The sequence below is a fragment of the Musa acuminata genome, chromosome BXJ1-3 (assembly GCF_036884655.1).
Source record: "Musa acuminata AAA Group cultivar baxijiao chromosome BXJ1-3, Cavendish_Baxijiao_AAA, whole genome shotgun sequence".
NCBI classification, from domain to species: domain Eukaryota; kingdom Viridiplantae; phylum Streptophyta; class Magnoliopsida; order Zingiberales; family Musaceae; genus Musa; species Musa acuminata.
In genome coordinates this window covers 34,732,983-34,803,200 of record NC_088329.1, presented here as the reverse complement: position 1 = coordinate 34,803,200, position 70,218 = coordinate 34,732,983, and the positions used below count along the sequence as shown (strand labels likewise).

Below are 70,218 nucleotides of genomic sequence, written 5' to 3'. Positions count from 1 at the left end.
AGGAATGAGGATGCAGACTTGCTTGTTGAGTATTAGGATTCTCTGATGCTATATGTGCATGTGTGTTGACAGGATATGCTTAAAAGAAGAGGACTGTAGCAAGACATTGCTCATGAAAGTACTGAACCATATAAACATTGTGTTTGGAAACCATATTATTGTCATGTTTGAGTGGCATTACATCATTTGTTTCATAAGCCAGTTTTGAGATCACAGGAAAAGCATAAGCTGCTTTAAAAGCTTTGATGCATCCTTGAAACATGAAACCTAAGAAAGGTTTGGCTCTCCCCTTGAACATATCATTTAGGCTTTCCCCTTGAACAGAAACCTAAGAAAAGTTTGGATGATTTGTGCAGCTAAAATCCAGAAAAAAAAAAAAAGAGGAGCAGATTTGAGGTTCAACACAGTAGATGCAATAATCAGTAAAGAACAAATCTGATCAAAATATTATTGAACAGAATCATCATTCCACAAAACATGAAATTAGATGAAGTATTTTGATTCCAATGAAGATGAGCTGTGATAAGCTTATTCTTCATTTTTTCATGCAAAATAAGCTTTTTTCTATTTATTGTTTGACCATGCAACCCTAAAACATAGGCCTACTCATTAAGGTGAAGTAACCTATACACTCACATAACTACAGAAGTAATCATTCAAAAATAATCTTGGGGAAATGACATAATAAGCTCCAAAATATGGTGAGTATTTAGTTTTATTCAACTTAAATTGTGAGGCTCATTATATAAATCTTTTTTTTCCATCATTGAATTTTGTACAACGCAATATCTTTAATTAATCTAAGAGCACTTGAATTTTTATTTATAGTATCTAACAAATTCTTCTTAGGCTTTCCACTATCTTGGCTTTCACTACTAATATTAATTATCTCACATATTCTAATTAATTAGAATACAATATATCTATTCCATCTTAAATGATTCTCTTATTTTATTCTTCATCAAAGTAATTTTTAATTATTTACAAATAAAAATATTTTTATTTTTTAATAACTTTGTGCATTCACCATAACATTCTAAAAGAAACGTTTCAATAACATACAGATTATTAGCTGTATAGGAATTTATCATATAAATATAAATAAATAAATTATATATATATATATATATATATATATATATATATAGTAACATTTAGAAGGTGCATAGTCTATATATATATTAACATTTAGACGGTGCATAGTCTAATTGTGGAATTTGGGAGGGGGGAAAATGCAAATTGTAAGAGTGAAGACTATTGACCGTTGGCTCAGCCCTCTTTATTTTTTTATTTTCAATTAATTAATAAATAATTATTAAAGACCGCCCTCCGTTCCATTAGCTTCGATCGAGATCGGGAGAAGGGGAAGAGGGAAGGCGGGGGGGGGGGGGGAAGAAACAGAGAGAGAGAGAGAGAGAGAGAGAGAGGGAGGAGGAGGATCGATGGACGACGCCCGGAGTTCGCCTTCGCCGCCATCTCCTTCCTCCTCGAGCGCTTATTCCTACGTCCTACTTAACTACCCGCTGATCTCCGCGATCGTCTCCTTCGCCGTCGCCCAATCCATCAAGTTCTTCATGACCTGGTACTTCTCGGCACCCTCCATTGCGAGACGCGCTCGCTTCAGCTGCGAGCCTGTTGTTGCGGTCTGTTTGGGATTTCTACACGATTTGCTTGATCTTTGAATGGAGGATTATGGAATTGTCGATTCATTCGGCGGATCGAGAATCAAGTTCTCCTTTTTGTGCTGTTTTGGTTGGATCTATGCTCGGTTGATGATTTTGATATTGAATTAGTCGAATTTTGGGAATTTCTTGCTATTCTGATCGGGAAAGTTTTATTTTAGATGTTGTAGTCCTTGGTACGATTTCGTTGGGCCAAAATTTCCAATTTGGATTTGGAATTCAGGTTTATTCTTCTGATTTAGATTTATATGCGTTACACTCACTCTCTCAAGAGGGCCCATGCTTGAATTCCTCTATTATGGTTCTTTTCCTTTCTAGAAAAGGGCCTTTTGCTTACCTTAGGTAAAAAAGGACAAATTTAAAGAAAAAGGTATATTGTGACCTTACGGGAGGGTGTGCTCTGTTCTGATAAGCATCGAGTATGTAAAAACATAATCTGAACATAAAGTGGGATCACTGTTGGTCCTAGGACTCTTCCATGGCCTCAATTTACGGAATGAAATGAGGGGTGGGACAAACTGAGCTACATATTTGGATGGACTCTCAACATCTTCTTTTACATCCATTCGTCATTTTTTATTTCTACTTTCTGATGGTTATAGACAACTTTATTGCCCGTGCATGATTTGTATAAGATATTTTTGAAAGATAACGGAAATCTCAGTTCTTGATTTATTTTACTTCAAGAATATCTTTTTGTAGATTCCTTCTATAATTGTAGTTCGCGTCACTCGATCACACTCCTTGCCTAGCATCTAGGATCCAGGCAACTTTGGTGCTTCAGGGCATCTTGAGCCATTGACTACTCTGCGTTAGCACTTCCAATATATATTTCAGAAAAAAAATTCCAGAAAGGACAAACTGACATCATCCATGAGATATTTCAGGGGATTCTTATGTACCAGTACTACAATTCTTTTTTTTTTTATCCACATAAATTGCTGCCATCTGTTCAATTTGATGGATTTTCCACTAATCTGGTCTTGAGATGCTAAGGTCATTTAAGAAGGTAGAGGCCTGATCTGACATACTAATGCTACTGTAGCATTTCTACTTTCTTTCTCTATACAAATAAAGGTTTACTTCATAATACTATTGAGTTATTGGATCTTCCTAGATATAGCTCTGTAAATCAGGAAATCCTTTTTTTTTTTTCACCTAAGAGCTCTTCTACTAGATTTGCAGGTACAGGGAAAGACGCTGGGATGCTAAACTACTGATTGGATCTGGTGGGATGCCTTCATCCCATTCAGCCACAGTTACTGCACTTGCAGCAGCCATTGGAATCCAAGATGGTTTGGGAAGTTCCATATTTGCTGCTGCAACAATATTTGCATCTGTTGTAAGCTCCACGTGTTTTCATTTTATTGTTTTGAATATAGCAGTTTTTTGATGTCAATGCTGTGAACAAATCATCAGAAGAATGAACTTTTCTTTATGGATATTGTTAAATTAGTTTAAACTTGTCTGCCTACATTTACTCCAGGAGTGTTGAACTCTTTTACTTATGTTTGTTCTGAAAGCTGTACAAGACCAAGTTGAGGGACTTTCTGTATTGATGCCAAATCTTTTAGTCCACATACTATATTCTTTATCCTTAGGACCCTGAGACTTTGGAGTTTAACTAGCTACATATACCGCAGATGTTTGGCATTACATGGTTTCTCCAATAACATCCATTTTTTCTTCTTGTATGTTCTGAAGTCCAATAAAAAGGTTCAAATTTTATCGCAATGTCATCGTTGGCCACTGTTACCACAGGTTATCATGTCTAATAGTAAACAAAAATAAATTGGTTATTTAGTAAGTCATTTGAATCATCTTAAAAATTGAGGAAAGAATGAAAGCTGCAAGGTCAGTAAAATCTTTCTGAGAGGACTGTTTCAATATAATTTTAGAGTCTTAAGATTGATCTTATGGTACTGCTGTATGTTTTGGGTCAATTTGATAGGCAGTGACCCTTATTTTGTGTTATTTGCAAAATAACATCTTGTCAATGCTGCATGATATCTTATTGGTTTTCAAAGCCTAGAATCATATAATATTCTTATGTTCCAAGCTATTTACTTCCCTCCTATCTCTGGCATTCAATTATAATTTCCCATGGAGCAACATTTGCTGGCAGGTAATGCATGATGCTTTTGGTGTTCGATTGCATGCTGGAAAGCAGGCAGAGGTATGTTTGTTTCATGATTTTCTAAATTTGTTTCATGAGAGACACTTTCATCCATTGTTTTGCATGTGTGCTCTCAAAACAAATCATGTTCAGACTATCATAATGATCCAAAACATATACACCATAATAGAAACTCTTGAAAACTCATTGAAAGTAGACAATATGGCCTTGACAACCACGCTGTTTCTTTGAGTTTCTCTCTGGTGTAAAATCCAGTATGGAGTTTCTCCTCTCGTCAACTAGTTTGTGGTGACTATATGGATTTTGATGGTTTTGATGTTGAAAGCTATACACTATGATGTTTTTTCGTCACCAGTGAGGGTGTGTCTTCCTTTCCCACCTACTTTCAAAGACCTCTAGTTGCCCGTGATAATTTTTGCAACTGCAAAGACCCCTTGGCCATGTGGACCACCTCGGTCCTCCCTCTCTGATCTTGTAGACTGTTCTAACCTCAACTAATAGGACACATTTCAAATATTTTAAAGTGTACATACAAAGATGCCCCTTAGTTTTTACAATTTAACCAGCTATCATCTTGCCAAAGATATGTTTCAAATAATTCATGTTATTATGTCACTTTTTTTTCTATTGGCTTTGCTATTTCTTGTTAGATAAGTTTCAATATACAAGCAAATTAAGCTGCTTATGCACGTCAACTTCAATGACCTATTCTGGATCCCAGGTGCTGAATCAAATTGTATATGAACTTCCAGCAGATCATCCTCTTTCAGATACCAGGCCTTTGCGTGAACTTATTGGTCATACTCCTCTTCAGGTTTGACAAAGCATATCTTGTTGTGGTAAAGCATATAAATGAGTGAACCTGTTAAAGTTTGCACTCGTTTGTTTGGGAATATACACACGTAATAGAGATTAGATGGGCATATAATATCATACATGTTGTTGAGCCAGCTGCAACAAAAATCAACTTTTAGTATGCAAAGTATTCACATGTAATTTGTAATTTGGAGGTAACTGTCGTTTTCCACTGAGCTAAATTCAACATCTATTTCCTGATATCTCTTTCAGGTCGTAGCTGGTGCTTTCTTGGGCTTTGTCATAGCTACTACGGGTCAGTTGATAAAGAAGGTAGCCAGTGGAACATGATCGTTGTGATCTGACTGGTAACACCGTGACATTGGACACTGTCAATTACAGGGAAATAGGATGGGCACCCCAAACTAGTGGGCCAAATTGATTATTCACATAGAAATATATCTAACACATTGCTTTCATTGTGCCTAATGTTGGCCATACTGTTTCCTTCAAGTTTCTTCTATCAGAACTACTGAATTTTAGAAGTGTCCTAACTCCTGTTATTATAGGACATTTTGATTAATGATTTATTACTTAATTATGGTTGAGCTGTATAATATTTTATATATAAGTATATACTTATTATGTATCAAATACCTAAAAAGACATTGGAAGTGAGGTTGAGAAGGTTTGAGTACATGTCTACTTTGTTCTTCTTCTGAACATTGGAACTTGTTCTTTTATGGATGCAGCTGTGTGCTCAAACAAATCTTGTCGTTAATGGGACTTCCTATTTGACCTAATTTAGATTTCTATGTTTTTCCAAGCTCGGATTATGATCTTTTCTCAGCTCACTGTTCGAGTTTAGATATTTTGTGCTACTATAGCTGCAGAGATCCAAACATTGATGAGAAGAACTCTTGAGCACAGCTAAAATTCCCAATTATTTGGATGTGGTGGATGAGACCACCACCACCAACACTAATAACAAAGCATAAAGCCCCAGTTATGTGGCGTGGGTTATGTTGAGCTCCATCAGTCAAAATATGTTATTTTGAGCTGATGATTTTGATGATCATGCATCATTTTTTTCAGCTAAATCAAGGCATAAATGGCAAGGCATAGATATGTTCGGTATATCTGATATATCTGGAAGTGATAAAATCCTGCATGAGGTAATCGAGTGATGTTTTTTTTTCTCTCCCTTTTTTCTAGTTTCAATTTTGTACACCAATTTTATTAATTGAATGTTCAAATAAGTAGATGTGCATAAAAGTTATGCCTTAATTATTTTTTGCAAGAGGTAAGTAATAAATATAAAATTTGATCCAATATGTTTGTCATCAACAATCAAATATTTATCAACTAAGCAAATCGATATTTTCGATATTGTATAATAATAAGTTAATTATGGAGAAGCTATAATTCAATTACAAAATCTTATTAAAGATGTTAATTAGATACACTGCTATCAGCCTAATTGATTGATTGCTTCTTAGTTATCTTTTTTTTTTTTTTTTTCTTTTTCAGGTACCATATCAATTGAATATATATTTGAAAGCTTAAGCATGTCTTATGTTTAACTTTGCTTTTACTACAGTGGAGGAGGGAAATTTGATCATTAAAATGTAACAACAACAACTCAACATATAAGTTAAGGATGGGAGGCAAAACTAATTGGATATTTCTTTAGACTGTAGATGTGGATGGATCATCTTGTACTTTTTATTTATGTGGTGATATACAAGTAGCATGTGGTCATGAGATGTTGTAAGATCCATAATTTACACAAAGATGCATAACTATCATGGATTCTTTGGCATGCAAATTAAGGGTTCAAAGTTCAAACTATCAAAAAATTCCTCTAACAATTGTGCTACTGAGCATCATAACACATGGAATTCCACAATAATGATAACAAGGATACAGACAGGTGCATTTCTAGTGTAATCATGAGCAACCATCATCCCTCTTTCAGTATTCAAATTTCTTGTAAAAATTATTATGCTTGTGCTGACTCAAGATAATGCATTCATACATAATTGAGATTGATGGGTTTCACATCTACAGAGAAATAGGACTCAAAGGTTTTTTTTTTTTTTTTTTTTTTTTTTTTTGGAATCCATATGATTTTGAAAATGTAAAATCATACAAAAGTCATATAGAATGGATAATTTTTGATGGGTTTATGTGACCTCAGTAATGATGAAAAAAAATGACTAAACACCTAGATGTCGCGACTAGAGGAGGTTTTGATGATTGCATTGTTGAAGATAAATAACCATAATACTAAAGGTACCGTACTAATGTATTTAGTCTAACATCAATTGAGGAATATGAATGGTATTATTTTTATTTTTTGTTATCTACTTACGATAATATCTTTTGGGATCCTAGAATAAATAATTCTATATTTCTGGTAAGTACATACTAATAATTAAATAATTTCTTATACTCATCGTAATAATAATTTTTATGAGATTATGTGCCCTCTTAATGATGACAAAAGATGAATGACACCCATCATAAGATCTCGAGAGGTTCTGATAATTATATTATTAAAGATAAATAACTATAATTTCTATTAGTATCGAGGAGTATGAATCGTATTATTTCTATTTTTTTGCTATGTAATATCTTTTGGGATCCCACAATTAAATAATCTATCTACTATCAGTGAAACATTTTGGATCCCAAAAATCCGTGCTAACGAGGATAAATAATGACTCATAACATACTAATCATCATCATCAAATATTTTTGCTACAAAATATTTGCTTGGATGGCTGTCGGATGCCTCCTCTTAACATTATTTTGTGTTGCCTAACAGTGGTAATGGCCTCAAGGATAGATTGATGCCATCTTCTCTCGATGCTTCCATGTGCTATGATGCTCCCCTTTCTAGTATGTTTAGCTTTGTGATCCCGTGTAAGCTACTTTTGTTGGCATACATTAATGTATAGATTTAGATCATAATGTCACCCTTGTTTGTAGTGTCAGATCATATGAATGTCGTCTTCATCGAAAGAATATATAATACATGATTTCTTTGTTCGAAGAGGTAGTTTTTATAATTAGATCAAAATATCTTTAATAAATTTATAAAAAGATACTTTGATTTTTTTTTTTTTCTGATTTAAACTGGTGTGATGAATTGAAGTGGACTATGTTTAATGGATCAGATCAGTTCAATATGACACTAAGTATTTAATTTTTTATTGTTAGGATCTATAGATTATCCTTTTATTTTTTTTCAATACCTCACTATCCCTAAATCTAATAATGTTATTTCCTATCATATTTGGAGTAGTAAAATTTGAGAGGAGAGAGAATAATTTCTTTTCAAGTTGAAAAAATATCTTTGTATACATCATGATTATATAAAAATTCTAAAATTCTTATAGTAATTAAAGAAATATTTACAAAGGCACACATTATTTCAAAGAATTTAGTATGTGATCGAAAGCAACTAAACTTTTTTAGATTCAAGAAGAATCATGTTGGGTCGAAATGGAACATGTCAAAAGATTGGACGTCGAGCCGGAGGATCGATCAACGTATCGACAGAAGGCCTTGGGCTAAAAAGAGTGGAAACTATATAAAAAAAAAAATTAGAGTTGCAGAAGTCAACCAACCGATTGGACAATAGGTTACAAGAGAGAACGATGCACCGAAGAATCAGACGAGATGTAGATGAACCAATGAATATATATGAAAACCGATGAAAATATATAAAACATTATCATTAGATTTCATAAATAGATAAAAAGAAGTGAGATACTCTAATTTTTTTTTAGGACGATAATATGCAATGTTAATAATAAATAGATCTGAAAGATGCATGTACACTTCCAATAACATATATGATCGAGATCATATGAAGGAAAGTTATTGAGTTATTTTATTTGTACTATGATTAGTATATTGACGCTGAGAAAGAAATATCAAAGACAAAATATAACCCGAGATAGATCTGAAAAAATATATATATTCGTATTGACGTTTTGATATATTTAGCATTCGATGCTCTCTTGCAATAGCTACTTTAGGGTTGCTGAATTCCAACCCATATGACTATTATGAAGATTTCTTAAAATATTTAAATAAAACTTACAATAATACCATCTTTTCAATAAGAAGTAAATAGCTTTGGATTTAAAAACTTGATAGTATGATTATCTTACCTCCTAAGAGCATAAAACGATCAAGCAAAATGAAGCTGGTAAGGATAGAATTAAGACATAATTATGTTCGAGGTGTCAATAGTTAGGTCACAATCTACAGTAATGTAAATTTTCATTGATTGTATAAGTTAATATTCTAAAATATAAAGTAATATGGTACTTTATTTTTTGTGTAGGTTAGTTTTGATCAATTTTTTTTTATCATTGGCTATAGGAGACGATTTTTTTATGTATAGTATACCTATATAATTTTATGCTAAGTGTGTTGTAATATTATGAGACATTATAAACTTATGATAATTTTAAATCTGAAGTTATCATTTGTAATTGATATTATAATTTTTGTTGTAGAAATATTTTTGATGATATTTACAGAGTGGATTTGTTGGTTGAGACATGTTTTGTTAGGATTTTATCACGTGCCAAAATTTAATAATTATATTAAAATAATCTAAAAAAAATCAGTACTAATCAACTTAAAATTATGTTATCATAGTTTTAGAGAATTTGATTTTGATTTGATAAATTTTAACTTGAGCTACGCTCGGATAGGATAGGATTATGATATAACATTTAGATCACATCATGTCAAAATTTAATAATTATACTAAAATAATATAAAATATAAAAAGTTATACTAAATAACTTCGAAATCATGTCATGATAGTTTTAGAGAATTTGATTCTAATTAGAGTCAATTTTAACTTAAGTTACACTCGAATTAATAGAATTACAATCTAATATTTGGATCACGTATACCAAATTTTATTAATTACACTAAATTTTTTTTAAAATTAAATAACTAGCACTACTCAACTTAGAATCATGTCATGATTGTTTTGGATAAGTTTTGATTAATTTATCCTCAATGTAACTCAAGTATATAATAGAATTACAATAGAGTACACCACCGTAGAGTTAGTTACACTAGAGTTATACTGAAGATACATTTTATCATAGTAATACTATCTAGTGACGATGGTACTAATAGATAGGTGATGGTATCGCCGGTAGGTAGTGTTGTATTAAATTAGGGCGGTAGCACCATCTCTTAACCAGACGATTATAACACCAAAATCTATAGTATTCATCTTCAAAATAATAAAATTTGATATTATCTAAAAATAAAAAATAAATTCTATTAAACATGTTTAAAATATGATACTATAGTTTTAAATAAATTTGAGTAGGTTTGGGGATAATTAGAGATATTTACACTGGGGTTACATTGGATCACAAATTTAATATAAAAATCTTCTATTTCAACACCTATTAACTGTAAAATAGGAAAACATAAAAAATATAAAACATATTAGAAACATGTTATTGTAGCTTTAAAAAAATTTGAGTAGGTTTGGGGATACTTGGAGATATTACATTTGATTTACACTTGAGTTATATTAGATGATAGATTCAATATAGATATCTCATATTTCACCATCAATTGATTCTAAAATAAAAAAATAGAAAAATTAATACAATATATGTTATAAATATGTTATTATAGCTTTAGGAAAGTTTGAGTAGGTTTGAAGATAATTAAAGATATTTATATTTAATTTATACTTGGATTATACTCGAGTTACTCTAGATCACATATTTAATTTAGAAATATCTTATTTCAATACCTATTGTATTTAAATTTTCTAAAAAAATAATATAAAATATATTAAAATATATTGTTATAGTTTTGACAAAAAAATGAGATAAAATTAGGGATAATTTTAATATTTACACTTGAATTATACTAGGGTTACACTCGAGTTATATTCTGAGTTACTCTTATTCATAAATTCAACTGAAAATAATTTATTTAAAAAATAAATCATCTTAAATTGACACATAAGTGGCAAACATGATAATCACATATAATGAATCATAATAGAGAGACTTGTTGATAATAATTTTCAAGTAATTCACAAATGAAACATATAACTAACATGACATCGAAACAATTCCCATATTGAATTCCAAACCAATATGACATTGTCGAACAAATTCTAAAACAACAAAGGTCATCGTATAAGTTAATAACAATAATCATCTAATGTCTCTATCCCTTGCCACATAATAATATAGTCATCCAATATAGCATTGAGAATTTGGAGCTTAAATAATAGTATATCTATCTCATTGGCTAAATTTGATGTTTTTGTCTATCAAACAAATGATCTATGTATTTCATCACAAATATTGTGTAGTCATTATTCTAAAAATAAGGATAAAATAGATTAGTACAATAATCACATAACTTGACAAATATGAATGACATAATTCATTTACGATTCATCTTGTTGAGGCCATTTGACCACCTTTGTCTTCCATCCTTACTAATAATTTTCTCTACGATGCTCGGATGGAGATTGTCTAAAATCAACCACCGACATATTCTTGAAAATTTTTATCTATTTCTCAATAAATAAACACTTAATAAAATATGATTTTTTGAGAAGAGAATTGTAATGAGAGTAGATCTTCTCCAAATGCCATCTAGGAAGATTTATCAATATTTGTAGCTACATAGTAGAACAAAAATATATCAAATAAAGCCATCTAGGGTGGTCTTACGATTGAGTTTGCAATTCTTCATACCAAATGCATGGTATGTCGCTTATAATTGAATACTAATAAAAATATTAGTCGATCCATTACAAAGTAAAATAAATTAAGGAATAAGAACCAAATATACTAGTTTACCTCAAAACCACTCTATAAGAATAAAGATCATCAACATTTTTATCTTGATCGTATAATTTCATGGTAAAGAATAGATCGACAAACATCTATAACTTCTCCATCAGTAAATTCTCCCATAGCTAATAAAGATCAAAATGATTTGGGTTTCATATTTTTCAAAAAATAGAATAATTTACACTGTAAATAATAAATAAAAATTAATTAATTATAATGATTTAATTTAACAATTAATTATTTATAACACTTACTACGAATTCTTCCATTTTGAAGTTATATATCATTGAAATGCATATAAAAGAGCAATTATGGGGTAGATGAGATTACAGGGACCACTCTAAGGGGCTTTTGGTGTGCTCCAAGCCACAACATGTGAGGGACCCTAAAAGTTGGATATGGCATGTCCTTTGTCTTAGATTAGGTCACTTTCCAATATGTCTTCTAACCATCGCCTTCAATTCATAATTGAAAGCTAGAAAGTTGATTTTGGCCCCATATTGATAAAGACTTTTGATATGATAAAAAGAGTTTTTTTTTGTTGCTTTTACAAGAGGAGTCTTCATGAGTAAACCTACATGCAATTGTTAGTGAAATAATTCAGACAGTCCATGCTTCTCATGGTAAATATCTAAATCTATTCAAATATTATAAAAATATTATAAAAATATTTTAATTATTAAAGTCATCTATATATGCCACTCTTGTTAGCATTACTTGATAAAGTCAGTCATGTTAATGCATATCTATAATCTCTTCATATATTTAAATATTAATTTAAGTCATCTATATATGTCACTCTTTTTAGCATTACCCACTAAAAGTTGGGTTAACCACCACTAAAAGAGTATTACAATTTTAAATACCTAAAATGCCTTTTAAATTTCCATTTCCTAAGCTTTTGCTTAAACAAGATTTACTAATTTTAAAATATATAATATTGAAAGTTCATTGATTGAATTATTACTTGAATATTATTATGTTAATTAATATTCATATATATATATATATATATATATATATTGATAAACATAAATATAAAATTTTGGAGGGTATATATATCACCATAAACAAATAATATTTAGAGAGAAAAGAAACATTCAAAAGAATACTGTGGAGTTGTCTGCTACATTGTAGCAAACAGGCTTTGGTTCCAATGATGAATGAGGAGATGATTCAGCAATGCCACCAACACCAACACCAACACCAACACCAATACCCACGTGAAGGAGCTGCTCCACTACGCATGCCTCACGTGGCCCACTTTTGTCGATGTGGCACTAGCCGTTAAGGCGCTGCTCCTTCCATCGATCTCATTTTCCTTCTCTTACTTAGTAAAGAATTAATTATTTGTTATTATCTCAAATAAATTAAGCTTCAGAAAGTGTGATCAATGCTTATCTGGAAAGGTACACCTAAATCTGTGCACAATGTGATTAGAGAGCATCCTATGCTAAGAATCTAAGCTTAAATACTTTTTGGTCTCCCGCTGACAGCATAGTGAAAACTACTAAGGAATGGGGGCAGTGCCACAGACTCAGTACACTGACAAGTATTATTTCTTTCCTCTGTCACATTGCAGCTCAATTCAGAGAGATTCTCTCCTTTGTGGCTCCTTCTCATCTGCTTTCTCTCTCTCTCTCTCTCTCTCTCTCTCCCCTCCAATGGTGAGAAAAGTTTGCCTTTTCCTAGGTGGGATTATTCCATCTTTTCACTCCTCCATTGGAGCCATCTCCATTTCCATTCCCTCGGTCCTTGCCTTACACTAACACCCATGGCATGCCTCTTTCTGCAGCAGCCTTTGTCCTCTTTATCTCCACCATGTAGGCTTTGGAGATCCATCCATACACTGAGATGAGCTGCTTCTGCTGAGGGTTGTCATAGATTTGGGAAAGACTCTCGTGTCGCTCTGATTCTGGGAAGATCAACCAGTGTTTGGTGCCACATTTTTTTCCCAGTCCAGGTGAGTTCAGTGTGAGGAGGAGAACATGATCTGAAGCTTCTCTTAGCTCACTTCTCAGCGGATTCCAGCTGCCATCTCTCTCCATTGGGAATTCTTCAGTGTTGCAGGTTTTCTTGGCCTTCTAAGAGTTAGCACAGTGGATGTTGTGCTGATCACAGCTGGTTTCTGGGAGGATGAGGCCAGTGGAGAGCAAGGGGAGCTGTAGCCATGAATCAGCCCAGGATCACCATAGCTGCAATGCATACGGCTTCGAGTTCCACAGTGGCGCCGGCCCAACCAAGGCCCTTCACCACCACAAAGCGCTGGGGTCGCGCGCCAAGCCCACCCCTTCCAAGTGGGACGACGCCCAGAAATGGCTGGTGGGGCTCTCAGCTCGGGCAGACCACAAGCACTCCGTGAGCAAGCCAAGGAACTCGAACGCCGACGACCGGAGGCTGCTCACCTCATTGTCCCAGAGAGGGCGGGACTCCTGTAGCAGCGCCGATGGAGTTCTGGAGGACGACATGGCTCTCGCAGTGGCTGCTCAAGACGCAGCCGAAACAAAGAAGGTGGACTGCAACGAGCCGTTGTGGAGGACGAACAAGCCGAGCGAGGACTCGTCCGTGGTGGTCAGATCGGTGTGTTTGAGAGACGCGAGCACGGAGATGACGCCGATCGCAAGCAAGGAACCATCTCGGACCGGCACGCCGCTTCGAGCGACGACGCCGGTGTTGAAGAGTCCGCTCTCTTCGAGGTCATCCACCCCGGGGAGAAGCCGACAGGGCGCGGAACAGCACGACGACCACCAGCCGGGGATGAGGAATCCGGAGAGGAGAAGCGAGGCAGTGCCTTTCGGGAGGTCGAGCGGCAATGGCTGGCCTTGCAGAGGTGAAGCTGCTCACATCGACGGCAGCAAGTATCCTGAGGTGAATGCATCTGAGCAAGATCAGAACATGGATTCGCTGGAATCTCAAGCCACTGCATGGGACGAAGCAGAGCGAGCAAAATACACGGCAAGGTAACTCCAACTGGTGCAGTACCTGTTTTCATGTTCTTCCTTTGCTACTCTTGCCCTGCTCTTGTAGTTCTGAACTGAAGCAATCTCCTTTGCAATTGTTTGTGCTTTGGGTGAATCCAAACGGAAGTACTGTGATAAATTCTTAGAAGAACAGTGATGATTCCACCCGTATGTTCCTCTGCAAGTGATCGGCAAACTACCATTGTTCTCAGACACCATCTCTTTTATTCTTTCTTGAAGTCCTTGGCTTCTGATCGTTCCATCATTTCCTGCAGATACAAGCGTGAAGAGGTGAAGATACAAGCATGGGAGAATCATGAGAAAAGAAAAGCTGAAACTGAGATGAGGAGGATGGAGGTGCAGAAACAATACACACTCTTCCTCATTTTGTGTTACCAAAGCCTTTTGATTTCCTAAACATGCATTACTGATCACAACAAAATCCTATTTTTGGATCTGATTCTTGGACAGTTATTTTTCTGTTTTCTTCACGTTAATTATGATCAATCTCTTCACTCACAACAAAATCCTCTTTCTTGGACAGCATTCAAGCTAACATATGCTTAGGATGATACTGTTCTTCCAAGCACTTCTTTTCTTGGTTTTCTTGAACAGAAGTATGACCAATTCTCTTCACTCACAGATCAAGGCAGAAAGAATGAGGTCGCGAGCCCAAGAAAAACATGCAAGCAGGTTGGCAGCGGCACGGAGAATGGCAGAGGAGAAGAGAGCCAATGCGGAGGGCAGGCTGAATGAGCATGCCGCGAGGACTTCGGAGAGAGCAGATTACATTAGAAGGACAGGGCATTTGCCATCCTCTTTTTTCTCCTTCAAATTGTCTTCTCTTTGTGGTTGAGGGCCATTTGCTGGTCTCTTAGACTCTCTTTTTTACTGCTTTTGTTCTGATCTTGTTGTATTTGCTCAATAGAGTTGCACTCTCTCTGTATCCTTTTTGGTCATAGAAAAATCTGATCAGAAATTGCTGTTTCTAAGACTCATCATGCAATATTAGCATCTTTGATGAGATCTGAGCAACACAATGGTTTGTTCATCTTTAAGAGTATAAATCAGATCATGTCCAATCTACTGACTCTTAGATGCAATGGTATTTAGTATTACCATATTCTAAAATGTTCTTCCAACTACTAATCTTCACATTTCCTCAACATCCAAATGACAAATGCCTGAATCATTTTAGAAACCTGCTCTGCTACTAGCTTCTTTCTTGCTTCACCAAATTCTACAGTTTCTTCTATGATGCTTCCACACTTGGCTCAAAGGTTAACTAAAAAATACTGTCATGCATATTTCCATTGAGTAGCAACAGCAACAAATCCTGAATGTTTCCATGCTGCTATATCAGAATGAAGAAGGTTTCTTGAAATCTAAGTTTCACTCTGCAATAGATTTACATTCTATGAATTCCCATTTAGCATCAACAGCAATCACTTGAGCATGGAGATGTCTCTGGAATCCTTACAAGGACCATTTTGTTAAGAAAATTTAAGATCTACATCTAACAAATATGTGAAGAACACTCTCATGATTTTGACCAGCATCAATTAGTCAATGTTGCCACCCAAATGCTTGTTCAACATTGCATGTATTGCATATGTGATCCAGAATCAATTATTTGCTATAAATATACTTGTAAAAGTAGAAACCGAAAAAAAAAAGTCGATAATTATTTGATCAAGTGATTAACCAAGGAATCCCATGCATGTACAGGAGATTTAAATCTAAATTTTACTTCATGCAAAGCAGATGGCCTTCAATAATACTGGTTGAAATAAAAAAATGTATCTTGTATTTGCTACTTGAATGGGGGATTCAAAGGGGTAAGCATGATGATGATCACATGCATCTGCTGCTGGTGAATCTACCTACTCAGTGTAGGCAATGCTTAATTAGTAATATGATGATGATTTGTTTAATCTAAATGCATGTAGGCCTTAGCTTCAAGATCAAAATGAATCATGTGCTACAGTAGATAAATTCATTAAGGATTTAAGGGTGATACAAAAAAACATGCATTGACTTTCTCAGAGTTCAATTTCATCAAGTTGTGTTTGCTAAATCCAGTAGAGTTGACATTTGAGTCATCAAAAAAGAATGAATCCTGTTCTCAGGTAGTTTCAAGTTTAGAATAAGCTGGTCAGAAGGATAACTACATTGAATGCCTACAATCTTCCAATTTAAGATGATGGTAACAAGTCAATTTACAGGACCCCAATCCAGTAACAAAAGTCAAAGCTTTGGTGCACATAAAAATTAGAGAAAAATCTTGAGACGTAATTATATTAAAAATAAGTATGACTTCTCATGAGAATTGATAGACACTTCCAATCTGCTTCATTTTCTTTTGATTTGAGTGTTCCTTTGACCATAATTTTTTGGATTCAACCTCTACAATCATAACATATTCAACAAGAGAGAAGAGAATAGCTAAAGATCACACGGAAACAGCTCAAGAATGAAGTCTTTATCTCAATTCTTGGCACTTCTTGTCAACTCAAGGAGCATGGTGCACTGAGTCAATCGGAAAGAGGAAGAGGGAAGCAAAACCAATTCAGAAACCAGAAAAATTCGCCAGATTTTTCGTACCTGGAGGACCCCCACCCAGCGCCCGTGCGTCGCCGATGACTGTTGCGGCTCTCGGCGAAACGAGAGGAGAGCTTCTTCGAAGAGGCGATCGAGCAAACACATGGAAGGCGTCGGTGGTCCAGGCGACGCGAGGCGGCGTAATCGCTCTCATCATCTCTCTTCGCCCCTCCGTATGGAATAAATGGAAGATTGATTGTCATCCGTCGGATCCGGATCGGATGAGTTCAGTGTCATGGGCTTTTTTGTCATTCTACATGATACGGCTTGTGAAAGTCTCGTCAATGTAGTATTTCCTCCCAAGAGGGCGAGGGAGAGAGAGGGGGAGAAGACGAGATGGACAATGGAAACCACCAAATCCCCGAGAATGCAAATGAGCGTATGCTTCTATTCTTTGACCAAAATGCTCGAAAACGAATCTTTTCCTTCTTTTCTATCAGCAAATAACATATTACTATGCGGAAATATTCTGCTTCTTTTTGTTCTTTGATTTTTGAGGGGTTTTCAGATTGCCCGGGGCCGCAGTCAGAGGAGGCGGGGAAGGCAGATGCCTGCGCCGGGTGCCCTAATCAGCAAATCTGTGCCACTGCCCCAAAAGGCCCTGACCCTGGTATTGTTATCTTCTAAGCTTCCCTGTTACATCAAAAAGCTCAGGTTTTTTCCTTTTATTTGGTGGAGAATATGTGGATTTTTTGTATATAAAGATTGAAAATTAGTTCTTCAAGTTGAAACTTAGTAGTTAAACTTTGAAAAGTAGTTCTTCATGTTGATGCTTGTATGAATTTGCTGGATGACTTCATGTAACCGCAGAGATGAAATTTCTGTAAATAATTGAGCCTTTGGTTACCGAAGAAAAAAAAGTCGGGAAGGTTTAGTATGATTTATGAAGCTTGATTTAGTTTGATCTAATTCTATTCATGTTGTAAAAGAGAATCTTTGAACTCATATTTTTGTTAAGATTTTATGTTCCATTGATGAAGGACTAATGCTAAGGAAGATCAGATAAGTTATATCTCAGAAAGATTTTTGACAGGGTAATGCTAAGGTGTGGTTTAAGTCTTCATTCTTCTCGTTGTATTTTGTTCTGGGATAAGGCTGATAATTTGAACACGTTTAAGATGATAAGGTTTAAGTGAGAATCGGTTGTTTGACATCTCTGATCACTGTGAGAGATGAGCTTGATTTAGATAAACAAATTAGCCTTCTTGGAGTGTTTTTGAAGAAATTTATGTACTGATTCGATTAAGCAGAGGTGTAATTGGTCTTTGGTGGTGCATATGTTTATTTTAACAACTTCAAATAATTCAAATTTTCTTTTCTTGCTTTTGTTTCTTTTGGGTACATACAGTGAATACTTGACATTTGCAAGGAGTACAAGGTTTGAGGCACATGAGATTATCTGGTTGGCTAATGATCCTGCAAGCCATTCCCAGATTCAAACTTCACGTTTGGGTCGTATCTATGCTTTTTGCTGTATGTTACGTTTTAGTCATCTCTCCTCTACCTTCCTCCTTGCTTTTATTATTTACTTTTCTCTTCTTGTCAACATTTTCTTGGTCATCATAATTTACCTTTTTTCTGTTATTAGGAGCTTTTTTGTTAATATTTCTGTTAATTTGTCTTCGTAAGGTATTGATTGAATTAGTCATGTATGTATCTCTGTGCCATGTTCTCCCTGTTGCAGAAGTATTATCACCTGTACTCCAAGCCTTTTTAAGCTACCTAATTGTCGGTGACATTCGAAATGTCATATCTTGACAGATCTGCTCACCACATTAAGAGTTCCTTATCTGATGATAATGCCTTTACGTTGTAAATTATGTTTGAAGGCCTATTTTGCATGTCCATCTAAGTTTTGCCTGAATCATCACATAGTGACTAATTTAGCTTGGAGCGCTTACTGTTATTCATCTTACACTGAAGATTTTTAGACTCGTTAATATGACCAAATTGCTGAGAGATGTGTGATCTTTTGTCAGACTTGGTGACTATAGCAGAGAGAATGGCAACTATAAAACACAAGATACTTGTCCTATCTGGGAAGGGTGGTGTCGGAAAAAGTACTTTCGCGGCACAGCTCTCGTTTGCATTGGCTGAGATGGACTCCCAGGTTGGCCTTCTTGACATAGACATATGTGGGCCTAGCATCCCCAAAATGCTGGGCCTTGAAGGGCAGGATATCCACCAGAGCAACCTTGGTTGGTCCCCGGTCTATGTTGAATCGAACCTTGGGGTTATGTCAATTGGTTTCATGCTCCCAAATCCTGATGAGGCTGTCATATGGAGGGGCCCTCGCAAGAATGGACTCATCAAACAGTTCTTGAAGGACGTGGATTGGGGTGAGCTGGACTATCTTGTGGTTGATGCTCCGCCTGGAACATCTGATGAGCACATTTCTATTGTACAGTTTCTGCAAGCCACAGGCATAGTTGGTGCGATCATCGTTACCACCCCACAGCAAGTGTCTTTGATCGATGTGCGAAAGGAGATCAGTTTCTGCAAGAAGGTTGGCATCCAAGTTTTGGGGATTGTCGAGAACATGAGCGAGTTGAGGCAGTCGATTTCAGATTTCAGGTTCGTGAAGTCGACTGAGTCCGGACTTGAGAATGATGTAACAGAGTGGGCACTTAGCTATATTAGATCAAATGCTCCGGAGCTGCTGTCCGTAATCTCATGCTGCGAGGTCTTCGATAGCAGTAGAGGTGGGGCTGCAAAGATGTGCGCGGAAATGGGAGTCCCATTTCTCGGGAAGGTGCCGATGGATCCTCATCTTTGCAGAGCCGTAGAGGAAGGGCGCTCATGTTTCACGGATCAGAAATGCACTGTGAGCGCTCCGGCACTAAGAACAATCATTGAGAAACTGGTTTCCTCTTGTCAATAAATTTCAAGAAATGATGTTTGCAGCAAGTTAGATGACAAGATCACTATGCGACTGCCGATCGTCAATTACATCTCACCGTTTCTTTGATCACGTGTGTTTTGTTATAATTCTTGTATCAGGCTAATCAAAAAACATATTGCCATTGCCAGGTTTTTGTTACACAGATAGCTGAGAAGATTGTTCTTTTCTTGTTATCGTGGAATGTTTGTTTTGTTTATTCAGACTGCTGAGCGGAATAGTTTCAGATGAACTCATTTACATCATTCGATTAATGTAAGGCCTAGAAGAAGACATGTTCCATACTTGACATGGTGGATCATATGGAATTGAAGATTGTACATTTTGTTAAGAACAGGTAAGAATCTTCTTATAAGATGCACTGCAATTAATGCAATTTAAACAGATATATAGGACATATTGTGGATGCAAAGATCAAATAAAACCAAATCGATAGTAATCATTATACATCAAACGGAACAATCTCAACATTAGCAGTCTTTTATTTTATACCATGCATTTACATCACTTTCTCCACAGAATTCATGTAATCAAGTGTCTGTTGACTCATCTTCCTCGAACTCACACCCTGCTCTCTCTCTGGCCACCAGCACCAGGGGCTCCCTCTTCCTTGTGGCCAGCCCAAAGATCTCATCCATGTTCACCTCATCAGCTCCCACACCCGGAGGCAGCTCCCAGTCAAAATGATACAGCAGACTCGACAGAGTGAGCTGCAGAGTAGCCAGTGCAAAAGGATATCCAGGGCAGCCTCTCCTCCCTCCTCCAAAAGGCAGCAGCTCAAAGCTCTGACCTTTGACGTCCACGTCGCTGTTCTCGAATCTTTCCGGGTAGAACTCCAGCGGATTCTCCCACACCTGGGGGTCTCTCCCTATGGCGTAGGTGTTCACCAGTATTCTCGTCTTCGCCGGGATGTGGTAGCCGTCGATGACGCAGGGGTCGACGGATTCCCGGGGGACGAGGAGCGGCACCGGAGGGTGAAGTCGAAACGTCTCCTTTATGACGGCCTTCGTGTAGTGAAGCTGGTCTACGTCACCATCTGCTACCTCCGTTTTGCCTCCGACAATGCTTCTCACCTCTTCTTGTGCTATCTTCATGACTCGAGGGTGCCTTGCGAGTTCTGTCATCACCCATTCTAGAGTTGCTGAGGTTGTGTCAGTGCCAGCCACAAACATGTCCTGCTTGACATATCACAATTGGGCAGTAAAATGTGACTAGAATCCACACTTTCTGGACAAATGCAGTGAAATGAAGATACAACAAATCTAATTATTCGAAAAAGGACAAACTAAGTACTCAAGACTTCCTCCTCATCATAGATCCTCGTTTTGGGTTTTTCCCAAACAACATCTCCTTTTTCTTCGAATAGTATCTCTTAATTCAAAAAATACTTAAATTATTCCTAAAAAGTTAGTCGTTTGTAAGGTTCGTAATATCGTACCGTATCGGTATTTCGACCCGGACTCGGTACCGGTACGGTACGATGTACCGAGCGGTACACCCAGATGTACCGAGCATTGTAACATTATTATAGTACAGTGCTACAATATACTGGTGCACTATAATACTACTACAGTGCAATGCTACAGTGTACTAGTGCACTGTAGCACTGTACACTGTACTGCTACAGTGCGAACCGATACCGAACGGTCCGCGTACCGCTGGTCTGTCGGACCGGTACATACCGCCCGTATCGAGCGGTACGAATCGATACGACAGACACTTGTTTGTACTTTTCCTATCCGTTGTATTATTTTAACCTGTTACAGTGTTTTTGATCATCATAAAAATATTATAAATAAATCAGATAGAATCAAAACATAATAAAAACTATTTGATATATTATACTAAAATTTAAATAGGTATTTATATTAATTTAAAAATAATATTACCGAAATAAAAATAAAAAATTAACTTGTTGTAGTATTCTGATTACTACTACAATAAAAACACCATAAAACCTACTTGAAGAACACCAATTAAAATATGATATTGTAATGGTCTACGAATAATAATAACTATGTAATCATTTATAATGTTATTCAAAAGCTTCATAGTATTTTTATTAAGATATCAAAAACACAATAAATACTATTAAAAAAATACTATACATGAACCAAATGAAAATACTGTAACAGTTCAAATTTGGTGAAAAAGCTGATGGGAAAATTTGACAGAAAGAGTTGATGAGAGTTATTTTGAATGTTTTACGAATTAGGAATACTGTTTGAGAAAAATCAAAAGGCGGGTGGGAAAACCTAAAATGAGGATTTTTTACGCAAATTATCCAAAAAACAATGCGAGTATTTAATAAAATAAAACATAAATCTAAAATTTGATGACATAAGAATTATGTGACCTTATACATAAGAATTATATATATATATATATTATTTTATTTTTCTGATGATAATGAAGACAAGATTTGGATCTTACTTCAAATAGGGCTCAAATAACCCAAACCAGGACAGGATTGCGACTTGTGCGCAGGATTTGGGCCTAAACAGGTCCATGAAGCCCAATATTCGGGAGGCTTAATGGGCATCTATGGTCCAGTGCCAATGCTTACGTACTTTCGTGTCAGTATTTTGACTCGACACCTGTTTACCGAAGGCATCGCCTCTCTTTCCTCTATTTCAGACACATGTTAGGACGCCACGTTACAGAATCCGTCGGCTGCACGCATTCCACAGGGGTTGCGTCTCGTTGACCCTCCGGTAAACAACAAACGTTCCCTTCCACGAGTCACGATGAAACAAAGCGGCAGACGTGACATAGGCCAGAGTTGTCTTCTCCGCGACGGATCCCGTCACCGTACTGCCAGTGCTCACCCTTCCCACAACAGAGGCGGTTGGGGGGAGGGGGGAAAGAGAGAGAGAGAGAGAGAGAGAGAGAGAGGGAGCGGCGCGAACCAGGACGAGAGCTTTGAGATTGTCGTCGGTGATGGGCACCTCCAGATCTGGGGACTTCCGCGCCCGCAGAAGCACGTCCACGAAGTCCTCCTCCCGATCCGCCTCGTCGAGCCTCGCTTCGTGCTCGCCGATTATCTCGTCGCAGACCGCACTCAACTCGGCCCGGTTTCGCTCCAGCCGCCGCGTCAGCCCGGTAACGGAGTTCACCCACCCCAGCCCGGGGAAGAAGTCGCCGAGGGTGAACCCGGCGAACAGCGCCTGTGCCTCCGTCAGCACCTCCACCAGCCGACCCCCGCCGGCGTCCGAGAACCGCCGCCCGAAGGCCGCGTGGCAAAGCACGTCGTTGGCGAGTGCGAAGAACCGGGCGCTCAGGTCGACGGGCGGGGGAGGAGAGGAGGAGGAAGTGGGTGGTGGCTTGAGGGACCCAAGGAGGCGGCGGAGCTCGGTGCGGCGGAGGCGGCTGAAGGAGGCGACGCGGCGGGGGGAGAGGAGCTCGGAGACGCAGATGCGGCGAGCTTGGCGCCAGTAGGGGCCGAGAGGGGAGAAGGTGACGTCGGAGCAGTCGAAGGAAAGGTAGACGCCGGAGAGAAGGCGGGGGCGGGAGGCTAGGGCGGCGTCGTGGGTCTTAAGGACCTCGCGGGCGAGGCGTGGCGAGGAGACGACCAAGGTGGGGACACGGCCGAGCCGGAGGTGGAGAATCGGGCCGAGGTGGGAGGAGAGGCGAGCGAGGGCGTGGTGGGGCATGGAGGAGAGGAGGTGGAGGTGGCCGATGATCGGGAGCGCCGGCGGGGAGGGCGGAAGGCTGCTGCGGCGCGGCGTCCGCACGCGGCGGAGGTATAGGAGGAGAGTGGCGAGTGGGAGGATGAAGGCAAGGGCGGTGAGCAGTGCCATTTTTCTGGTGCCCGTCGAAGTGGCTCCGTGCGCGACACGCGAAGACGTAAATAGTAAGAAGTGCGGTACAGTGCGCCTCGGATGAGGCTTTGGACCAGTATAAACCGCAGGTTCCATTTTGTCTTGGTAGGATCGTGAACAAACATCTCAAGTGATGAATAGGGTCAGCTTGATCATGAATTGCCATTAACGGCTGTGGATATCTTCTTCACAATTTGCTGATGATTTTTCACATGGAAATGGCAGATCTGTGCAACCTCAAGATGTATACAAATCCTAGTACGTGCTTTGGTACTTACAAGACGTCTCAGCTGGTCTTTTGATTGATTGCTCTGGGAACTGGTTTGCCTGCAATCTGTTTATTATTTGGTGTACGACGATCATCCTTTGGCTCAATCAGAATCTTGTATTTACTGGGGATGATATTTGAGCATGAGTTGTGATGATGTTCCACTGGCAAGATCTAATCAGAGAGCAAGAACTTATTAGCTGCCACTGAGCTTTCTACTCAACAGCCAGTCTTCCAACTTTCTCATGCAAGCAATTTCTAGGCAAGTCCTAATTTCTTCTAATCAAACAATAGAAGATACACAAACTCAGAGACAAGTTTTCTCTGAATTATTAACTTTGATGGCAGATTGCTTCAGTTTTACCAACAGAAGATACACATTACAGCGATAGTGTTTGTCCAGAAATATGTGTCCTGAACACTAGTTCTGAGCAAGCAAAAGGGGAGAAGAATACACAAGGTAAGAACCTCCTCTCTGTTTGAATTGCTTCAGTGAAGTTTCATATCTCCCCTACCACCAGCCATTCTCCATCTGAATAATCCCAGGACATCCCAACCACATAAAAGTTCATATCACCAGCCTCATCACTGTCAGGGCTAAATGGCTCTACCTTTTCAACTTTGGCACCCTTACATCCCACCTCCAAGTCAACAGTCTCGGGAGAAACTTCTCCATAGCCGTAATCTAGATTTTCCTCCATGTTATGATCGTCATAATCTTCTCCTTCACACAAACTATCGGCATATAAATGATTGAGGGTCTCACTTGCAGAAGCAACTTTATAATTCGGCAAACTTGTGCTGTTGTTGACCACCCGCCATGCCACCAGTTGGTGATTGAGCACCACATCACAAGATTTTAGCTTATATGCACCTTTGGCCTTGTCCCCGGACTTGGACATTGGATTGGAATGGCAGCCCTTACACCTTGCAGTGCGACACTTGCTCGTGCACTTGGAGTGGTTGTGGGGCTTAGATGGTGCCTTGGTGAAGAATCTGGTGGTCGGAGAAGCACCAACACAATTGACTATTTTGGACTTGCGTCTTGGATTGAACTCTTGTGGTAGGATAGTTGAGCTTCTCACAATGCCATGTTGCCTCCCCTCTCTCTTCATCTTGTAGTTGTCTGGTTGACGTACCTAAAACAACAAAACTAGTTGTTTGATTGAAGGGTTAGGTATATCTCTCTTTCTTGCTTTGTGCAATGGAAATATAGGCGTATTAGTTTCTCAATAACATAAATTGTTCAAAATGTTGCTTGATAATATACAAAAATCTTGATTGGATAAGTTGGCAAGAAACCATTCTAAAATATAGCCACAATACCTGTTTAGATAAGTGATGCAAGCAAAAGAGAAATTTTATTTACAGTTTGGGTCTTGTTAAAGGCATTAACATAATAAACAATTATGGTATATTAGACTCAAATATATTTATACAAACATACAGTGCATTTATAAAACAATAAAAGTTATATTATTCCTTATTGAAGAAAAATGAAGCTGGTATTTGCATTGTCTTATAGGGAAAGCATCCTGAATTTGACTTCTCCTTCAAGGAAGGAGAATTCCTAAAGAAGCATCCACAAACTCATTTTATTCTCTCTCTCTACTGATATTATATGCATGCATTACTACTTTCTCGGGGAATATTTTTTATAAAAACAGGCTTTATATCTTATATTTAATGGAAGAGTTTGTATCATCATCCTTTTGGACACTACATGAAAGGAAACCTTCATGCCTAACAAGTTAAGTTAGCCTAAAATATATGCATAATATCAAAATTCCTATATATATATATAATTTGGAAAAAGCAGGTGAAATGATCTACAAGAAGGAAAAAAAATAAAATAAAAGCCAATAGATATGTCTTTCAATTTGATAACATCAACTTTAAATCAAATTGAATAATCAAAATCAAGGTTCGCAATCCCGGATCGTACCGGTATTTCGACCTGGGCTCGGTATCGGTACGGTATACTGAGCGGTACACCCAGGCGTATCGAATACTGTAGCACCGCTACAGTATAGTACGCTGCTACAGTGCTACAGTACTCTCGGACCGGTAACAATCGGTCCACGTACCGACAACCTATCGGACCGGTATGTACCGCCCGTACCAGGCGGTACGGCTCAGTACGACAGACCCTGATCAAAATGACATGAACCAATTGTACATGATTTCCGTTAAAGATTTTTGTACTCCATAGTTCATTCCTTTTCATCTCTGTCAACACATCAGCTGATACTCATATACATCTCACATTTTTCACTAAATAAAAAATGCACCATGGCATTACCCATTAAATTAATTATTTTACCACAAGAGTGTATTTGCGTCAGGGCCTAATATGAAATTACAGGAAAATGAGTAAAATTACTGGAAAATATTAGAATTCAACAGTAAACAAGTACAAGCAAATCCAAATAATAAATCTACAGCACTATAATTTTAGTCAAGGAATAAAGATAAAGTGAGAAACTTATCATATCTCTGTCATTCATATCAGGATCAATTTCATAAAGTTGCACATCAACGCATTAAATAAATTCACCATGGATCTTAAATTCTAGTGTGTACAAAATTCAGTATCATTACCTGAAGATACTTTTTTAGGATCTCCAAATAAACACCATGTAAAAGAAAACATACAACCCTTTTTGATCAAATAGAAAATTATCGATTTTATCTAAATGAAGACATCCGGAAGAAAGATTCCATTTCCCATAATAATATATATTTTTAGGTTCTTTATTTGATAGTAGGATATTAGATAATGGGAGTAAATATTTTGGTGAATTCATCTCCTCTCTCTCTCTCATTTTTCCCCCTTCTAATCTCTCTTCAAAATCTTCTATATTTCTTTGTTTGATCTTTCTTCGTCAAGAATTTACCCACAAAATTACCCTAGCCGAGGCCCAAGAAACGGTGATCTCTTGTTGCTTTATCTTCTTGAATCTGTTTTGCACAAGATAACATGTTAAAGGGCAAATTCCCAACACCCTTCACCCATGAGCTACGACCTCTGATCTTGACCCATCTTTTACTAACGATGTTCATGACTCATTCACCGAAAGCTTCAAGATGCGAAAAAGGAAGAGGCAAATCGGCAAACGAAATCATTCCTTTTCACTTCCACAGACAAGAAAAGCAGCTAGAACTTCTCATCAAACTCATCGAAAACATAAAGCATCAAATGGACGCGCGTTGTTGGCAGATTAGAGAGAAATAACTGAAATCTGAACAAGTGTCGGAATACTTACTACGAGCGAAATGATTTCAGACCCCCTCACGTCTCTCTAGCTCGTTATGACCGCAGTAGTGATGAGATGATTGGGGAAGGGAGGGAGGGAGAGAGAGAGAGAGAGAGAGGAGTTTGCGAAAGGCGGTAACCGAACTGCGGAGCCGCTCCCTCGGCGGAAGGGACCAAATATAGTGATTTCTGGAGTGCGGGGAGGGAGATGAATGCTCTCTGTAGGGCGTCCTACAACCAATCGTTAAGGTGGACGCCGCGTGGTCCCCACTAGATCCAGCCAGTGATTATGCCGTCGCAGAATTGGGTGTATGCGCCATGTCTGGAAACCCACCCCGCCGTTCCATGCGTCACATTCCCGTAACAACCACACCAGTGACTTTTACTTGGGCCGACGACCTCTCTCCAATGAAGAAGAAGGTAGGAATGAGGGCCATAGGACCGATGGGGTCCACTCGAAGAACCGCCGGCGCCTCGACTGGCACCGCCCACATTTCGTCCATTGCACGGGCTTCGATTAATCTATTCGCCATGCGAAGGCACACCACACCGCACACCCTCTCTCTCCCCGTCCCACCTTCCTCCCCCCAAATCCCCGTCGGTCGTCGTCGATTCGATGTAACGCTTCCCAATTACATCTCCGTATGACGCGCCGTCTCTCCGTGCGTTAGGGTGTCCTCCTTCCCCAATTCTCCAATTCTTCCCAATACCCCGAATTCAGTTCGATTTCGTCGTATTCCAGTGGATCTACCGCTCTCTGAATTCCAACGTGATTGCAGCTTTTCCTGTTTTTGATTTGATCGTTTCTTTCAATTGGAGCCGGGATTGGCGAGACTTCGGGATCTTTGAATAATGCCGGGCAACTCGGACACCGATTCCTCCCCCAACCCCTCGAGCAGTGCTGATTCGGGCTTCAGAGGCGACGAGCAGAAGCCGATTAGCGGCGCGGAGGGCTCGCAACCCTACGATCCTGGGTCGCCCAGCAACGCCCAACAGTCATCGGACGAGAGCGGTAGCAGCGATGGCGTGCTCGTGGAGCTCCCTGAGAATCCGGATCAGGTACTGGCTTTGGATCGTTATTTTTAGGTTAAAGCCGGGATCTTCTTTCGACTCCGGATCGCGCGATTGAGCTGTACTGTTTGTGATGCAGGACTCCAGGAGGCCTCGACGGGATCCCGACAGTGGCATCCTGGTTAATATCGATGGGTCGATGCAGGAGCCCACGGATGAATCTGGGAGGGAGGAGACTTTCGAAGACGCTTCGGATCAGCTGGGCATGGCTGCCGCACGGAGTTCTGGTTTGGAGGAGTCGATAGCGGTGATCGAGATTGGGGAGAGTTCGGCTGACAGATTGGTCGCCGATGATCTTGCCAGGGTTCAGGCTCGACTCGAGGACACCATGGTTGAATGCCGGAAGTATAAGGTTAGGTGCTTCTTCGATCTGTGTGATCTGGTCGAATCCTTATAAGTAGAAAACCTAAGACTACTCTTGATTCAGGAAGAAAGAGAGATTTTTGGGAAGGAAGTTGTCAGCCTTCGGCAAAGCCTTCAAGACATCTTGGATCGCAATTCTTTACTTGTTGCAAACAAGGATGAGTCAGTTAGTCAGTCTCATCTTGAAACCAGTGGAAGCGGGGATAGGATATTGTCCTCCCCCACACCATTGCACTCAATGTTGGATGATTGTTTCAAATTTTTAGTTGATCTAAAAGACATTCTGGATAAGAGGATAAATTCTGAAAGAATAATGCCGGAACTTTATGCTGCTTTAAATGCCAAAGACCAAGAAATTGAGGATCTCAATGTTAAAGCCTTGAAATCTTCTGTGTCTCATGATGTTGTTGTCTCTTACCTTGGTTCGCTTAGGGAGATCTGGTCAGAGACTAAGAAAGAGTCTACTGATGTTGTTACCAAAAGAATACTTGAATCCCTTGCATCTGTGGTTGGGCAAGAACATGTATCTGCTGAGGATTCTCCTGCCAATAATATTTTTCTTGCTGAGAAGAAGACGTTGTTGTTAATAGAAAAGCATCGTCAGTTCTTATCCGAGATTCAGCAACTTCAACAATGCTTATTAGAGGTTGGGCCTGCATTTGCAGCCACAGGGAATAATGAGTTGGACAATGTTTTCAGTTTCGCTCGTGAGGAGTTATTTGAAATGAAGAGAAAAGAGGCTTATTTTCAAGAGAAAATGGTTACACTTGAGGAAGAGAATGGGAAACTTGTTGAACAGATAGAGAGCATGAGAGAGAATTTAGAATCTGCTAATTTGGAAACAAACAAAACTAAGGCAGCACTTGAGCAGGCAGAGAACAAGCTGGTGGTAGCAAAAGAAAAGCTAAGTATTGCGGTGACGAAGGGCAAATCATTGGTTCAACACCGTGACTCATTGAAGCAGTCCTTGGCTGAAAAGACAAGTGAGTTAGAGAAATGCATGGAGGAGTTGCAACAGAAATCAGAGGCTTTACAAGCTACAGAAGCCAGCCTTGAGGAGTTAAAGCATTTATTATCGGAGAAGATGAGTGAGCTTGAGAAGTGCTTCGAAGAATTGCAACAGAAAACTGATGACTTGGAGACTGTTAAAGCTAGTGTTGAGGATATGAATGCAACATGTAATTTGGTTAGTTCTCTCCAGGACTCACTTTCACAAAGGGATAATTATGTAACGGAAATAGAAGAAATTATGTCACAGACAGTTACACCACAGGAAGTGCTTTCAATGGAGATCACTGACAAAGTAAGGTGGTTTGTGAACCAAAAAAATGTTGCAGATATCATTATCATGGAGAATAAAAAAATCAGAGATGCCATATCTTCTGTTGAATTACCAGAAGATGTTTCACCTAGAGAATTAGATTCTCAAATTAATTGGCTTGTGAATGCAATTACCCATGCTAAGGATGATATAATTAAGCTGCAGGATGAAATTAGTGGTGCCCGGCATGCTGCAGCATCACATGAATCAGAAATGTTTGAGATGCACAAGGAAATTGATCACCTGGAATCATCTCTTCTGGAAGAAAAGTTAGAAAAAGAGACTCTTCATAATGAACATGAAGTCTTAAAACGAAAATATGAAGAGAATGTTCAAAACTTGTCTATGCTTTCTTCTGATAAAGCTGGGTTGATGAAAGTACTACTGGAATTATCTGAAACCACATTGGATGACCAACTTCCTGTTGATACAAGTACAATAATAGATAAATGCATGATTAAGATCAATGAAAGGATGAATTCATCTCTCACTGAGATTAAACATTTTGAAAGGATGCAGAAGGCAATATATGTAACAGATCAGGAACTGAAATTGTATGAGAAGATTCTTGAAGATGAAATGATCGATAGATCTGCCATGATAGGGTTGTCAGAGGAGCTGGAGAAGTTGTCGAATGAATTGATTGTTTTGAAAAATGAGAAGGCCTCTGTACAGAAAGAGCTTGAGCGAGCTGAGGAAAAGTCTTCTCTGCTTAGGGAGAAGCTATCCATGGCTGTGAAGAAAGGGAAGGGTTTGGTGCAAGAACGTGAAGGCTTCAAACTCTCCCTGGAGGAAAAAACATCTGAAATTGAGAAGCTAAAGCATGAACTGCAGCTAAAAGATTCCACCATTAATAATTACCAAGAGCAAATCAGGTGTTCATCAGCACACACCGAGAAGCTAGAGGAAGATATTGTTACCTTGAAGAACGAAAGGGATCAAAGCCTACATAACTTGCATGAGAGCAGAACCATATTAAACGATTTAGTTACCTCTATAGAAACAATTGCTCTTCCTCCTGTTTATGTCACTGAAGAGCCATTGGAAAAGGTTAACTGGATTGCTGAGCACATCCATGAATCAGAACTTGAAAAGATAAATGCACTACAAGAACTTGATAAACTAAAAGAGGAAGCTAATTTGCAGGCTGGTAGGTTAGCTGATGCCTTTGCAACTATAAAGTCATTAGAGGATGACTTGTCCAAGGCAGAAAAACATGTTTCTTTTATTGCTGAAGAAAAGAGTGTCATCCAACTTGACAAAGTTTCTGTTGAGCAAGAGTTGGAGAAGCTCAGAGAGGATAGTTTTTCAAAGGGTAGTAAGTTGTCAGAGGCTTATGCTACCATAAAATCACTTGAAGATGCATTAGCAGTGGCAGAAAGGGATATTGCTCAACTGAACTCTGACAGGAACCAGTTGGAAGCCAATAGCAAACAGGAGATAGTTGAATTGAATGCTAAGTTGGTCGAATGCAAGGAAGAGTTGACAAGAACTCACAGCACTATGGAGAACTATTCAGCTGAGTTGAATAGTCAACTTGGACACTTGCATATGTTTATAAAGGATGACAGTATTTTTTCAATGATAGCTGAACAGTTCAACAAAAAGATTGAGGGGTTAAGAAAAATGGATGATATTATTCAGAATATTCATGATCACTTTGCTTCGAAGGGGATACATGTTCATCCTAGCTTGGAGGTACCTGTGATTTTTTGTTAGTTAGTTGTAGTTCCAATACGTATTGACCTGTTACTAGTAGTTCCTATAGGTATTCTCTATCATTTCTTACTAGTACTCCTTCCATCTTGAAATTACTCTATCTTTTAAATACTTTATACTGATAAAAAGCTAGCTAGTTATGCGGTGCAGGACACCTGCAATTCTGATTCCTTTTTAGGTTAAATGCTGAGTCTTGACATGCTAAATTGCTTTTGTTGATTTGTAATAAGTGGTCTATTATCTGTGGAACTTTTCCTCTTATTCATGCTGTAGGTAGTGATTGCATGATTTGGGTTGTTTATGTCTCTTTCGTGTATAATTCATAACATGACTTTGTTCGTCCCCAGGTTTTTAGCATTATTATATTCTGCCCATCCAAGAGAGAGATTGAGTGAATGAAGATGCCAAGGGTTGCATTTTGTAGGTGGGGACTATTCAAAGGAAAATATTTGAAGAGCCATTAGATCTTTTTTTTTTTACAGGGTTTTCATTTGATTGTAGATATTTCTCGAACAATAGCTAAAAATTTATGAGAATTAATTTGCAAGGACTATAGCTCCATTTGGTTGATTTTCTTTAGATAGTCTTCAGATCACAATATAATCATTACAATGGTGTCCAAGGCTTCCACCCATGTCGGAATTGAAGAGGGCCGACACACATAGCCTCTCATAGATAGGGAGGTTGCTTCTATGACTTTAACTTTTGTCACTAGGTTGCAGAAAAGAAACGTAATCATGACACCGAATAATCATTGCTTATGATGATGTCCATGAAGGCAGTGATTTTGACCATTAATCTGTTGTTTATAGTAACTGTAACATTTTCATGTATATGGTCATTAAGAATGAACAATATAATATTTTTTACCATCATTTGCTTTCTTTGGCTCAACAGCTAAAATATGTAGGTGGGTTAATGGAGATCATGGTTTCTAATCTTCTGTTATGCCGATTACCTGTGCCAACCTGATAGCATACTAGTATACTGGTGTATTTACCATAAAGGTTGTTACTAACATATTAAACAATTTCTTATTATTTTTTATGGTGTACCAATACATACTTTACCATAAAACCAGTACACATTGGTCAGATAAGATTCATGTATGTTAGCTAGAAACAGTGTTTAAAGCATTGATGGAGATAGACAAAGCTGAAGCTCTGGTTGAGCATGATTATATGATGTTCATGTTAGGTTATGATCATATCACCACTGTTATAAAATGGTCCACACAGATATCAGTAAAACATGTACTATTGTTTTCCATTAAAAAGTAAACTTCAGTTCTCAAGTACAGGCAGAATTGCACATTTGTATTATGTTCAATTGATATGAGTTCTTGGTAAATGAAACAAAGATATTCAATAAATAAATTTAACGTTTTCAAACCTTGCGAATATAATACCAATCATTTGTGTGCTTCTTTGGAACTTCTGGCTTCTGATTTGTTCAAGTGCTGCCTTTTCACTTTTTTTCTTTTTCTCTTGATTTATCTTAACCTTCCATAATCCAAAAAGAGTCTCAACTATTATCTTCTTTTTTCTTTATGGGAAGCATCGAAAATTTGATCTGATCAATCTATTGATATGTTCTTCATCAGCATGACCCTGCATTTAGAAAGATTTCTTCTTCACCGAGATTTGAGGACTTCAAGAGCAACAGAGCTATGCAATTCAAGGAAAGTGTGGCTGAAAATGTAGATGCTTTATCCTGGACTGCGATTATTGGAGGGCTGCATGCTCGAGCTGAGTTTCTTGGCAGCAGTTTTGAAGCTTTCTGCAAAGGTCTGGATGAGCATATTGCAGGTGTATTGGAAGCTTTGGAAGCTACTAGAAACAAATTTGTCTATATTCTTGAATATAGTGAGTCCTTGATGTTGGATGTACACAAACTAGAAGCTCATAATGAGGCTCAACAAGCAAAACTGGTTACTTTACAAAAGGGGGTGATGACACTTTTCTCTGCATGTGTTGATGCTACACGAGAACTTGTAGAATTCAATGATTCAAGTGATTCTGCCTCTACCTTAGAGAAGGAAGCTTTTACTGGTGGACTAGAGGACATGGATTCTGGTCATTATGCTAAGGCAGCTGAAGGTTTATTGCTTGCAGCCAAGAGAATCAAGGATCAGATTGAAGAATTATCAGATGCAGAGAAAGTCTGGTTAAAATACGAAGATGATATTAAAAACAAACTGAAAGAAGCTGAATCAACTGCTAAAGCTGCTGTTCAAGAGCAGATGCTCCAACAAGAAAGAGTTTCTACATTGGAGAGGGATCTTGAAGAATTGAATGAGTTATGCAATGAGATGAAAAATAAGATAGAGACTTATCAAGCCAAGGAGGACAGGTTGAGGGACAAAGAAGAAGAAATTTTGTCAATGCGGAAGGCCACAGACAGAGGTAACTCGTATGATTCAGGTTTTCTTCTAGATGTTTGTCTTGTCTTCCTCTATAATTCTTGTTCCCTTTATCTCTTTGTCATTCAGGAATCAGTGGCCAAGAATTGTCAGAAAGCCAAATAAATACCCTGATGGATAAAGTAAATAAGTTAGAAATTCCTATTGATGAGACAGAACTTGGGTCTTCTGAAGTTTGCTTCTCAAGTCCTGTAGAGAAACTCTTTTTTATAGTTGATAAAGTCATTGATATGCAGCAGAAGATGAATAACTTGAATGACGAAAAGGAAGATATGCAGTTGATTCTTTCATCCCATGTGCGTGAAATTGAGTATCTGAGGGAGGCAGCTGAAACCATGAACATCAATAGTCAGGAATTGGAACTGAGGAAGAATGAGTTATTGGAAATGACTGGTGGCTTGGAGAGAATTATACAGAGTTTAGGGGGATATGATGCACTCCAAGATCAGAAACCTGTAAGTGTAAAACAGCTCCTGTCAATGTTGGAGAGATTGACAACAGCCTCAAACATGGAATTTGAGAATTTAAAATCTAGAGCACAAGAACTAGGATCTGAATTGCAATCAAAAGATACTCTTATTGATGACTTGTCAGAGAAGGTAAAGATTCTTGAGAATTCAATTCATGCTCGGAGTGGACAGCAGGAGATAACAAAAGAAAGGACCTTTCTTGAATCAACACCAGCAGCAATTGGTTCAGAGATATCTGAAATTGAAGATGTGGTAATATTCACAATCCCTCTTTGTTTCCTTGATTTGTAAATTGCAAATCGTACTATATCTTAGCTACATGAAGACCATAGCTGGTAATTGCAAGCATTCAATACCTTGAATTAAATGTCTACAGGACTTGTTAGTATATATCTTATGTAAAATAGTGCCCACACCCCATCTAGGGCTGCACTAGGATACATGTTCAGGAGCTGTATCACGAGTGTAAAGGATTTAAAGTTTACATGGATCGAATATTTTATGGATTGCATAGTGGTAGTGGCTAGACAATTAGAAGTCAAGGGCTTAATCAGACGTCTTGGTTTTGGATGTTGGCACTGCACATCTTAAAACATAGGTTGTGTGCATGATGCTTTCAATGTTTTAGACTTGAGACTAAATGTGAATGTGGATATTTAGCAAACATTTCCTTTTAATCTCCTTAAATTATTTTTTTTTTATCATTTTTGCATAGTTGCATGTGCAGATTCATAAAAACATGAACAGTGAGTACGACTTTTGCAGGCCCTTTTAATTAAATGACATACACAGCGAAAAGCTTAAAAATGTAGAAGACGACTCTTTATCAATTTCTTGTTCATTTCCTGTGAAGCTATTGTCCTACATAAAACAACATTTTGAAGTAAGTCTCTGATATTAGGTTCTAGTTAACCTTTTCATACAGAAAGAAGATCATACATATTAAAGAGGCCCTAATCATTTTCTAGATCTCCTGTCAAGGCTATAGTTTCTTAGTGAAGCTTAATTACTTTACAACCTCAACTGAGTTATGTCCTCTTCCTCAGTCCTAAAACATTAGATATGTTAGCTTTCCTATAATGGAGTTGTGATAAACATATTATGCTTATGTTGTAGTGTTGCTGTCAGAGAATCTTATATTTCATGTCAAACGCTTAAAGAAATTATCAAAAAGAACAGGGAAGATGATCTCTTTCAAGGATCATCTAGGATGTAGTTAAAGTCATTATTTTGAACTTGCATGAGTATTTTTGTAGGGACCACTGGGAAAGAGCACAACATCAACTGCTTCAACTGCTGCCCAATTGAGAACAATGCGGAAGGGGTCGAATGACCATCTTGTTTTAAACATTGATTCAGAATCTGATCGTTTGATTGCTGCCCAGGAGGCAGATGCTAAAGGTTTGACATTGCTAGCTTCTCAAATACTTGTACTAAGCCAAATATAAGTCTAAAACATTGTACTTGTTTGTACTTGTTTTGTCTTGAACAGGTCATGTGTTCAAATCTTTGAATACTTCTGGTCTAATCCCAAAACAAGGGAAGTTGATTGCAGATAGAATTGATGGTCTTTGGTGAGTTATTAGTTGATATCTTTCATTTTTCTGGTGCCATGCTGGTCTTGTTTCCTTTGCTGGTCATATCCCAAAACAACGAAATTTCTCTAATGCATTTATCTTGAAGTGTAAATTAGCATATTTATCTACGTGCTTGCAATCTGATATTTTTCCAATTTAGGCAGCTATATTACCTTCTGTTTATTAATTGACAGCCATTTACATGTGTCATTCTAGACCTTCTTAGTTATCTTCTAAACTAGTAAAGCATAGACATTAAATAAAGCATCTTTAATACCTTAAACTACCTTATTGTTTGTGTTGTCTAATATACAAGGAAAATTACTGTTGCTTGTGATTTCTTTGGAGCAAGTATTGCTTAGAATGGGTTATTGAATTGTCTGAAAATCAGTTAGAAGGTTAATTTTTCACTATCCTTAAGTTTATGCTTTGTTAATTGTGTAAACTTGAGTTTTTCTTGATCCACTCCCTAAATTTTAATTGATTCAGTCAAATACTACCATCAACTCTATCAATTAGCCTTGAATGGAAAATTGACCAGGTTGTGCAACAAGGCTTAGCTTGCCACAACACACATATATATATATATATATATATATGTGTGTGTATATATATATATATGTGTGTATATATATATATATGTGTGTATATATATATATATGTGTATATATATATATATAATTTGTTTGACATGCCTAATATGATTTTAGAACAAAATTTGGGCCACATCAAACTTTGACTAAAATTACTAGAGCATTGTTGGAGACCTAACAGTAATGCTGGAGTGGCAAGTTCTAATGTCCTATCAAGTCAAGTATCAGGTAAGAGTTAGATAGAAGCTGATGGTAGGATTTAATTGAAAAGTTAATTAAATTTTTTGAAATCATTTGTGAAAAATCAAAAGCTATGGACCCAATTAATTTACCCAAAAGTTCAAGAGCTAGTGGTGTAATTTACTCGAGTTTAAAAAAAGGTACAGAAGTTTTAAGATAATTAATTTTTTAGATTTGATTATAATTACCTAGAGCATGTGAGTACAAGGCAACTCCTTTCTTGCTTTCCAACATTTTCTTATCACAATCAACTTCTCATGGTAATTGTTATCAAGGAGAGTTCATCAATGTGTTACTCTGCCTGCAAGCCACATATTTCTTTCACTGGCAGATGTAAGTTGTATTTGCTAAAAATCTAATGTCACTCAATTTCATGCTTATCACTTTCTCAGGGTGTCAGGGGGTCAGATGCTGATGCGCCGGCCTGAAGCAAGGCTAGGGCTCATGGCTTATTTGTTCTTCATGCACCTGTGGTTGCTAGGCACCATATTATGACACTGCCGACAATTATAGATTGCAATCTGTATCATAGAATGTAAAATATATTCTCATTATTTTTTACAGATGGTTTATATCCCATTCATTTACCCCCTCGATCTACTCAAGACTTGTATTTAATTTCATTTATTAGCTATCTTACAAAGATGTAAGATGATAAGATATTCCATACTTTTATAATCAGTGCATCTTTCTTGATTACATACAGTAATGATTCGAGTTATGCACTCGCTGCAGCCAAGGCTATATTTAAATGCCGTGGCTGGAATTTCAGATGCATAAGCTAAACATTACAATTGTCCAACATGGTTGGTTCCTGGTAAACGTTGAATTTTGTGCTATGAAGTTATTTAACTCCTTTTTTTCTTTAATCTTCCCTGTTAACTCCTGTCTCTGCTGTGATAGAATTGAATAGCATAGCATGTAAATCAATTGAGTGTCAATTATTTTTTCTTTAGTTTTATTCTGATTCTGTAGAAGACTACCTGATGTACCTTTTGTTTTCTTAGCGGCATGTGAAGATGTTGGAGTATAACTTGTCAAGTAAGTTCACTTCTACTCTATTTTTTTTTTATTCTTTTCAAAACCTAGAGATGAATTGTTTTCAAGTATAGCAAATTATTTATTTCTTTTCTTGTCATAATCTTCTATGTTGCTTTAAAAAATGTAGTCTTCGAAATCTTGGCTATGAAACGTGTAGTTTGCTTAAAATTGAGTTAGTAATGTGTAGGATTGTAATTAGATAACTTCAATCCTCTTCTTAAGAGATTAAAATCTCTCTCCACTTTGTTAACTCTGTTAGGAGCATAAATGAGGTTTGTAGGATCTGCCCAAGCGCATAAAATGTTTTCGTTTCTGGAAGGATAAATTAGATGTTTATAATAAATACTCTTCAGGACTATGATAGGTTTTTTTTCCCAGAAAAAAAATAATAGTACGCCAAATCTTTCATATAAGTTGCAATATGTTAAGATTATTTTTATATGGTAGCATTTTTATTTCGTTTTCTTAGCTGATTATGTTCATAAAGTTGAATGTTATCTATCCCTCGTATCCTTTTCTTGGATTGTCAAGTTTTGATGTTAAACTTGAGATTATAAGAAAGGGTACTTTTTATTGGATTGAGTTCAATTAAATCGACGATGGTTACAGAGAAAACAGATGAAGGAACTAATAATAAAATTGAAGAATTTATATTAAAATTTAAAATCTCGAATAGCTAATCGTTCCAGAAGATTTTTAATCATTTTAACGTAGTGAATGCTTCATTATGGAACAACTAAATGCACCCCATCGTGGACCATACAGTAGTAGTACTATTTAGAAGGATGTGTTTGCACCCAATTTAATAATGTTAGGTATATTGAATTGTCTTCCTTCCAATGTCTAATAAATTAATCTTCACTTGACCTAACATGAAAACATGGCTAGATGTCGTAACTCGGCCTTTTTGCTCATAACAATGATCTTCGATTATGTATTTGATTATATTTATTGAGATAATAACAACATAATCTTTAGCTCAGATGAACGACAATACCATGTTTCATGTCTATCAATGTAGAAGTCAATGGAGAAGTTCTCATCAAAAGGATTAATCACGTTGAAAAAGTTAATAATTATTGAGTAGTTAATGCTACATTGGTGGGTTGTTGGGATTTAAGTCTAATGATTCCATCACAAATTTAGTGTGTTGACCTACAAAACCGCCCCCATCTTCCCGGCCATCGAACACCCACCCAAGTCTCCACCGCTCACCAGCACGTATTGAAGTCTTGTTGGCCTTTCTGCTTACTGTCACTCTTTGCGGCTTAATGCTGCTCATCCGCTTCAACCACCCAGTGGGCCCCTCGAAACGCTCTTTCTCTCCCTCCACCTCCACCTCCACCTCCACCTCCGCGCAGCTACCCGTTTAAATACCCGAACACCCGCGCGCGAACACACACACAAAGCCTGGGAAGCCATGGCGGCGTTCGCCCTCCACCACCAGCTCCAAACCCTCCCCGCCTGGCTCCTCTTCGCTGCCGCCGTCGGCCTCTTTGCCTTACTTAGATCATCCATCGCCGCCCTCCGCTGGGCCTTCGTCACCTTCCTCCGCCCCGGCAAGGACGTTCGCCGCTACGGCTCTTGGGCCGTCGTCACCGGCTCCACTGACGGCATCGGCCGGGCCTTCGCCCTCCAGCTCGCTCGCAAGGGCCTCAACCTCGTCCTCGTCGGCCGCAACCCCGACAAGCTCCGCGACGTTTCCGACGCCATCCGCGCTCGGCACCCGGCCGCCAGCGTCGAGACCGTCGTCGTCGACCTAGCCGGTGACCTCGCCGAGGGCGTCGCCCGGCTCCAGAAGGCCGTCCAGGGGCTCGACGTCGGGATCTTGGTCAACAACGCTGGGGTCTCGTACCCCTATGCCAGGTTCTTCCACGAGGTGGATGAGGAGCTGCTGAGGAGCCTGATCAAGGTGAACGTGGAGGCGGTGACGAGGGTCACGCAGGCAGTGCTGCCGGGGATGCTGGAGAGGAAGAGGGGCGCCATCGTGAACATCGGCTCGGGGGCGGCCATCGTCATCCCGTCCGAACCGCTCTACGGTGTCTACGCCGCGACGAAAGCGTAAGATCTGTTATGTTTCCTCTTTCTTGGATGGATTCTTGTGCCTTCTTAGTGCTCGAAACTATGATTTCATAGGAAGCAGATCTGTTCTCCATGTGCCAGATGTTCTAATTTCAGATGCGCTTAGATAAATTGAACATAAATGAGAGACATCTGAGCTAACTGGTAGGAACAGGGATTTCAAGACAAAAAACACTTGCTTTGCAGATTTGTCTTCCTACTTCAGGAATTTGCTACATATCTGGTAGCATTCTCCGTGATCTATAGTTTTCATATCGGTAGAATAAACCCTTTCTAGAATCATTCCCATTCAAAAAACAATTTTTTTTATGAGTTTTAGTATTTTTATTGATTTCGGTAACGATATGCATATTGATCCAGTCCTATATCGTTTTACGATGAAGAATTATACAATCAAATTACTTTCTATCTAAATTTTCATGAGTATTGATAGTCCAATAACTGTATTTTACCAATAAATAAAATGATTTGGATTTCAGCATGTTGAAATTATATAGAACTTTTTGATTCCTGTTTAGTTGTAATAGTTTCTATTTTATGTTCTTCTTGGTCTTCCATTAAGAGGTCTAGCATGTCATTGTTTGTGCAGTATCCTAGTAAATCTAGCTGTTGAAATTATAGATGACTAGATAAAACTGGAGGAAATTACAGTTTGATTTTCTACAAGCCACTGTTTCTCTTGATCACTCAGCAACTTCTTTTATTTACTTATTTATTCATCTTACCTGTGTATTTGGCTTTTCCTAGGGATCCTATGTGAGGGAAGTTCTTTTGTGTTCTTTTGTTTAGTACGTGACACTGAGCAAACTATTTGTTCTCAGGTACATTGATCAATTCTCGAGATGTCTGTATGTTGAGTATAAGGGCAAGGGAATAGATGTGCAATGCCAGGTAGCATTCTTGTAGTTTCATTTATATAGCCTTGACAGATACCTTTGAAGCCACCTCTATTTGCAGAATGATGATCTTGGCTCTGAATGTGCTCTTAATTTTCCTCCAAACTATCTTTGTGTTTTGCTGAATAAATGTTGCATGTTACTTTTACCAAATGTCTTAATATTACGATGAAGAATACAAAAGAATTGAGATGTTATTTTATTAGATTTATAATACAATCCCTTAAAGGCATTAATTTTATTTTTTTTTCTTAATTTATGAAGTAACTCAGATGTTATTTATATATTGTAAATATCTAGTACAAGACCAGAATGGTCGGATGTCTATAGCATGTGGTGGCACTATGATCCAAATTTCAACTAGCCCAAATTGATGATTAAGGTTGAAACATGGAACTGTTTTGGTTCGGTTAGATCTGATGATTCACATCGGGTTATGACCATTTCATCCATTTGCTGTGAAAAAACAAATGGTTTGACCTACGCAGTAGAGAACACCATAAGAGAAAATTAGTCAGAGATGGGTGACACGAGTCATTGCATAAGTAGATCCCTCTCACTCAAAAGCTTCCCAAGGCCCTTTGTCTCTTAGGTAATTCATTCCCACGTTTAACAAAGTAGGGCACAGATCTCACTCAAAAAGAGAGTTTTGTAGTACAAATTTAGAGAAGTTTGTAGTATATATTTCTTTTAAACTGAGTTCATTATATGTCCCATTTTTTATTTTCTTTTTCTTTTTTAGTTCTTTGCTAGAGTTTCCTTTGTTTTCTTGATTCAGATAAGCTTCTAATAGGTTAGTTTCAGTTATGATACCAGCCATTTTGGTTTTAGATGAATAAACTGGAAAAACTGAATGTAAGGAAATGCATGTTTCTTGATTTACCCACTTGTACTTTCTGATGATGTCTAGTGAAAGATGGTTGGAGAATAGTTAGAGCAAATCAAATAAGCAAGAGAGGGGCAAATGATTATTCGAATGCCTCCGAAACTTCTGGCAAAAGTTTCCTCGTGGTGTATATTTTGTAGTAGCATCTGTCCAATGGCTTTCTTCAGGTTTCTAATGTGTTTTACATTTGATTTATTTAACAAACACTTAGTATACAATGTTTTTTTATTCTAGTAATGTCAATTAAGTTATAGCTATAGTATGTGTTCCTCTTAGATTATCACACATCTCTTGAGCTACAGACATGCCTACTTTGTTGAAGATTTTGCTGGTCAATGTAGTGTAGTGCAGTAGTGTTCTCATGTATCCCTATCCTGTGTATGTATATGACTTGATATGGTATCATCCTGAGTGCAGGTGCCCTTATATGTGGCGACAAAGATGGCATCGATCAGGAGATCTTCCTTCTTTGTTCCATCACCAGACACCTATGCCCGTGCAGCTTTGCGGTGTATAGGCTATGAACCAAGATGCACACCCTACTGGCCCCATTCCCTCATTTGGTGTCTGCTCTCAGCCATACCAGAGTCGGTTATCGACCACTGGCGCTTGGGCTTCTGCATGAACATCCGCAAGAGGGGGCAGCTCAAAGACGCCAAAAGCAAGGAAAATTAGCTCCTGATATCATAGTGTGAGCGATGGCTACTTCAGAATACTATTTATTTTCATCCCAAGAATAATTATCAATGGACATGTAGGTTATTACAGTGCTTGGATTCACAATCTGTGCATGTACTTGTTATGAAAAGCAGGATTGAGCATGCAGTGTCGTTGGAAACAATTCCTCTAGATTGAAGCTTCTGAGATTGATCTGGAAATCTTGAGATACCATTTCATTCTGTGGCAGATACCAGTCATGCATGATCTACCTGGCTATGAGGTAAATGCAAGTTGTTCTCTTGTTGGTTTTAGAACAGTAAGGAGGCATTATACATAATACTGTGTGCTATATGTGGTTGTTCTTTTAAGTGCTTCATAAGGCATAATTACCCAAATTGTGTCTTATATAGTTTAAAATTTAGTTCCAGACTGACTGATCCATGGTCTATTATTGAGAGTGTCATCATCCTTGGTCTACAAGCTTCTCAGAGACATGAAGGAACATATGTATTGGTTAACTGGAGAAATTATTGAGTCCGATGGCAGTGACACTGCACTTGCAGCATACAGTCCTAATTATCCCAACACATGATTGTTTTAGGTTGTGATGCAAGAAGAACAGTGAGAGAACTGTAAATTTACCTGCATCTCGTCCTCAAATGGGCAAGAGATCTCCTTCACTATGTAGGCTTCACAAATTTTCTTCTGGGGTAGCTCATTCTCAAACATGAAGTAGCATGCGGTTCTTTCTTCCTAGATAAGTTCCAGTGTCGTCGAAAGATGTATTGCCATAAGAAAGATGACTTACTCATCTCCTCCCAATTTCCTACTGCTTACAAACATTTGATCTCATGGAAGGAAACCTTTATGTAGTATATCCTCAGTCAATCCTCGAATACTTCTACCAACATATCCCTAAAACTGCAAATTTCTCCTGCATGTTGCTTCAACGCACCTAAGAGCAGCAGAAACATGTTCACAGTGAGTTCGAGCAGTAGCTTTTAGTTTCTGATGGATAAATTAAGATGTAAGAATCAGAATTCAAATATAAAGCATGAGAAGAAATATTCCAATTGGTGTGGAATACATATAATCAGAAAAAAAAGTGGCCATTGTATGCACCACTCATTATTCCTATTCTAGTTGATCAAAGAGGAAAAATAAATATAAAAAAACACTCGACCTATTTTCAACACCACTCTAGTGCCCACTGGAGATCCTAAGCCTGATTCTTCTTGCTAGAAGAGATTTTTAAGTAAATTTAAAAAATTGTTGATGAAACTCACACAAAAAAAGGTGTCTCCTGCAGAAAAAGAGAAAATGACAATCGTGAAAAGATGGCATTTACGATTATATCCAAATTAATTTGTGCACCAGAACTCAACAATGAACCACAATGATGAAATTAATCAAGCTAGTCTTGCGGAAGCAAAGAACCCATATCCGAGATATGTGGAACTGAACAAATTAGGCTATAGAACACATTTGTTCATTGCAGGTGGAACGAATGGTGGCTGAATTGGACATTCTAATATTTTTAACTGGGTCATATCATATTCTTTAAGTGATGGATTTTATATTTATTTCAATAACCACTGGGTCATATCATATCAATAAAACAGAGCAGATAAACAAAACCACTGAAGAAAAAGAAGCAGATGGTGCCCAGTCATTTAATAAAAAACTAACAAACTTTACTGGAGGATAACATCTCTGACAAGTAGTGCAAGTATCGTGAATTAAATTTATGTCTCAAAAAGCCGACAAATAGAAGATGAAAAATTTTGTAGGAAATTAAATCATGTCCAAAGAGAACAACAATCACAGTGAATGGATAGTTAGCAATTTCTGGGACTCACTAATAGTGTACAGAAGTGTAAAGGAATGTTAACCTTATGAACAAAGTTGGACGAAATGGAAATGTGCAATCAATGTGACTGAAAATTCCTTTCCAAGCAGAAGCCAATTAGACTTGCAAAAATATTAGATGACAGTATCTCTTGTGGAACTTAAATCATTAACTCTCGAGGCTTACACATGGAGATTACCAATGACTGATCGATGGACCTTGCCTGCATGTAGGAAACCAAGTAAACAAACTCATCCATGGTTTCATCACTCATGACCCTGTGAATGGTATATTTCTTTCTCATCAAACGGTCTTCCTCTCCTAGGGAGACTGGCAAAATTACAGAAATCTGACAAATTCCTGCGTATCATTGTGCTTTTCTGCTTCTCAGAAGGTCGTGGGCCCAAAGCATTCAAGTCCATGTTTATGCCATACGACTCACAAGATTCTAATACGGCATCATAGGCTTTTGAAGAAAGCTGTAGCCCTTCATTGCAAGCCCTCAAGTACATGTCATATGCTAGTCTTGGTTTGCCATCTCTCGCAAGAGCTTCTATCAGCATCTCATAAGTAATTTCATTTGGCTTGATGTTTTGAACTTTCATTCGGTGAAACCACTCAAAAGCAGAACCTCCCATACTGTTCTTAGCACACCCAGTGATTATTGCATTAAAAGTCACCACGTTTGGTTCAATTCCCATTGATCTCATTTCACGAAGAATAGAATCTACCATCTCAGGGCTTCCTTTTCCAATGTAAACAGATGCTAAAATTGTGTATGCATACAAGTTTGGCTTGACACCAACTTTACACATATGCTCCCAGACCCGGAGAGCCTCATCATAAAGCTTCCCTTTTTCAAGTGCGCTTAGCAGAGCTCCATAAGAGAGTATGGTCGGTTTCTCCCCCTGCTCCACCATCCTCGTAAATATCTGTACAGCAGCCGATGGTTCGGCTGCTTTAGAGCATGCCACAAGGACTGCATTCCATTCTCTGCTTCCTGGCCTCAAGCCTTTATCTTGCATCTTGTTGAGCAACCTAACACCCCATCTCCAGATCCCTTTTCTCCGAGCAGCAGTTAGCAGGATGTTGAAGTGGGAAACGATCAGCTCGTATGATAGATTATTAGGCTTAGGTCCTTTATCCAGCAAGTCCTCATAGATCTCAAGTGCTGCCCACCATTTTTTAGCCTTACCCATTAGCCAAATCACATGATTACACACTGATAAACTTATGTCACTGCCCATATCCCTTATTCTATTATACAATTCTCTAGCCACAGTATAATGGCTCTCTCGAGTGCACGCCCACACGAGCCGTTCATAATCTGCTCGGCCAGGTTTGACTTGTGCCTCATCCATAACAGTTAGGAGCTTCAACACGTTGGGAGCTGGATTCTCTTCGTTTACAAGCCACTGACGCATCACAAGATAACAAATGTGGATTGTGAACTTTTTGAGTTTAACAAACTCGCTCTCCCATTCCTCGCTGCTATCTTTACCTACTTCACCCTTCTGATACTTCTCTCTCAGCTTGGCAAAGTATCCAAGTGCACCATATGCATCATTCATCTTCTTGTATGCTAGTAAAACGGTCGAATGAGTGACAGGAGATGGAGATAGGCCATTATTTTCAATATCAGCTAACACGTTGAGGGCCTCTTTGTGCCGCCCTTGTTCGAGATAAACAGACATTAAAGTGTTATAAGTCACGATATTTGGAACGATGCCTTGTTCCTTCATATCTTTTATAACCTCATCAACTTTATCAAATCGCCGGGTCAGCTTAACAGCACTCAAGAGGCTGTTATAGATGAACAAGTTGGGGGAGAGAGAACTGTGGGTCTCCTTGCTCTTCCTCTTTAACCACTCGACAACAGCAAATGCCGGATCCAATCTCTTATCTGCCCCAAAGCCCCTAATCATAGATGAGTAGACAGGCAGAGGCAAGTCATCCATGTTCTTGAACAGATCCTCCACATCATCTGCAGTTTTAGCATCCTTTAAGCTGGACGCCAAGGCACGAACATCAACCCTTTCTTTTTCACTTAACACCGTTTTCTTCTCGTGTTCATTCTCATCTTCTTCACCATCAAACATTGGTAGTCCCTCTACATGACCACTCCCTAATTGTTCTTGATCTAATGCCAAAGCCAAAGAGAAGTATTTCCCGGAAGGAGCCCTAGTATGCTCAAAAAAGCCAAGTTTCACACCGCTAGCAAAAATCCTACTCCTCCAACAACGGCTCTGTCTTCTTAAACCTCTAAGACCACTCGAAATCGAGGATTGGCGAGAACAGCTGCTGCTGCTGCTGCCAAGAGGAGAGTCATGGCCCCAGCTCTTTTTCCTTCTCCTCCTCAACGAATGGGAATCCATGGAAGACGCCGGCAAGGATGCTCCTTTAGAGCAGAAAGTGCTTAAAGATTGCATTTTGGGGCGGATTACGTGGCCAGAAGCAGATTCCGGAGAAAGAGTAATCGCACGCAGAATCTACAACAGAGTGAAGAAGAGGTGGAGAGGTATACCTTCGGGCTGAGGTTAAGAAGGATAAGGATTTGGCTCCCCGCTGTCATTTGCATCCGGTGAGAAGAGCAGGGAAATCGGGGGCGTGTTAAACTGGCAGCCAGCTAAATGGTAAGTCCCTCGTCACATCTCCGTGCTCCTCTGTCTCTCTCGAATCTTCGCCTAGAAGAACAAGCTCTATCTGGTAAGATGGACCCAATGGGCCACTGCAGATATCAGATTGGAGGAAGTAAACGTTTTAACAATTAATAGTAAGATTTTATGATCAATTTTTATCTTCACCATATTTTTTTTTATCAAAAAATAATATAATATAATATTTCATCACATATTAATGTGAATAGTTCATATAAATATGATAATTTGATATATAATTTTAATTTGATAATACTTTGTAGTAACTATTATTATTATTATTATTGTTGTTGTTGTTAATAAGATTTTTAGTTAAATAAACTACTGATAAATTAGTGGCAAGTCACCATAAATTAAATTGGTCTCACAAGTCCCACAATCACATCAACCAAGCAATCCTATTATTAGCATGCATGGATTGAAGCTGAACCTGATGCATACCGTTCCATTCCCAGTTGTAAAAGGATGGAATACAGTAACATTATTGCTAGGAAAAGAAGAGATTTTTTTCAGTTTGTAATCATCGTCACCCATCGTTCTGTTGTACAAAGTTGGTCTTAGGAAACAATTTTGAGCACGTGAAAATATTCATTTTTCTTAGCCATGAAAAAATATTTTTTTTATTTTTACAAAGAGCAAATAGCAAAAATTATTAGATTATGTGACCATATCTAATTAGGTAAAATATATTATAAATCTAATTAAATTCTGATAATAGTTATCAACAAGTTCAATCAATAGTAAGATCCTTTAGATCATTTAGACTCTTTTAATTATTATTCTAGACCTTTTACTCTCGTTTATATATAAATAGGACCTATTAGGGATGATATACCAGTCATTAAGATTGTAGATATTCTTAATCTCTCTCAATCCCTGATTCATCGCTCATAGTGATTCTACGAAGGATACAAAGAGATAAGAAGACAAGTCTAATTCTCCATGCAAATTGACATCGCCGTGACTTTCGAATCCAATGACAATGCATTTATAGATCAAATAAACTTTTTGTATAGTATCGAAATGTATGCATCAATTTTTTTTTTTCTGCATAATAGTAGCATAATCATGGTTTTTTTTGCTTATAATTCCTATTAGAGCTAGGTTTTTGAAATAAAATACCTTAATATATTTATCAACATGGTTTTATATTTACGATTAGTATCAGAATTGTCAGGGTCATCGGGTGGCGTGTGGGCACAGCACCGCACAACGGCCTAAGAAGTTGTCAATCAACAATATAAGTATTATCATTATTGTAAGCGGTAGTTGGCGGCGACCATGTACTACAACTACCGTGGAGAGAGAAATAATTAAGGTTTTGATTTTAAAATTATAGTTTTACCCTTATAAATTTTTTTAATTCTAATTTATATCCTTTGACAATTTTACCCTTCGAAAACTATATAATTTTATTATATATCCTAACAAAATTATAATTTTAACCTTAAAATTAAAATTTTCTAATTTATGTCCTTAATTATAAAATTAATCAATATAATTTATTTTTAATCAAATATTTTGATTGGACTTGATTATGACTATATATTGACTATATATTGACTATTTAGACTTATTCAATCAACTTGTTTTGATCCAATCTAAGGAAAGTCAAAATTTTGATTAATTTTTTCACTTTGATAAACTTTAATTTTTTATTTCCTTAATTATACTAATATTTAGCCCAATTAAATAAGGTTGATTGTAGGGTTTCGTAGTTTATGTATTTATTTAGTTATTCACATGCATATCTTTAAGATTATAAAATAATATTTATTTTTCGCATAAAGATATTATTTATATTTTATCATGATAAGTTTTTATTTACGTTAACTAATATTCAATAAATATCATGATTATTATTTTATTATTATTAAACTATTTCGATATATATTAGATTAAATGATAATTAGTGAATATTATTTATAATTTATATTCTTAAGTTTTATCTGATTAGTAGTTGCCAAGGTATCCTAGGATGATAGGCTTATAAGATATAAATTTAAATAAATATTTTATCATTTATAGGATATTTATATTTTATATTATTGTATTGGTCTTGTAGTCGCCAAAGGATAAGACCGATAACTTATATAATTATATTAAAGAATTAATCTTAAATGATATTAAGAAAATAATATTCATAATGGTACACATAATTATGAAATTTAGATAATCATAAAAAAGAATCTACTTCGAATAATTATGTGATGAAATAGGATGATATTATTTTAGATATTCTTATAGTTTAGGGTTATATATATCCAATTATAATAATACTATTTCAAAAGGATGGTAACAATTCTCCATAAATAATTGAGTGAATATTTAATATGTCAATATTTTATTTTTGGGTGAAATATGAATGAGATCAATAGTTCATCGTATCTTGAAAACTCAAAATATTAATACTATTTTATATTTTATAGTAGTACTTCCTTCTATACACTCTCATACGTCTAGTGTCCCTATACTCTCTAATTCAAATTATTTAGAATGGTTAGAACATATAAAATTTACACTAAGCGTATTAGATCTTAATTTATATTGCTTGTTGAAAAATTCACAGACTTGATTGATGAAAGTACTATGGAATAAATTAATAAAATGAATGCTTGGGAAAGATCTAATAGACTCAGTTTAACATTTATAAGAATGATAATTATAAATAACATAAAGACTTTATTACTATCTACAACTAGCTCATAGGAATAGTTAAGGGCTATTGAAGATAGATTTAAATTTACTGATAAGTTATTGACTGACATATTAATGAAGAAACTAACTACAGCTTAGTATAATAACACACTCGAGGAATTCAGGATCACATACTCAATATAACTAATAAAGCTACGAAACTTAAAGCATTAGACATGAATGTTGATGTATCTTTGTAGTTCATTCTTAATTTTCTTCCTTCTTAATTTAGCTCATTTAAGATTTATTATAATATAAATAAGGATAAGTGAGTCTTGAATGAGTTGACTAGTATATGTATTTATGAAAAATTATGATTAAAGTAAAAAAGATATTATAATGTTCACACTATTATTCAAGGAGCTGGTAATAAGAAAAGAATATTGAAGTGTCATTCATCAAATAAATTTGTTAGGATTAAAAATATTAAGCAAACTAATGAAAGGAAAGCTTTCGTAGTAAAGTAATTTTATTTTTATGGTAAGAATAACATATAAAAAGTGACTATATTAAACATAAGACTTAGTTCAAAAATAAAGATATAAACTCGACCTTTGCTTCGAATCAAACATTATTGTAGTTCCTTCTAATACTTGGTGGATTGATTCTAATAATTCAACTCATGTTACCAATAATATGCAGGGATTTTTTGCAACCTAGAAACTAAAAGAACATAAAATATTCATCGTTATGGGGAATTGTCTCAAAGTAAAAGTGATAGTAGTAAGAACTTATCGCTTACACCTAGAGATAGATTATTTGATGGATCTGATTGATACATGCTATGTTCATACTATTTCTAAAAAATTAATTTCTCTATCTAGAATTGATAAGTTAGGATATTATATTTCTTTTGATAATGGTAAACTTAGTATATTTTATGATTTAATAAAAATTAATTTTAAAATTTTGTGTAGTGGTTTATCTAGAATTAATTTGAATTTGAGTTTCTAAAGATATTAATGACCTTGTAATCAAATGTTGAATTGAAACATAGTTTCAATGATGAAAATTCTTTTATATTATGACATAGATATTTGAGGCATATCTCGAAAGAAAGAATTGAAAGATTAGTGAATGATAATATTTTAAAAAAATTAGAATTAACTAATTTTGATATTTGCATTGATTGTATTAAGGAAAAATAGACTAAGCATATAAAGAAAAATACTACAAGAAGTAAAGAGCTCCTTGAAGTTATTCATATTGATATCTATGGACTACTTTATATTTTCTATTTTAGTAGAGAAAAAAGTATTTCATCCCATTTATAAATGAATTATCTAGATTTGGCTATATATATCTAATACATAAAGAGTCTCAAGCTATTAATACTCTTGAGGCATATATAAATGAGGTTAAGAGACAATTAGATAGAAAAATCAAAATTATCAACTCTAATAGGGGTGATGAATTTTATGACATATATGATGAATTCGATCAGAATACTAATTCTTTTGCTAGATTATTTAAAAAGAGAGGTATTTATACTCAGTATGTCTTACTAGGTGTGTCACAACACAATAAGATTACTGAAAGGTGAAATCATACTGTTATAGATATGATTAGAAGTATGATGAGCTATTCCTCTATACTTGAGTCAATATGGGGTGAAGTGTTAGGACTATTTCGGCACTGGGGGTAAATGAGTGCTTTCGTAAAATTACGTCGATTCGAAAACTTTCATTTGATAAAGCCCATATCAAAAATAAATTTAACTTAAAACATTCATAAGAGCAGTGAGGAAGTAAATTAGTTTGCAATATGAATGAAGAACATAAAGTAAATGCAAACCGAGTTTACAGTGGCCCGGTCGTCGCGATCTATGTCCACTCTTGATTCCTCTTTCGTCGAGGCAATCGGCGTTCACTACTAATCTTCTTTTAATAGAAGATTAACCACCCTTTTATAACTTTTTTACCTTTTCATAGGCTTAGGAAAGAACCTTTACACCTCTCTCTTTTACACTAGACCTCCCTCCTCCCTTAGAAGAACTTTTAAACCTAGGAGGAAGATACTCTATACTTTAAGAGAGTTTACAACTTTTTTCACTCTTTTTCATACTTTTCTAAGTAAAAATAACTAGGGTATTTATAGACCCCAAGTGGCTTAAAAAATAGAGCTAAAAAAGGTCTCATCCCAGGTTTCTGGGGTACTAGCGGTATCACCACCTATGCTAGGCAGTACCACCGCCTATAACATTGATACAGTTTGAGAGACTGTCTAGGTAGTACCACTGTCTTTCACTAGCAGTACCTCCACTTGACATAGTCTGAGAGACTATGTCTAGGCCTCCCAATTGTCATGAACTTAGCTGAAATTACCTAAGTCACGAGACACCCTTGCAGCAAAGTCATGAACTTAGCTGAAGTTACCTAAGTCATGAAGCATCCTTGTACCAACTCCCCGGACTTAGCTGGGATTGCTTAAGTTATGAGGTGCCATTGCGACATATGCATCCACAAAGGTTCAACCTCGTACAGGTCTCAAAGGACCTATAAAATAGAAAGTTGATTATATTAAAAATGAGCGACATACAAGTCCCAACATCTCACGAAGAGGGAAGCTTTATAAGCAATTCAGCAAGCACCTTGAGTGCAAGAGAGGAAGGAGAAGACAAGGACTTTAGAAGGTAGAATGAATAGATGTAAGTCTACAAACAACTACACACTGGGTGCCGGGTGCGAAGACAAGTTCCTATTAAGTTAACATGCGAACTTGTGAAGATTGTTCAATGCCCGATAATATACCGAAGCCCCATCCAGCCCTGTGCCACCCGAGGGTTCTAGGGTACTGAGATGGCTGATGTTTCATGTGCAACTACGGTTTATAGAAAACGGAGCCATTTTGGGGCAGTTCGGTTCGGCGTGGCTAGCGATCGCACTACAACACTACATACTGTTATTGCTTATATTTTCTAAGTAAAAACACATAAAACCAAGGCAAAACATGTTGCCATGTCCCTATACAAGCATGCAAAAGTGATGAATGATTTGTTGAATGAAGTTGTTACAGGTGCGCGACGATCGTTCATAACATTCTCACCCACTTAAACTGTTGACGCCCTCGTCAACGCTTGTTGGTAGTTGTTGACGACTACTTGTTCATGTCGTAGGGATATCTTTGGCTCCCAACTAGCTTTAGTCTGGGAAAGCTTTCGCCACTTCACCAAGTACTCGGTCTGCTCAGCTCTATTGGGTAGTTTTATCTTGTGATCCGCTAAAATGGTTTCAACTCGCTTCTTGTAGGAGGCTCTGGTGAGGGATAGCCAAGTTAGAACACTCGGGAAGCATCTTGCAGATATGAGTGGTAGTCTTTCAAGTTGTTGGCGTGAAAAACAATATGAATTTTGAGCCACACTGGTAGTTGCAACTTATGGGAGACGTTGCCCACCCTATTGATAATTGGGAAGGGCCATTCATACTTGCGCACCAATCTTTGTGTAATTTGTGCCTAAAGAATTGGAGTGATGCTGGTTGGAGCTTCACAAACACCAAATCGCCGACTTTGAACTCTTATAGTCATCTTCCCAAGTCTGCCCACTTCTTCATCTTTTTATTCGCCTTCTCCAAGTAAGCTCGCGTAATATCTGTATTTCGATGTCATTCTTTTGCAAAGTGATATACTAACGAACTACTCCCAATATACTTGATAGCCAAGGTGTGAGGAGTTGACGGTTATTACCTTGTAATGATCTCGAAGGGGCTTTTGTTGGATGCAGAGCTCCGCTGTAAGTTGTAGGAGAATTGGGCTATGTCCAACAATTTCACCCAATCTTGTTAGTTGGCACTCATGTAGGGCCGAAGATATTGCTCAAGAAGTATAACTTAGACCCTAATAATTTGAATAGCTCGGTCTAGAACTGTCCTAGGAACCGAGCATCTCGATCATTGATGACATTGTGTGGGACTCCCTAATACTTCACCACATTCTTCTATTGGGAAATCTAGAGGTGACATCACATATACAGTGGAAGAATAGAAAAATAAAATCCTTAATTTTCTAAAAATGTGTTTGTTGTCGTGCGAAGATTGGTGCGTAAAAATCACAAAACTGAAAACTGTGTATATAAAGATTATGTTTTACCTAGGGAGATCGTATATCCCTGAATCCCTACAGATCTATAGGAGTGGAAGAATGAGGTTCAACGTCTTCCTCTCTAGTGGTTATCCATACAACAAGATTGCAACGATGCTCCTCAAAACTCCAAGCCTACTATTTGAGGAGGAGAAGGGGAGGAGAATAGGAGAGGCAACCTAAAAAAGCTCTAGCCTATGAACCATTGGTTCCCTCCTATTTATAGAGGTCTTATGTTAACTTAACCCTAATGGATCCTGCCCTATTGGGTATTGGATCTCCATCCAACTACTCAAACCTCTTAGATTAGTAGATCTCTATCTAATAATCTTCATTGACTCTTATTGGATCTCATCCATAGAATCCAATCGTTCATAGGCTTATTGGATATCCGATAAGATAAAGGCTCCAACTGATATCTCATATCCGAACCTCTACTCATCATAACGCCTACCATATGTGTGTAACCCTCTAGGCCCAATATCGAGCTGGCCGTGAGTCATACCTATTAGAACTCCTTCTGACTCAGTGAATTATTATCTATATAATACTTCACTCAACTCATCAACTATGAATATACTAGGCCACTATGTCGTAATCCCAAATAATATAGGGGAATCAAATCCATTAGACTTATCTAGTCTCAATTATCATATACATATAGTTTCTCATTTATCTAATATCCCAAAGACTGTATACTGGGCATGATGGTGTCAGACCTATACGGTTTCTACTCAAGTCTTGCTCTAATCGGATTCTCTCGGAGAACTCTTTCTCTCTTAATCCGAATGATCCTGGCTAGAGATTTGTCTGAGCAAGAATATATTGGATATTCCTCTCATGACACCAAGAGTGGATTATTCTCTATCGATACTCAATAGTCCTCGTAAGGTTAGCTACCAATCCCGTTAACCGGCTATGCTAGATCTAGAATCTCCAGATCTATAAGTCTAGTATCAAATAATAGAGTACTCATATAGGACATCCTTGGTGTCTCAAGTCTAAGGACCAGATACACCATTGGGACTATGAAATCACTATCTGATAATAAGGCATCATCAACCATCTAGCATTCCATAAGCGGATAAATCAGTTAACTCATTTCCCAATGAACACATGTACTGTATCCCTAGTGTCCCCACATGAGCAGCTATGAGACCAACTGCATCCATCATATGGATGAGTATACTGTTCACACTAGTTTATCCGGTTATCTCGATGTTCCTCTCGAGTAACCTATGATCGAGATTATTTAGGATATATGTTTAAAGGCGAATCGTTCTCATTATCGTGATCTCATGACAATCTGATTTCCATTTCACATATCTATGGACATCACTGTATATTCAAGCAATATACAATATAAAGTGATAAAATACCAAATAATAATAATAAGCAAAAAGACTACGTGTCAAGTTACATATGTCATTATTCACGTGATTGAGTTGTAGGGCACCTATAACTAGCATCTTCATTATCAGCTTAATCGCCTCCTCTGCTGAATAATGGAGAGGTGCAACAATGAAAGTTGTATACTTTGAAAATCGATCGACCATCATAAGTATCAATTCGAGGCCCTCTACTACTGGCAAGCTTGATATGAAATCTAACTTAGCTAGGCTTGTACTCTATTGCTGTATCAAACTTAGCTAGGAAGTCCTACCATTATACTTACTTTGGAGAGAGTTTCTTTTGAGTTTGAAAATAACTTAAAGTAATATTTTCTGTCCTCAACACAAATCATGAACCAAGAAGGTAGTGTCACCAAACTCATAGATAGTGGATCGTCGTTGTCATCTCCTTCTCGTGCACCGGATATTGTCGCTCGGTCTCATTGAGCTTACGACTCTCGTAGGCCACCAGATGACTCTCCTGTATGAATACTCCCCTAATAGTGAAGTCCAAAGATCCACTTGGCCTCCGAGTTCACTGCCTTCATCCAACTTAGGTTCTTCTCTAAGATCAGTCCAAGTCACTTTGCTTCTCGATCAACAATAAAGTTATGAGTAGCGCCCGTGTCAACCATTGCACGAGTTGTTTGGCTATTAAGCTTGATGTCCATATACATCAACTCATTGCTCCCTGCTTTATGTGACTTAGTCTTCGTGTTCTCCCCCATTTGACCCCGTAAAGCATTCAACAAATGCACTGCTCCCCTCCAGGATCCTTATGACTCCTCATCGTCGTTGTTGGATTCTGAACTATTTGAATTAAGAGCGATGACTTTGCCCTTGTCTAATTTGTGGGCATGGATTGAAGCTGTTAAGATATTGAGTACTTATTTCTGTGGGCACTCTCTCACCATGTGTGGTCCTTCATACAAGAAGCATCCGTCAGGTTTTGGGGCCTTGCCTTTTGAGCTTGACCCTTTGTGGGAACTCTTCTTTCTTTGGTTGACCTTGGGCTCCTTCCTTCGAGAATATTTTGGAGGGTAATTTCCTAAAGATTATTTCTTTTTCCCTAAGTCCTATGAGGAAACAAAGTCAGTGAGCCTTTCTGTGGCCACAATTGCCCTGATCATATTGGTGACATTCCTTCGATGCAGTTCCTGTTAAGCCCATGGCTTCAAACCATCGAGGAAGCTGAACATCTTGTCCTTCTCAAACATGTCATGTATGTCCAGCATCAGTATAGAAAATTTCTTCACGTAGTCTCGGATGTAAGTGCTTTGGCGGAGTTGTCTCAACTTTCTCCTTGCGACGAACTCTATGTTCTCGGGTAGGAACTGATTCTCAACTCCTACTTTAAGTCCTCCCATATGTCCACTCGACACCGACCTTATTGGATCTCCTGCCAACGGGTTAACCACCAAAGTTTTGCATCCCCATTCAGATATATGGTTGCTATTAAAACTTTGGTATCTTCAGAATCGGGCCTTGTAGCTCGAAAGTATTGTTCCATGTCAAACAAGAAATTCTTGAGCTTTTTTGCATCCCTAGAACCTCCATAGCAATGAGGCTTGGGTGCTCTCAAGTTTTGTGATGGCGCAACGCGGGTGTTACTCCCTCCTGCATTTAGTGCCCTTGTGAGTGTTATCACTTTGGAAGTGAGTTCTGCCACGACTTTGTGCAACTAGGGCCTCAACCTTGTCGATTCGAGATTCAGCTTCTTCTTATGAGCACTCTATCCCAAGAAGCCTTCGTTGGCCTTAGTAGAGTTCCTCTAAACTCACTTCAAGAACATCTAGGTGGGTTTCTGCTACTGTGAGTCTCTCCTTATGGCTCTTTTTCCCAATTGGCGCTCTAGATTGTGCCTCCTCTACTCGCAGAGAGTAGCCAACTTTTTGCTCATCATGTTCGCTGCTATGTTCCTCCAGAGTGGCTCCACCAACAAGAGAGCGAGTTTACACTTGCAGCCCACTTGCGGCTGCTTGGGCAATAGTCTGGCTTGCCCCGCCTTGTTCGATTCGCCATGATGCTTTGTCATAGCAAGATTACAAAGTTTCTTCGCTACTTGCTCGAATTGCTTGCATGCTTTGATATCACAATGTCACGGACTTAGCTAGAATTATCTAAGTCGTGAGGCACCCTTGCAACAAAGTCACGAACTTAGCTGAAGTTGCCTAAGTCGTAAAGCACCCTTGTGCCAACTCCCCGGACTTGGCTGGGATTGCCTAAGTCATGAGGCACCCTTGCCAGATATGCATCTACAAAAGTTCAGCCTAGTTGTAACCTCATACAAGTCCCAAAGGACCTCTAAAATAGAAAGTTGATTAGATTAAAAACGAGTGACGAATAAGTTCCAATGTCTCGCAAAGTGAGAAGCTTTACAAGTAATTCAACAAGCACCTTGAGTGTAAGAGAGAAAAGAGAGGAAGGAGAATACAAGGATTTTAGAAGGTAGAATGAACAGTTATAAGTCCACAAACAACTGCTCACCGGGTGCTAGGCACGAAGGCAAGTTCCCGTCAAGTTAATGTACGAACTTGTGAAGATTGTTCAATACTCGACAATATACCGAAGCCTCATCCAGCCCTATGCCACCCGAGGAGCTCTGAGGTGCTGAGATATCTAATGTTTCATATGCAGCTACAGTTTGCAGAAAACAAACCGTGGCACACAAAAACGGAGCCATTTTGGGGCAGTTTAGTCTGGCACGACGAGCGATCGTACTACAGCACTACGAACTATCGTTGCTTATATTTTCCAAGGAAAAACACACAAAACTAAGGCAAAACATACTGTCATATCTTTGTATAAGCATGCAAAAGCAATGAATGATTCGTTAAATGAAGTTGTTGTAGGTGCGTAATAAATGTTCGTGATACAATGAGCCCAACTCAACCCCAAATCAGGCTCAATGAGCCCCTAATTGAGTTAGCCTATTACACTCAAAACTAACTCAATTAGACCTAGACTACTTCGATCTAGACACATATAATTACAAGCGTGAATCTTATGTTGTCCGACATGTCATTGGTTTATCCAACGCATCGTTCGATCTTTCGGTGCATCGTCATTGCCTTCGATGTATTACCCAAGCGAAAAAGGGCAGCAATAGTTGTTGCCCTCGATCTGCGTGCGTGTAGTGCAGCCGCAAGTAGGCAGCATAGGGGCTGCGTCTGCAGCAGCCGACCGGTGGCCTGTTTGCAGCTGGCTTGTGGCCGACGGGGCTGGCAGCCTGTGGGTAGAGGCGCTTGCGGTCGCTTCTCTCGTGGGATGAGGCGCCGTAGGGAAGCGACGCCTGCCGCCGCTGCTCCCGTGGGCGAAACCCCCACGTAGGGGCGGCTGCCCGGGGGGACAGCACTGCCTGCGGGCATTGCCCCGCGGGCAGAACCGCTCGCGGAGGCAGCGACGCCCGTAGGGGCAGCATCGCCTACGAGCACTGCCCCATGGGCAGAACCACCCGTGGAGGCGGCAGTGGGCGCTCACTTACAGGGGTAACGTCGCTAGTGGGCGTGTCGCCCGCAGGCGAGGGCAGCACCTCGCCCTTTGTCGCACAACCTGCCGCCGGCAGGGTAGTGACGGCGGTAGCAACAGCAGCGAAGAGGGAGAGGGGCTTAGGATTTTTGGGCAAAAAGATAGTTTTACCCTTGTAAATTTGAAAAATTTTAGTTTCTGTCTTTTGTCCAAATTATGAAAATACTCCTATGAATTCAAAAATTCCCTATATATCCCTAATTTCATAAAATATTAATTAATTAAAAGGTTTAGTTGATTATTATTTTTATCATTATCTAGTAGTCCTACATGATGATGATTATTTATACATATGATGTATGATGTGTGGATCGATGATCATAGACCGTGTGATATGTGTACTTATGATTATGATTATTATTGGGGTCTGCGAGCCTCGATTATATTTCTCGTTTATTGTCGGGCCTACGTGCCTATGATTAAATTGTAATCACACGAGGAGGCGCAGTGGGAGCGTGGATGCGATAGCGGGACCCACGAGACGGACGATCGTAATGCATGAAGATACATCGAGATGTCGACGGAACCGACGAGGACGAGATGGACGATCACAGGGCATGGAGATGCACCGTTGCACACATAGATCTTGATGTGAGTGATTAGGCCTACTGGCTCGGGCCTAACCACATTAGGTTGTGGTCCATGATCATCTGGTGACATGTCATTTTAGGAGACCAAATCATAGAAACATCTCTCTCGATAATATTAAGTCGGTAAACGTGAGGCAATTAGATTGACCCACGTGGCCTTCCATCGTTATAAGTAGGAACCGATTCCCGGTGTAGGTTGAGTTGGTCGAGTCCCTCGAGACTCACCTATATCGTGATTCGCTATCTTGTTTACGACATAGAGATGTCACCGGTGACCTGAGGACATGTTATGCTTGGTCAAGTCCCTCGAGGGCATATCATCAAATCAGACTTATCTTGTAACGAAGGTGTTGACTTAACCGAGCATCATGGTTGGTCGAGTCCCTCGAGACCATGGTGATTCGGAGGGTAAACAGGACGGGAATCACAAGGAGTTATGATCGGCAAGAGTTGCATACCTTTTAGGCTTAATGTGATTGGTCGAGTCCCTCGAGGTTACACTAAGACGCTGATTGGATCATGATCCCCACTAGAAGTCTGCCGGAGACTTCCGTTTCATGTGCTGAGGGTGTCTCATGACTCGTTAGTAAAATAGTGGGAGCATATTAAGATAGAAGTCCATATCTTGATAGTTTATTTCTTGTAAAATCTGCATGTTATTCATTTCTGCTGTATCTTTATTTTCAGAAAATGTTGCTTTCAAATCCCTTACGTGGCATACTTGATGTCAACCGTCTCACTGGTCCAAATTATATGGATTGACTCCGTAACTTGAGAATTGTTCTCACGACGGAGAAAATCATGTACGTCCTTGATACAATGATGCCTACGCCCGAAGAAGGGGCAAGCGAGGATGAGATCGCTCGCTACGTGAAGTACATTGATGACTCCACTCTTGCTCAGTGCTATATGTTGGGCTCTATAACTCCTGAGTTACAGAGACAACATGAAAAGATGGATGTCAGATCGATTCTCCTACATGTCCACAAATTGTTTGAGGAACAGGGAAGGACTCAGCGATATGAGATATCCAAGAGCCTCTTCCGCACTAGGATGACTTAGGGGACATCGGTTCAGAACCATGTCCTAAAGATGATTGAGTGGATAGAGAAACTCACAGGTCTAGGAATGGTCCTAGAGGATGTACTTCAGTTCCTACTAGATTCCTTTTTATAGTTCATAATAAATTTTAATATGAATAAGCTTGAGATGACTCTCCCAGAGCTCCTTAATATGTTGAGAGAGGTAGAGAGTACTATTAAGAAAGAGAAGCCAGTTCTCTACACTGGTGAGACCAGAAAGAAAAGGAAAGCAGAAAGGTCCCTTAAGAAGGGAAAAGGCAAGAGCAGACCAGGTAAAGCAAAGGTTGCTAAGAAAGACCTAGCAAAGGACAAAGGTCAGTGCTTCCACTGTGGTAAAGATGGGCACTGGAAGAGGAACTGCAAAGAGTACCTTGCAGAAAGGGCAAAACAAAAGCTTGATGAAGCTTCAGGTACATTCATGATCAGTCTCCATTTGTCAGACTCTTATGATAACACACATGGGTATTGGATACCGGTAGTGCTTATCATATATGCAATTCGTTGCAGGTTCTGGCAAGGCCTAGGAGACTAGAGAGAGGCGAGATGGACCTCAAGATGGGTAATAGAGCAAAAGTTGCTATAGTAGCTGTTGGCGAGGTCACCCTACATCTGCCTAGTGGAGCTTTTATTGCATTAGATGCATGTTATTTTGTTCCTTCTATTATCAAGAATATTATCTTTCTTCAAAACACAACACACGTAGTTCAAAACTAATCTATCGTACGAATAACCTAGCTCTGATACCACTGTTGGAAAAATCTTTAGGGGCGACATCACATGCGCAGCAGAAGAACAAGAAAACAAAAATCCCCGATTCCCAAAGAGATGTTCGTCGTCGTGCGAAGATTAGTGCGCAAAATTCGCAAAACTGAAAAACTACATATAAAGTAGATTGTGTTACCTAGGGAGATCGTATATCCTTGTTTCCTTGCAGATCTTTAGGAGAGGGTGAAGGAGGTCAAGCGTCCTCCTCTCTAGCAGTGATCCACACAGTAGGGCTGCGACGACGCTTCTCAAAACTCCAGGCCTACTTTGAGGTGGAGAGGGGAAGGAGAATAGGAGAGGCAAGCAAAGGCTCTGGCCTATGAGGCTCTGAATCCCTCCTATTTATAGAGGTCCCCTATCAAAACCTAATGGATCCTCCCCTATTTGGTATTGGATCTGCATCCAATAACCCAAGCCTTTTAGATTATTGGATCTCTATCCAATAATCTCTCATGGGCTCTTATTGGATCTCGTCCATGGGATCCAATAATTTAGGGGCTTATTGGATATCCAATAAGACAAGGGCTCCGTCGGATATCTCATATCCGAACCTATACTCATCGCAATGCCTACCATATGTGTGTGACCCTCTAGGCCTAATATCGAGCTGGCCGTGAGTCATACCTGTCAGAACTCCTTCTAACTCAGTGAATTATCATTTCTGTAATAATTCACTCTACTCATCGACTACGGACGTACTAGGCCACTACGCCGTAGTCCCCAGACGATATAGGGGAATCCAATCCATTGGACCTGTCTATCCTCAGTTACCGTGTACCTATAGTCCCTCATCCATCTAATATCCCAGAGACCGTATATCGAGCATGGTGCCGTCAGACCCATACGGTTTCTACTCGAGTCTCGCTCTAATCAGATTCTCCTGGAGAACTCTTTCTCTCTCAACCTGAATGACCCTAGCCAGAGATTTGTTTGAGCAAGAACACATGGGATATTCCTCTCATGACGCCAAGAGTGGATGATCCTCTATCAAAACTCAATAGCCTTCGTAAGGTCGACTACCACTCCCAATGACCAGCTGTACTAGATCTGGGACAGCCAAACTTATAAGTCTGGTATCAAAGAGTGTAGCACTCATACAGGACATCCTTGGTGTCTCAAGTCTAAGGACCAGATATACCACTAGGACTACAAAATTGCTGTCTGACAATAAAGCATCATTAACCATCCAGCATTCCGTAAGCGGATCAATCAGTAAACTCATTCTCTAATGAGCACCTGTACTGTATCCCTAGTGTCCCTACACGAGCAGCTATGAGACCAACTACATCCATCATATGGATGGGTATACAGCACACTAGTCTGTCCGGTTATCACGATGTCCCTCTCGAGTAACCTATAACCGGGATTATTTATGGTATGTGTTTAAAGGTGAATCGATCTCATTTTCGTGATCTCATCACGATCCGATTCCCATTGTACAAATCTAAGGACATCACAATATATACATGTGCATATATGTAATAGTTATAAAGTGATATATGCCAAAATATAATAAGCAAAAAGATTTTGTATCAAGTCACATGTGCCATCACTCATGTGATTGGCTTGCTGGGCACCTATGACTAGCAATCTCCCACTTGACCTAAAACCAATCACCTATGTGTCTGATCCCTATCAGACCCCTATGACGCTCAAAGATAATTTGAGACAACGACTTTGTCAATGGATCTGCAATGTTATCTTCGGATAGAACTCTTTCCACTGCTACATCTCCTCGAGTTACGATCTCTCTGATAAGGTGGAACCTCCTCAAAACATGCTTAGATTTCTAATGAGACCTAGGTTCCTTCACTTGAGCAATCGCCCCGTTGTTATCGCAATATAAGGAGATCGACTCCTTGCTACCCGGCACGACTCCCAAATCTGTGATGAACTTCTTCACCCAGACTCCCTCCTTTGTTGCATCTGATGCAGCAATGTACTCCACCTCTGTGGTTGAGTCAGCAATAGTATCTTGCTCAGAACTCTTCCAGCACATTGCTCCTCCACTCAAGGTGTACACGTACCCTGAATTCGACTTGCTATCATCAACACCAAACTGAAAACTTGAGTATGTGTAGCCTTCAACCTTAAGGCTACTACCTCCATATACTAGTAAAAGATCCTTAGTCCTTCTCAAGTACTTAAGGATACACTTTACTGCTTTCCAGTGCTCCAAGCCTGGATCCGCCTGATACCTGCTCGTGACACTCAGAGCATGCGCTATATCAGGCCTAGTATATAGCATAACATACATGATAGACCCTATTACTGAGGCATAAGGTATCATATATGATAGACTCTCGAGTAACCTATGACCGGGATTATTTAGGATATGTGTTTAAAGGTGAATTGATCTCATTTTCGTGATATCATCACGATCCGATACCCATTACACAAATCCAAGGATATCACAATATATATGTGCATATATGCAATAGTTATAAAGTGATATATGCCAAAATATAATAAGTAAAATGATTCCGTATCAAGTCACACGTGCCATCACTCACGTGATTGGCTTGCTATGCACGTATGACTAGTAGAGTGTTGCTACTCACAAAACTAATTTCTTCTTTTCTATGTACATGACCTTTATTAGCAAGAATCATGTTTAGTAATTCGCTACCAATTTTAATTTTTTTAAATATATTTTATAATAATATATTTTTATTTTTGACTAAGTCTAACTCTTCACATTGAATATAAGAGGTTAACATGCAATTATCATGCTTGTTTTTTGATTTTTTAAATTTACTAGAAAGAGAAGCATGATCCCTTTTTAACATTTTATATTTCTTATCAACTAATTTAAAATCATCAAATAAATCATGAAAAGTATTAAATATTTCATCGTAAGGTAAATGGGTTTCGGTTGAGTCACTTACCTCATCGTTGAGGGTCATTAGAGCATAGTTCACCATTTCGTCTTCATCGATTTTCTCCTCATCTTCGGATGCACTCAATTTGTCTCAAGTTGCCTTAAGTGATTTCTTCTTCGTTTGGTGTGCGAACATCTTCTTCTTCAGTTGTAGACATTTAATTTTGAGCTGCCCCGGCCATTTACATTCATAGTAAGTTATTATTTTATTTTTTAAGTTCATTTTTGTTCTTAATTTCTTATTTTATAATTTTTTTAAACTTTATTATTATGAGTTCAAAGTCATCATCACTTGAGCTTTCGCTCGAGTAGTCTTTTTTTGTTCTAAGTGTCAAATCATTTCTGTTCTTTGGAAAGTTGTTCTTATTATCGTTATGTGTCATACAGGTCATTTTATAGGTCATTAATAACCCTATGAGTTCTTCAAGAGGAAAACAATTCAAGTCATTTGCTTTTTGAATAGTAGTTAATTTCATATCTTAATTTTTAGGAAGAGAACATAAAATTTTATTAACAAGTTCAAAATTCAAAAAAAAATTATCAAGTGCTTTCAAACCATTGACGACATCCGTAAAACAAGTGTATATCTCTAATGGTTTTGCTTAGTTTCATTCGAAACAATTCAAAACTATGTATCAAAAAATTAATTTTAGACTCTTTAACTCTACTTATGTCTTCATGTGTAACTTTGTGTGTGTCAAATGTCATGTGCAGTTTTACAAATAGAAACATGATTAAACTCATTTTTGTCTAAAGCGTAAAACAATTCATAACTTTCACATTTAAAGAAAATATTTTTTATCTAGTATTCATTGATCTAGAAGATTTTTTAAAATCACATTATACAATATTCAATAAACCAAAGTCTATAGAAATTAGAAAAATCCTCATGAGTTTTTTAATATGTGTAGTTTGTCCCATTGAACATAGGAGGACGAGTGATAGAGTGACCCTCTAGATTGCCAGTAAAAGTCATTCTCTTATATGTTAAACCAAATGAGAAAAACTTAGCTTTGATACTAACTGTTAGAACCATTTCAGCACTAAGAGGAGGGGGGGTGAATTAGTGCTTTCGTAAAATTATATCGATTCGAAAACTTTCGTTCGATAAAGCTCATATCAGAAATGAATTTAACTTGAAACGTTCGTAAGAGTAGTAAGTAAATTAGTTTGCAATATGAATGAAAAGTAGAAAGTAAATGCAAACTAAGTTTATAGTGGTTCAGTCGTCGTGACCTACATCCACTCTTGATTCCTCTTTCAATGAGACTACCGGCCTTCACTACTGATCTTCTTTCAACGGACAAAGATCAACTACCCTCTTATAACTCTTTCTCCTTTTTACAGGCTTAGGATATAACCTTTATACCTTTCTCTTTTACACTAGACCGCATTCCTCCCTTAGAAGAACTTCTAAACCTAGGAGGAAAAGACTTTATACTTCAAGAGAGTTTATAACTTTTTTCTTAAGGATTCTTTCCCCTTTTTTCACACTTTTTCATACTTTTCCTAACAGAAATAACTGGGGTATTTATAGACCCAAGTGGCTTCAAAAATGGAGCCAAAAAAGGTCTTATTTTAGGTTTATAGGATATTGGCGGTGCCACCACTTGTGTTAGGTAGGACCACCATATAACACTGCCGGTAGCATCACATGACACAGTCTAAGAGATTATGTCTGGGTGGTACCACTGCTTGTTCTGGCGATGTCACCACCTGACCCATTTATAGGTCACTAAATGGGCCTCCCAATGGGCCCAACTCAATCCTAAATCAGGCCCAATAGGCCTCTAATTGAGTTAGTCTGGTTACACTTAAAGTTAACTCAATTAGACTTAGACTACTTCGATCTAGACACATATTATTATAAGCATGAATTTTGTATTGTCCAGCATTTCATTGGTTCATCTAGTGCTTCGTCCGATCCTTCGGTGCATTGTCCTCTCTTTCGACGTATTGCCCAATCAATATGTTGACCTCCTGCAACATCCGATCTCCTTGACGTAATGTTCAATCCTTCAGCCCGATGCCCAAACTCATGCCACGAAGTCCTTCCGGCACGTCGACTAGTCCTCATATCCAATATCCAATCTTTTGACATGTTCCATGCTGGCCCAATGTCTGATTCTTTCCACTTCAATCGAATTATCTTTCCATGATCGAAGTTAGTCCTACGTCACTCAAATACTAGTTAGATCATAACTTCATCAATTGATTTCATCATCAAAATCCGAGATTCAACATAAAGCTCTTAGAACAACTATATATATATCTTGAACAAGGTTCATAGTACATTAGTTTTCTCAACTCCATTTAAGTTATGGACTAGTAAGAAACCTAGTTCTAAAGATAATAAGAGTCTTTAGTCCATATAAAAATAAATTGGATCCAAAAACTATTTAAGAATATTTTATTAGTTATCATAAAAGTTTATATGATATATATTTTATTGTTCTAATCATAGTACAAGGATAGTATAATCTTATAATGCAAGATTCTTAGAAATGACAATATCAATGAGAGTGAAAAACCTTGAAGGATCAATTTTCATATCAAGAAGATATAGGTTGATACTCCTTTATTATTTCCTATTCGAGAGATTGATATTTCTCAAATCACTAAATTAATTGATAAGGGTGAACAACAAAATAACATTTATGAACTCTCATATGATATTGAAGTCATCGTCAATAATCTTATACAATAATCCCAACCGGTAGTTTTTAGAAAATCTCAAATGGAAAAGAGACATGTCATTTCTTATGATTATGTGGCATATATATAAGAATCAAATTATAACATAGGGATGAAAGGGATCTCTTATTGTTTTTATAAGTTATAAAAAATAGTGATTCTAAAAAATGGTATGATATAATGAAAGAAGAGTTAAAATTGATAGATCGGAATAATATTTAGAAACTTATTGAATTTCCCAATAATTATAAAAGAGTTGATTGTAAATAAGTTTTTAAGATAAAACATAACTTAAGGATTAATATCAAATGATATAAAGTGTGGTTAAAAATTTTTCTCAAAAAGAAGATATCGATTATAACGAGACATTTTCTCTTGTTTCTAAAAAGGGTCGTCATAGTATTAGTAGTTCATTATGATTTTGAGTTACATCAGATAGATGTGAAAACAATAATTCTGAATGAGGATCGAGATGAGAAAATCTATAAAGAACAACATAAAGTATTCACATAAAAGGAAAAGAAAAGTTGGGCTTACAAACTTAGGAAATTTATTTATGACCTTAAACAAACTTCCAGACAATTATATAGAGAATTTCATGATCCCATTGTTTTTTTAAGATTTAAAAAATATTATTGATCAATGTATATATCTAAAGGTTAGTGAGAGTAAGTTTATTATATTAGTCTTATATATGGATGATATTTTGCTTGTTAGCAGTAATCTTGGTTTATTATATGAAATCAAGATGTTTCTTACTAATAATTTTAAAATATTTAATATAAATGAGACAATCTATGTTATTGATATTGAGATATCCATAAATAAATATTAAGGATTGTTAAGACTATCTTATAAAGGATATATTGATTGAGTCTTGGATAGATTTAGTATATAGCTTTATCTATGTAATATTACACCTATTACTAGAGGTGAAAGATTTAGTTAAAGCTAACATCTAAAAATAATTTAGAAAAAAATAAAATAAAGGATATTCCTTATGCATAGTTGGAAGTGTATTATATACTCAAATTTGTGTAAGGTCAAATATCAGTTTTATTGTTAGAATACTATATAGATACCAGAGCAACCCAAGAATAGAATATTAAAAAACTAGAAAGTAATAAGATATCTATAAGGGATGAAAGATTACGTGCTCACATAGGAGATCGGATCAACTTAAAGTAATGGGATATTCAGATACTAATTTTACAAATTACCTCGATAATAAGAAGTCTATTTTACGATTTATATTCATATAGTTAGAGGGATAATTTCTTTAAAAAGTGTAAAACAATCCCTTATTGCATCATCAATAATGAAAGTGGAGTTTATGACATACTTTGATGTCACATATTAAGTTTTATGATCGTTGAATTTCATCTCAGGATTTAGTATGGCGAACTCAATTATCAGGCCATTGAAGATAGTTTTTTATAATACCGTAATAATTTTTTCTCTAAAAATGATAAATATTCTAATGGTTTCAAGCACATCAAGATCAAATACTTGATGGTTAGAGAACGAGTCCAGAAACAATCAATGTGAATTGAGAACTTAGCATCACCTTAATGATTACTGGTCTATTTATTAAAGTTTTACAATATGAGAATGAGACTTATAAGCAAACCATAAAAAATATGGTGATGGATACTAGTGTTGATGTTTTGCTTATTTAATTAAAGTTATTTGTTTCTGTTATCCTATTTATATTTATATTTATATATATTATAATTGAATGTAATAATAGGATTATCTTGACAAGACCAATTATATAAGTCATTATAGACTATATTAGGAAAGTTGAATAGTGTTATAGTACGAAAGTATAACATTAATGATATACAATCGTTATAACTCATATTGATAGTCAAACTTAATATAATATTATTATACATATTAGATTTATTGGCTTATTTTAAAATTCATGGTCATATATAAAATATTTTTAAAAAAAATTAAAATCTAATTAGGTAAAACTTTTTTAATAAAATTTTATTTTATTTATTTTAATTTTTAATTTTTTATATCTTATTAATGAATGGGCCAAGTGGGAGATTATGTGACCCAATCCAATTAAATAAGATATATTATAGATCTAAATAGATTTTGATGATGGTTATCGACCAATGGTAAGGAAGTCCAATTATAGTAAAATTTCTCGAGAGATTAATGGGAGGGACTCTTCTAATTATCATCCTAAACCCTCTACTCTCGCCTATAAAAAAATAAGATCTCTCAGGGACAATATATTAGTTATTGAGATTACAAATATTCTCAATCTCCCTTAGTCACTAATCCATCGCTCATAATGGTCCTGTAAAAAAATAGAAAGAGAGGAGAATGTATGTACAGTTCTCCTTGCAGATTTGTTATGGCTTTTGAATTTAACGACGATGTACTTATAGATTAGATAAAAGCTTTCTAGATAATATGGAAAGGTATGCATCGTAAATCTAATATATCATTATTTGATTTTAATTTTTAACATTAAAATTTTTTATATAATAATAATATGTTCACAGTTTTTATGTTTACAAATATGACTTCATATCTCGATTTTTTTTTTTTACTAAAAGATAAAAATATTATTACTGAGATATTCTAGTAAAGAAATTTCCTCAAATATTCGAGCAAATGAGTACAAACCAATTTGGGACCACTATCTTTCCAAAAAAAATAGTATTTCTGAACTCTCAAGTGATTTACCAACCAGTTATTCACTCGATTGCCCTCTTTATATATATATATATATATATATATATATATATATATATATATATATATATATATATATATATAAACCAATTTATATTAGAGTTGATTTGAAACATTTGTATGATGCCTCTGGAATCTGATTGATGTATGGGATGTCATTTAGTAAAGGTTCCTTTAAACTATCCCAAATTGTCATTATTTCACTGAATAAGATGTCTTTGTGTTCCAAACACCCACCATCAGCAAAAAAAAATAACTTAGCTAATAAAATCACATAAAACAAATCCTAAACGACCATCTATTCCATCATAGTTAAATTTAAACAAGCTTGTACAAGATTTTGTACATTGAACTTGCATATGACTTAACTCATGAGTAATACTTTCAAGTTTATGAGTAAGACACTTATAAAAATTTTATAAAAAATCAAGTTGGGGTCATATTATGGAAGTGTAATTGTATAGAATATCATTTTTAACAATAATAGTTTTTAAGGTGTCAGCAGCATTTTTATGCAAAGTGAATATTTAGATGGTGTTGGATAAGTAGCTAAAGGAGATGAGTAAGAATATTGAAAGAAACCGTGCAAATTTGATTCCAAGGTTGATCCAAGAACAAGGAAAAGCATTATAATTTCCAAGTTGAGCAAAACCT

General features: G+C 37.4%; 8 protein-coding genes and 2 long non-coding RNA genes across 18 annotated transcripts in view; 6 read left to right on the top strand and 4 right to left on the bottom strand.

Annotated features, from left to right (window-relative positions):
- The window catches only part of LOC135625551 (uncharacterized), an 8,190-nt gene extending 8,037 nt beyond the window's left edge, over positions 1-153 (top strand). For all 5 annotated transcript variants that reach the window (XR_010492103.1, XR_010492105.1, XR_010492104.1 and 2 more), the window contains one exon: positions 1-153. This exon is cut by the window's left edge. The gene's annotated coding sequence lies outside the window, so the exon portion shown is untranslated.
- A 1,222-nt stretch (positions 154-1,375) lies between these two features.
- Positions 1,376-5,313, top strand: LOC103978515 (uncharacterized). The gene is made up of 5 exons (XM_009394338.3): positions 1,376-1,582; positions 2,868-3,024; positions 3,808-3,858; positions 4,541-4,633; positions 4,888-5,313. Exons 1-5 carry the CDS (start codon positions 1,443-1,445, stop codon positions 4,963-4,965), a joined length of 519 nt encoding a protein of 172 aa, XP_009392613.1. The 5' UTR covers positions 1,376-1,442; the 3' UTR covers positions 4,966-5,313.
- A 7,666-nt stretch (positions 5,314-12,979) lies between these two features.
- LOC135625541 (uncharacterized) lies at positions 12,980-15,097 on the bottom strand. The gene is made up of 2 exons (XR_010492096.1): positions 14,472-15,097; positions 12,980-14,352 (listed from the first exon to the last, which is right to left on the bottom strand). It is a non-coding gene; the product is annotated as an uncharacterized LOC135625541 (long non-coding RNA).
- LOC135625528 (remorin 4.1-like) lies at positions 13,626-15,473 on the top strand. Its single transcript, XM_065130440.1, has 3 exons — positions 13,626-14,449; positions 14,725-14,806; positions 15,093-15,473. The coding sequence occupies exons 1-3, from the start codon at positions 13,626-13,628 to the stop codon at positions 15,303-15,305; spliced, it is 1,119 nt and encodes a 372-aa protein (XP_064986512.1). The 3' UTR covers positions 15,306-15,473.
- Positions 15,474-16,876: 1,403 nt separating this feature from the next.
- Positions 16,877-20,238, top strand: LOC103978518 (cytosolic Fe-S cluster assembly factor NBP35). The gene is made up of 3 exons (XM_018823624.2): positions 16,877-17,429; positions 17,559-17,660; positions 19,030-20,238. Exons 1-3 carry the CDS (start codon positions 17,387-17,389, stop codon positions 19,929-19,931), a joined length of 1,047 nt encoding a protein of 348 aa, XP_018679169.2. The 5' UTR covers positions 16,877-17,386; the 3' UTR covers positions 19,932-20,238.
- Positions 20,239-20,368: 130 nt separating this feature from the next.
- LOC135625527 (tryptamine 5-hydroxylase-like) lies at positions 20,369-23,822 on the bottom strand. The gene is made up of 2 exons (XM_065130433.1): positions 22,859-23,822; positions 20,369-21,124 (listed from the first exon to the last, which is right to left on the bottom strand). The coding sequence occupies exons 1-2, from the start codon at positions 23,747-23,749 to the stop codon at positions 20,480-20,482; spliced, it is 1,536 nt and encodes a 511-aa protein (XP_064986505.1). The 5' UTR covers positions 23,750-23,822; the 3' UTR covers positions 20,369-20,479.
- Positions 23,823-24,336: 514 nt separating this feature from the next.
- Positions 24,337-27,669, bottom strand: LOC135625539 (uncharacterized). Its single transcript, XR_010492095.1, has 2 exons — positions 27,305-27,669; positions 24,337-25,191 (listed from the first exon to the last, which is right to left on the bottom strand). It is a non-coding gene; the product is annotated as an uncharacterized LOC135625539 (long non-coding RNA).
- A 169-nt stretch (positions 27,670-27,838) lies between these two features.
- LOC135625503 (trans-Golgi network-localized SYP41-interacting protein 1-like) lies at positions 27,839-37,769 on the top strand. Its single transcript, XM_065130392.1, has 8 exons — positions 27,839-28,353; positions 28,445-28,717; positions 28,793-31,747; positions 33,372-34,173; positions 34,260-34,912; positions 35,917-36,061; positions 36,153-36,234; positions 37,463-37,769. Exons 1-8 carry the CDS (start codon positions 28,147-28,149, stop codon positions 37,563-37,565), a joined length of 5,220 nt encoding a protein of 1,739 aa, XP_064986464.1. The 5' UTR covers positions 27,839-28,146; the 3' UTR covers positions 37,566-37,769.
- Positions 37,770-39,499: 1,730 nt separating this feature from the next.
- On the top strand, positions 39,500-42,853 carry LOC103978522 (very-long-chain 3-oxoacyl-CoA reductase 1). 2 transcript variants are annotated; one of them, XM_065130467.1, is made up of 4 exons: positions 39,500-40,172; positions 41,015-41,084; positions 42,393-42,666; positions 42,788-42,853. In XM_065130467.1, the coding sequence occupies exons 1-3, from the start codon at positions 39,532-39,534 to the stop codon at positions 42,648-42,650; spliced, it is 969 nt and encodes a 322-aa protein (XP_064986539.1). In that variant the 5' UTR covers positions 39,500-39,531; the 3' UTR covers positions 42,651-42,666; positions 42,788-42,853. The 2 variants fall into 2 exon arrangements, with proteins under 2 accessions (XP_064986539.1, XP_009392622.2); XM_009394347.3 differs by having other exon boundaries at positions 42,393-42,853.
- Positions 42,854-43,129: 276 nt separating this feature from the next.
- Positions 43,130-47,196, bottom strand: LOC103978523 (protein LOW PHOTOSYNTHETIC EFFICIENCY 1, chloroplastic). Of its 4 annotated transcripts, XM_065130422.1 has the most exons (3): positions 47,009-47,196; positions 44,528-46,882; positions 43,130-43,590 (listed from the first exon to the last, which is right to left on the bottom strand). In XM_065130422.1, the coding sequence occupies exon 2, from the start codon at positions 46,857-46,859 to the stop codon at positions 44,751-44,753; it is 2,109 nt and encodes a 702-aa protein (XP_064986494.1). In that variant the 5' UTR covers positions 46,860-46,882; positions 47,009-47,196; the 3' UTR covers positions 43,130-43,590; positions 44,528-44,750. The 4 variants fall into 4 exon arrangements, with proteins under 4 accessions (XP_064986494.1, XP_009392624.2, XP_064986483.1 ...); XM_009394349.3 differs by having other exon boundaries at positions 44,528-47,196; XM_065130411.1 differs by having other exon boundaries at positions 44,671-47,196.
- Between the last annotated feature and the right edge of the window lie 23,022 nt (positions 47,197-70,218).

Coding starts and splice junctions, on each gene's coding strand:
- LOC135625503 (XM_065130392.1), top strand. CDS start 28,147: ATGCCGGGCAACTCGGACACCGATTCCTCCCCCAACCCCTCGAGCAGT. Junction 34,174..34,259: donor GCGGAAGGCCACAGACAGAG/GTAACTCGTATG, acceptor TTTGTCATTCAG/GAATCAGTGGCCAAGAATTG. Junction 36,062..36,152: donor CCAGGAGGCAGATGCTAAAG/GTTTGACATTGC, acceptor TGTCTTGAACAG/GTCATGTGTTCAAATCTTTG.
- LOC103978522 (XM_065130467.1), top strand. CDS start 39,532: ATGGCGGCGTTCGCCCTCCACCACCAGCTCCAAACCCTCCCCGCCTGG. Junction 40,173..41,014: donor GTCTACGCCGCGACGAAAGC/GTAAGATCTGTT, acceptor ATTTGTTCTCAG/GTACATTGATCAATTCTCGA. Junction 41,085..42,392: donor GAATAGATGTGCAATGCCAG/GTAGCATTCTTG, acceptor TCCTGAGTGCAG/GTGCCCTTATATGTGGCGAC.
- LOC135625527 (XM_065130433.1), bottom strand. CDS start 23,749: ATGGCACTGCTCACCGCCCTTGCCTTCATCCTCCCACTCGCCACTCTC. Junction 21,125..22,858: donor ATCTCAAAGCTCTCGTCCTG/GTTCGCGCCGCT, acceptor TATGTCAAGCAG/GACATGTTTGTGGCTGGCAC.
- LOC103978518 (XM_018823624.2), top strand. CDS start 17,387: ATGGACAATGGAAACCACCAAATCCCCGAGAATGCAAATGAGC. Junction 17,430..17,558: donor CCCCGAGAATGCAAATGAGC/GTATGCTTCTAT, acceptor AGGGGTTTTCAG/ATTGCCCGGGGCCGCAGTCA. Junction 17,661..19,029: donor CCCAAAAGGCCCTGACCCTG/GTATTGTTATCT, acceptor ATCTTTTGTCAG/ACTTGGTGACTATAGCAGAG.
- LOC103978515 (XM_009394338.3), top strand. CDS start 1,443: ATGGACGACGCCCGGAGTTCGCCTTCGCCGCCATCTCCTTCCTCCTCG. Junction 1,583..2,867: donor ATCAAGTTCTTCATGACCTG/GTACTTCTCGGC, acceptor CTAGATTTGCAG/GTACAGGGAAAGACGCTGGG. Junction 4,634..4,887: donor TTGGTCATACTCCTCTTCAG/GTTTGACAAAGC, acceptor TATCTCTTTCAG/GTCGTAGCTGGTGCTTTCTT.
- LOC103978523 (XM_009394349.3), bottom strand. CDS start 46,913: ATGCAATCTTTAAGCACTTTCTGCTCTAAAGGAGCATCCTTGCCGGCG.
- LOC135625528 (XM_065130440.1), top strand. CDS start 13,626: ATGAGGCCAGTGGAGAGCAAGGGGAGCTGTAGCCATGAATCAGCCCAG. Junction 14,450..14,724: donor CGAGCAAAATACACGGCAAG/GTAACTCCAACT, acceptor CATTTCCTGCAG/ATACAAGCGTGAAGAGGTGA. Junction 14,807..15,092: donor CTGAGATGAGGAGGATGGAG/GTGCAGAAACAA, acceptor CTTCACTCACAG/ATCAAGGCAGAAAGAATGAG.